We start from the raw sequence: 72,089 nt of genomic DNA on the forward strand, positions 1-72,089 counted from the left end.
GATTGGCACATGGACCCTCCACCGGCCAAGGTGGCTAGAGAGAGACTCTGGTGGTTATGGATGGGGGAGGGTTGGCCTCTCACGAGTGTCAAGTGGGACCCGAGAAAGTGGACATGGCAAGATCCAAAGGAAAGTGCGGGCTTGGCACACCCTCTTTTTTTCTTGCATAACAGGATCCAGAGGACAGTGAGGAGACGGCTAGCACACCCGCTTTTCTGCTTACATTGCATAGTTAGGCCATAGGATTTAGATGTCAGAAGTAGAGGGCACTCTAGCAGGTAGGAGAACATTGGCGGTCCCAGGACCGCCTCGCGGCACACTCTCAGATTTTTGGAAGTGGTTGTCGGATAGTTTCTGGTCGCGGAAGATCACCCTTTTCATGTGGCTACTAGCACATAGGAGCTTGGTAGTTGGCGCATGGTTGGCTATTGAGAGTAGAATAGCATCGTGTCCGAGATGTGGCCATTCCTAGGAGTCTCAGCATCAAGGCTCAATAGGTTTGGCGGAGGATTCTATGCATTTTCACTATGGATCAGGCTCTTGCCTGTATTGTTACGTGGAGCATGGTTGCTTGGGCCATTGAGGCCGCGGTTGTCATGTCAAGTGAGGAGGAAGGTGGGGGCTAGCCCGTGAGGTCTCTCACCTTCACATTTTTGCAATGCTTGTGCCAGCTCCATCCACATGTCGCTTGGTCACTAGGTTCTTTCCAGAGATGGGAGATTTATAATAGTACAGCTGCATGGCACATATGGAGAGCTCAATGCAGCGAAGCCATCGAAGGCACCCTCACCCCGCCAATAGAGTCCATCTAAAGCATCTGGCTTGATATCATTAATATCCTCCATGGCACAACTTCAGGGTGGCTCAGACTGCATGCACAAGCGTCAAGAGGGCTTCCTACGGATTTGGCATCATGGTCTCTTTCTCATGGACAATGGTAGCGAGCCCACCTAGCACTATAGACCCTTGTGTGGTTGTTTCTTCCTCCTCCCATTGTATGAGATAGCCTTCTCCTTCTAGAGCGGCCAACTGGAGGAGAAGAGCATCCTCCCCCCTTTGATGCATCTTGACTCTCTTACTTCCCATTCGAGGACGAGTTGGTATGCAACCATTTTGGTAGTTTTCTCGATAACTAATACAAGAATCTTCTTCGCGGGAAAAAAAAAAAAACTTAAAGCTTCTAGTTGCATTACTAGGCCTTAATTTATAACTATTTGCATATGCTTAAGCTTTGGTCGATATTTTGTAATATAATGGATCGTTCTTATTTGAATGATTGTTTGACTTAGTTTTAAAGTAGTGGGTTTAGATGTGCTTTTGATATTGGTTTCTTTCATTAACCGTCGAGAAATGTACCATATGTCATATTTGTTATTCTTTTAAGGCTTTTGATATTGATTTTTTTCATTAACTAGGTGTTTGTTTCTACTAGAAATGTATCATATGGCATAGAGATACTTGTTGGGATGTGAAATCACAAAGTTCACCTTCACAAATAGAATAAGATCAATTTTTACAAATGTTTTAGCTCATTTGTAGATATTTGTAAACATTTATCTCATTTGTGATACTTTTAAGTTGATCATTGTTATCAATCAAAAGCAATCAATAAAGAACATGCTATTCCATCATCTAACAACACCTATGATTTCTAAAAATAGATGCACCCATTTTGTCGTGAGCATCATAAGAGCACTTACAACATCAAATAGTGGGAATTATAATGTAAGTAAAAACACTCATTACATACCATGTTAACCAAACGTGGTTAAACATACTCCCCTTTGTATTGTCGATTACATCCTCATGACGTGTCAAAAAAGTTGGACGAGGGAAGTGGAAAGACTGAAGTGAAGATTGTTGACATATATGGGGATTGGTATGTTGTTCCTCGATGTGGGGTATTAGTATCATGGAAAGGTGTTAGTGGAGTACTAGTGATTAAATATCTATCGAGTCTTATGCATACGCCTTCGAGACTATATTCTTTAATTTGTGGCTCTCATTGTACTCAAGATTTGATTTTTCTTTCTTTTTCTTTTTTCTTCATATGGCTTTTACTTCCTCTTTTGAGGTTAGGCCAACCATACTTACACCAGTCAAATATTACATTACCATATCCAAATGAAATGCAAATAAAGAGTGTTTGATGCTCTATCTACTGAGTACTTGTTTGCGATGATAGAGGAGAGCGGTTTCAAGTTTCTCACTTTGTATATGGTAGGGTTGCCCTTTAGCCCCATTATTATATTTCATTGTTGCAAAGGCCATGAGCATCTTCCTTTGCTGCACTATTGGTACTTTTTGATTGAGGCTGCCTCTTGGTAGTCGAGGAGTTGGTTGAAGTTAGCTCATGACACAACCATGTTCTTGGAGGCCTCACACATATGCTTATGTTCCTTCCGGCCGGGTAGCACTGGAAGAGTATTGTTTGGCAGCAGGGGCACTCATTAATTGGCACAAATTTGTTGGTTTTTGGATTAGTGACTCACTAAGAGTTGCTTGGGACGTAGAGCTTGGTTTTGCTTGGATCAGTGGAGGATGCACTGCTAGATATTTAGAATGCCAAGTTGGGGTTGATATTTCTCCTGCACATTAGTTTGCTTTGATACTTATGAGTTACCGCAAGAAGCTTCTTCATTGGAACTCCATGAGATTAGATTTAGCCTCCAAAGCTTTGGTGGCTAATTAGGTATTGCTTGCCTCGCTCCTTAGTGGTTGAAGTCACCTTACATATTGTGGTGATTCTATTCTATTATGGCTTATAGCTATGATTGTTGTATGCCTTTTTTATACTTAATAGAAGTCTCTTTCTTGAAAAAAAAGAGTGAGTGGTTTATGTCACTCAATGTCATTTAAATTGGCAAGAATGCACGGCCACCCTAAACCTTGCAACCAAGGAGGTGATGATCCTCCTATGTGGAAGAGAAGTACCTTTCATATTAAAATCCCATCCTCCACATCAGCAACAATCCTTCCACAAAAAGAGAAATCCTTTCCCAATCCTTAACAAGTCTTTCGAAGGAAGTGTAAAGCCTTGCTATATTGACACCCTCTCTCTTGAGAAATCTAACCTTGTTATTGACAATCATTTTCAACGCCAAAACCTCGACTATTGCGGAGACTTCCACGATATCCAATGAGAAAAATAACCATGCCGATCCATCAAAGTGTGCCCTAACTTCATGCCAGGGGTAAGAAAATTAATGGTGGGTGCCCATAAACGTTTGTATTGCATGAGGGCTACACCAAAATTTGGATCCCCAAACAACCATTAAAGGGAACCAATAGAGGTAGTCCAAAAAAGGTAAACACAGCCATTCACCAAGCCAATCCTATAGCAATGGTTGGTTCCAAATCAAGTGCTCCAACCCAAGGTTACTATGAAGGTAACACTCAAAGCTCACGACCAAAGAATGATGCATTCCCTTGACCCTGACAAACCTCTCAAGAGAGGATGTTATGACCAAAGGTACAACCACCTCAAGTTCAAAGGTATCAATGCCATTTGGTTCCAAACAACTTCTCAAAGCTGAAAAGTTCCGTGAGGGAAAAAACCAATTGTGGCTTTTGAAATCACCATTGCAACCTCATCCTTGATGAGCCCCCAAGGAGTCAAAAGAGAAACACAAGTAAGGCCAAGAAATCTTGCAAACTAAGAGCTCGTATCACGCATCAATAGTGGTTTCCCATGCATTTCTTAGAAGCTCAAGGCTTCTATGATGGCAAGTGAATCATTTGTGTTCCAAAAAAGAACAAGGCTCTAAAGCCATCACCGTTCACACAAACCTCACATAAATTTGCTTCATCAATGCAAATGGTGTGGTGGCCTAAAAAAGTATAAGCAAACCACAAGAACCACTCCTCGCAATTGGAGAAGACATAAGAACCTACTTGTGACATGTAGGATAAGGGAAAACGAAAGTTGGGTCTTCCCTCTACACAAAAAAAACCTTACGACCCCTTATGTAAGTAGAAACATAAGACTTGACTAACAAAATTCTTCAAGATTTGACTAAAATGCCATTGACTTGTGGTATCCCCTTGTAGCATCACAAGAAATGAGGGCAAATCCTCCATAACCTCACTATCAACCATGTTGCCTATAACTTTCCATGAGCTAAGATGAGTATCAAAGATGGCAGTAGCAATGTAAGCATCTTTGGAAGATCTCATGCACTTACCTCAACATAAAATAGAGGACATCACAGATAGTCCCTTGCACATCAATGTGGCTAAAATCTTGTATACATAAATCTTTATCAAGGGTGGAAATGACCCTCATCAGCCTCCCCATGTGCAATAAATCCTTGTATGATGTGTGTATTATCTGGCCATCTAGACCAAAGGTTGACTGTAATATGATTTATTTATTAATCTTCTTCCCATGATTTCCTCACCAATGGATCCTCCCCACACTCGACTATGCTGGATACCCATCTCAAGAAATCATCCCCATTTTGTTTAACCTCTACGGTGCCATGACCAGTCACAAGAGCTACAATGATAGAAGAAGTCTACATGTTCACATCACTTACACATCAAAAAGTGGAAAAATAAAGAAAGAGAGAGCACTAGAAATCTAAAAGACCTTGATTCTTCATAGAGAGAAAAAGATATATTTCCCATTGTTGATTATGAGGTCACATGCCAAAAAACATACGGTTTTGGAGCCTTGGATGTGTTATTTTTGTTGCTTTTGGTTTTGATTTGAAGTTAATTTGCACTAGGGCATTCTACTTTCATATCTTTGCTTTCATATCTTGGAAGGGAAAAACCTTGGTTTCTTGGCGGTTTGCATGGTTTTGGAGCCCATAAGGCTTTGATCTTGTTGCATTGAGCCAAGGAATAGCTTAGAAATTATGATTACGAGTGGAATCTGTTGTGAAAACATGGGCATTGGCTCCAATTGGTGTGGATTAAAGTGGGTAGGTAATTTTTGTTCATGAATTATATATTTTGTCATGCATTTGAATTAGTAGCTTAGACGCATGCAAAAAAATAAAAACAATAATAAAAAAACACTTAATTACTTGTATAATAATCATTAGCTAGGATTAGGATCCTTAATCACTCCCCCTCTCCCATCAAGTCTAAAAAACCTGAAAAACTCCAAAAACCAAGGCAAATGAGCTCTTAGGTTGGGAGACGTGAGCCCCTAGTCTCATGAAAAAAGACACGAGTCAAACACCTGAGTCAACACATGCAAGCTTGGAGATGTGAGTCAACACACGCGAGCCGTGAGTTTGGAAATGTAAGCTTGGAGATGTGAGCCAACAGACATGAGTCTAAAGGTAGGTATACCTAATATTATACTAACCAATACTAACCAATAGTAAATGCATTAAAGGCTTGTAAGCATATATATATGTGCTTTAAGGATTTTCTTATCATACAATTTGTACTAGTTATAATTTTCAATGAAAATTCTTGTCCTTTGTAAAGTATAATTATTGCCTAATAATTACACACCAACCGTACAGACCAAGTGCATAAAATTATATCTCCCACACAAGCCTATTTCACAAAAATAAAGTTGAGCTTAGTTTATATAAAAAAAAGTATGAGCTCATAGACATGAGCCTACACGCATGAGTTAACATACGTGAGCTATAGACGTAAGTCAACATGCATGAGTCAACACACGTGAGTCAATGCACTTGAACTTCTGGACTAATTATTGGAATTGATAATACAGTTGACTATAGTGCATCAAACCACACTTTCTCAAACCCACGCAGCCTTCAATCCCAGCAAATGACCAGTACTACTCAATAGAGCGCTCCCCCCTATGAAGAAGGAAAAAATCCTTTGGATATATCTCTAGTGAGGAGATTTGGGATAAAATGAGAGAGCTAAACACAAACATGAATGTAGGAACAATGAAACACCTAACATGAGCCGTGGTTCTCCGATCCCTAGATTCACCACCACTGGCTTTATAAATGAGGCCACAAACTTCTTGGGCACTAAACTACCCTATCTTCGAGCAAAGCTCTAGTGAAGGAGCTAGAGCAAGACCATGAATCTAAAGGTTTTCTCCCTCCGGACGTGGTCAAATCATGTCGAGAATGCCACAAGGTTTCAAATATTTGGTGTCAATCTTGAGTTGGGTTTATCCCAAGAAGACTACGACTAGCAAAAGCAGCCCAATAATTATAGTTTTACGACAATCAAGACATGTCTCCTTTGTTGTATCATTAAGGGCAATTCTACCAAAGCTAAATCCTTAAGTGGGGAGGGACAGGTTTGCGAAAATCAGCTGTGCCGGGCTCGTCTTAGGGGAGTAACTTGATGCGTGTGCTCTTGTGTGGCCTGGCTGACTGTGGCCTCTTGCGTGCATTTCCAATGCTTCCTGGTATGTTCTGATTTCTTATGCCACCTCAGCCTCTAGTCTCTGTGATTCCTTAGCTATGTTTGGGATGATGCTCCTCATTTTTCTTTCTGTCTTCTGCTTCCTCCCTTTCTTTATCTCCTTTATAATGGCTTGTGTCTCCACTAGGAGAGCTTGCCCCTCTTGCATTTCTTCATCTGTTAGTGTTGGTTGCTCTGGCAGCAGTGCCAGTTGTTGCAGTTGCTCTGTTGGTTCGGGCTCTTGGAGAGAGGCCTTTTTGCCACATGATTGAGGACTTGGGTTAGTAGGTACGGGTTGCATATTTTGGACTAGTGGGCCTTTATATAGTTCTCCATCTCTCTAAATATAATATGCCTAGTCCTCCTGCTTTTCTTCATGTACTTTAGCGATCTTGTTCAATGGGACCCTATTGTATCAATCCACTGGCTTTACCTGCATTATCAGTGTGACAGCTCTGCAGGCTTTCTCTGTAGCCTCATCCCGGATATTCTCGTACTTTGACCCATTGGAGTTATAAGAAGTCTTCTTCAGCATAGTGTCCAAATGCATTTTGTCAAATGTGTGGGCGTGGACTTTGATTGCTAGTGGGAGCTGCAGAGTGTCACGGATGAGTTCTTATATGATCAGGAGCTGCTCTGTTGTGTCATCAGCCTTTGTGATGGTGCCACATTTGGTGCCTTTGTCATAAGTCTTGATATATTTGGTACAGAGCTCCGTGTCGATGTTCCTTGTTGGAAGTATTTGTGCCATTCTCCCTAGGCCCACTTTCTCCAGCTTTTCCTTGACCTCTGCCTCTCCTAGGATTTGGAGGCTCTCTGGGCTATGGTAATGCAATGCAACCTTTCCATGGGCCGTAAGAATGTCCTTGCTGATGATGGCCCCATGGAAGGCTAGGGCATATGGGCCCAAGTAGTTTAGTTTCGGTACCCACATTGGTTTCTTCTTTCGACTTGCTGGTGGGGAGCCTGTAGCGTTGGCTTGGGTTTCGAGGCCGACATCTATACATGAAAAGTACATCAGTCTCCAGATTGGTGGGGTAGGTACCATTTTTTTTTGTTAATGGTAAACCGGTTAGTTGAGATGAGAAGTGTGTTAGTGTAGAAGCAATAACAAGGTGTGTTAATTGACATGTGAATGTTGTGGCGTGAAGGTGCCGGATCTTAGTAGTCCCGTGAACTTGCAGATCATGAAGTTGTCACGTGAAAGGTGGTTACGTGAAAGGGAGTTCCATGAGACAAAATCCTGTGAGAGTTAGTTTCGTGAAATGCGGTTCCGTGGTTACGTGAAAGGGAGTTCCGTGAGACGAAATCCCATGAGAGTTAGTTTCCTGTGAAATGAGGTTCCGTGAGACTACAATGGTTTTGTGAAAGGGAATTGTGTGAAAGGTGGTTACGTGAAAGGGAGTTCCGGTGAGATGGAATCCTGTGAGATGTGGTTTCGTGAAATGAGGTTCTGTGAAAGGGAGTTCCGTGAGACGGAATCCATGAGATGTGGTTTCGTGAAATGAGGTTCCGTGAAAGGTGGTTACATGAAAGGGAGTTCCATGAGATGGAATCCCGTGAGAGTGAGTTTCGTGAAATGAGATTCCATGAGACTACAGTGGTTTCATGAAAGGGAGTTCTGTGAGACTACAGTGAAGCATGGAGTTGCAGGTTTTTGTAGTCTCGTGAAACTTCAGTGAAGCATGAAGGTGCAGATTTTTGTTATTGTATCATTTTTTATATTTTTGTTATCAAAGGATGTGATGCATGCAAGTGATGATACCGCAAGGAATTATTTAGAACAAACATCAAATTTGGGTGATACTAATGTACAAGATTGTTACGAGAAGATATTGATTGAACATACAAATCAAAATCAAAAAGGGAAAAAAATATGAAAAGGAAACAAGAAATGGATCAAGCTCCCACCTTAATCAATGACCTCGATTATGGTTGGGAAATCCAAGGAAGACGATGCACGATGATTAGAAACGTGAGCTCAAAGAGCATAGCGATGGATACATGATGCGAAATGACAAGAAATGAAATAACGTTTGAATTTATAACGAAGCCGTCAGACAGGCGGCTGCCTTAATGAAGAAAGCCACATGGCGTCTTTCGATTGGCCCGTGTGAAGTGACCGTTTCACGGCGTGAACTTTTTTGAGAAAGTTCACGGGGCGTGAACTTGTTTGAACTAGTTCATGGCGTGAACTTTTTAGGATTGGATCACAGTGTGAACTGTTTTGAACCAATTATTTTCTTCCTCGATGCATGTGTGGGTATCTTTGGCGACCTAGAGCCCAAGCACTGTATGGTCAGCACCCTCTAGGCTCCTTCGCAGGTCACCTAGCGCTTCACTCATAGGCCGCTTCCTTGGTCCCTCATCCACCGTATACCGGAAGCTCACCATTTAAATCGATCAGTCAAGACCTTGGCCGACCTTGCTATGCGAGACGTCCTCCGTTGACTCTCCGTCAGCTGTTGCAACTTTATCACTTAGGTCTCCACGACCTCATTCACAAGATGGTCAAAATGCTTCCCCAGCATTCTTGACATAAAACAAACATTTAAAAACAGGTCATAAATACAGTTTCTAAAACGAACTCTCATCTTTCCACATTGTTCCACATCATTTCTTGTTATTTCACATTCTTCTACATCAATTCACATTGCTTAATCTACATCCAATCATATGTATTCCCATCGTCCTTCATCCATTCTTATCTAGTCACATCATATTACATCTCATCCATTCACATCTACCCATATCCATATCACATCACATCACATCCATTCACATTGCATCTCATCCATTCACATCTATCCCGATTCATATGATATGACATCACATCCATTTCACATCACATCTCATCCATTCACATCTATCTCAATTCACATCGCATCTCATCCATTCACATCTATCTCGATTCACATCACATCACATCACATCCATTTCACATCACATCACATCCATTCACATCTATCCATATCCATATCACATCACATCACATCCATTCACATTGCATCTCATCCATTCACATCTATCCCGATTCACATCACATCACATCACATCCATTTCACATCACATCTCATCCATTCACATCTATTTACATCCCATCACATTCACATCTATTCACATCTATTTACATCACATCACATGTCATTCATTCATATCTCATCGCATCCATCTCATTCATTACATCCACATCACATCACATACATCCCATCCACATTACATCACGTCCACATCTCATTCTCATCCATTTACATCACATCAGTTCCTTTCACATATCATCACATCTCAATCTCATCTCATCACATTCACATCCACATCCATTTACATCACATCACATCCCATTCACATCTCATCATATCCACATCCATTTACATCACATCACATCTCATCCACATCTCCACATCCACATCCATTTACATCACATCACATCCCATCCACATCTCTTCACATCCACATCTATTTACATCACATTCACAACTTATCACATCCACTCACATCTAATCACATTGCATTCACATCTTATCACATCGTATTCTCATCGTATTCTCATCTTATTCACATCTATTCACATTTAGTAACATTTTCTACTTTCGATACCGATGGGACTTTTTCTAAATTTCTTCCAATTGCTTGGCCTAGTTAAGGTACTTTTTCTCAATGGATATTTTCATATTCTTTCTCAAATTTCTCAAGTGAAATATATTCAATATTCTTCTTTTGAGTAAAAGATTCATGGGATTTACAAAAATCAATTCTACCCATATTTCCCAATAATACTCAAAATTTTACTTTTGATAAATACTCATAATTTGAATTATGCTAAAAATTTCTCTTTTTTCATTTAATTTCTTGGATCTCAAATATCATGGAAATTTCTCTTTTTGCATTTAAATGATTGAATTCCAAATGTCATGGGAATTCCTCTTTTATCATAAAATAAATTTATCTAAAATTTCTTTTTTTCTTAATAAAAATATCCATTATTTCAAATATGCCAAGAATTCCACTTTTACCATTTAAATGATTGAATTCCAATTGTCATGGAAATTCCTCTTTTATCATTTAAATTTTCTCATGCATAAAATAAATTTATCTAAAATTTCTCTTTAAATTAAATATTCATTATTTTAATATACCAAAATTTCTCTTTTTCCATTTAATTACATGGATCTCCATTATCATGGAAATTTCTCTTTTTGCATAAAAATAAAAATACCAAAAATTTCTCTTTTCTTTAATTAATTATTTATGCATAAATACTAAAAATTAGTTTTCCATGAATTTGATGAAAATCATTCTTTTACCATAGGATGTCCAATCCTAGAATATGGTAGGAAGTCCTCTTTTTACATTATGCATAAAAATGAGTTATGTATTAATTTCTAAAAATTTTGCCATAGCTTCGCTGCTATTAATTCATAATTTTTAATATTTCTAGAAAGAATAAGACTTTGTAATACAATTATGATAGAATACTATCCTTAGACTTAAATCCAATTTATGGAATTAAATCGTAAGTTTACCATAATTTTATTAGCATAAAAGCATAAAAAGCCATTTTCTTAACCTCTAGCTTAACAAGCTTAGAGATTGATTTTGAATTAAGAAAAATGATCAATACCACATTTGGTACAAGTGAATACTGGCATGTCATTGGGTGAAGCAGTCAATTATTGGGGTTGGTACGTGTATGAACCACATTCTTGTTTGGGCACTCAGCAATTCGATGCGGCCCTCCGTTAGCCAAAACATTGTAGCGGTCCTCTCCTTATGTTTGAGTTCATGTCCTTGCCCTTCCACTGTACCGTGGTTTGAAACACAGGTATGAATGAGTGAATGTGATAGCTATGAATGAATGTGATGTGATGGATGTAAATGGATGTGATGTAAATGAATGTGATGGATGTGAATATATGTGGATGTGAAGTGATAGATATGAATGTATGGATAGATGTGGGTAGTCGTACATGTGAACGATTGGATGGATGTGGATGAATGAGATGAGATGTGTATGAATGAGATATGATGTGGATAGAAGTGATGTGATATAGTGTGGATAGAATGTATGTGATGGGATGGTTATGAGAATGAATGTGATGGATATGAATGAGTGAATGTGATGGATATGAATGAATGTGATGTGATGGATGTAAATGGATGTGATGTAAATGAATGTGATGGACGTGAATAGATATGATGTCATGTGAATCGGGATGTGAGTAAATGAGATGTGATGTAAATTGGGATAGATGTGATATGTGATGTGAATGAGGAAAGATGTGATGAGATGGAAAATGATGTGATTGGATGAGAATGGGAATACATATGAAATGGATGTGGATTAAATAATGTGGATTAATGTGGAACAATGTGGAAAGACGAGAGTTTGTTATAGAAACTGTATTTATGACCTGTTTTTAAATGACTGTTTTATGTCAAGAATGCTGGGGAAGTATTTTGGTCGTCTTGTGAATGAGGTCGTGAGACCTAACTGATAAAGTTACAACAGCTGACGAAGAGTCAATAGAGGACGTCTCGCGTAGCAAGGTCGGTCGAGGTCTTGACCAACCTCGGTTCGATTTAAATGGTGAGCTTCTGGTACGGTGGATGAGGGACTAAGGAAGCGGCCTATGAGTGAAGTGCTAGGTGACCTGTGAAAGGATCCTAGAGGGTGCTCGGGCTCTGGGTCACCGAAGATATCCACACGTGCATTGTGAAAGATATTGGAACAAGGAGTAAGAGTTGTTTTCTAAATTCGGGCATGGATCTGGTTGATTGACCTTGCTGATCCTCAACGGATGAGTCCATGGCTCTTTTATATGGATCTGTTGGTTGATCTTGCTGATCTTCAACGGAGATTCCATTTTGATTTTTATAAGTGAATATATTACTAGGTACTATGAGCTAGGAACTATCAAAAAGGCCCCTAAGTGGACAAGTGGTGAGCGTTCTGGTTACCAATGATGCCATAGGTACACCGATGAAGGAAAAATTGGAAATTAGGATTCAACCGGATATTTTGGAGGATTATGATCAGTGATACTATAGTTTCATTAAATGATTGTTTTAAAGACAGTTGAATCTGTGAAAAAGGCAATTTTATATTGGGTGTGTAAGTGGTGTGACTAGTTTTAAGTTTGCATGAATATCTGGCTAGGGGTCTTGGGAACTCTTTTTCCTGGTACCCGGGACAAAACCTAACCAAATTCTTAAATGGATCCCATCACTACAGTGGTTGGACGGTTGTCTAACCCACGGGACTGGATGGGCTGAACTGATGGATCCCTAAAATGAGACTCAATTCTGTTATGGTAGGGTAGATGAAGTAAATCCCGGATAAAAATTGTTCTATGGAAAAGAATCAACGGCAGTGCCTCTCAATGAGGAAAAAAGTGTTGGTCTCTATGATCCAAGTGCAAGTCTTTTCCTTGATCTGACTATGGGACTTACGGGTTCGGTCAAATCAGTTCTGTTAGTTAAGGCTCTTGACTACGTTAGAGTAAATTTATCCTGGAGGAATCACCCGTGCTTTCCGAGCGAGGGAAGTTTTTCCAGGTTCGGTTTTGGAAGAACCGATGGATTAGTCTCTTGTTTGGATATCCGTGGATGAGGCCCCAAGTGAGGGACCCTGCCTCGCGCAAGAAGTGCTACTTCCGCTGCTAGCACCCCTAAATTCATTGCGCGGTGGGGACAGGGATCTTTTAGCTGGTATCAGAGCGAACTGGCTAAAGTGAATCAACTGAGAAGCCAAAAATGTCAAAAAATTATGAATTAACAGTAAAAAGTTAGAAATGTGTGATGAAATTCATACAAATTGATATTCAGACTGAAATTCATAATTTAATAATTGAGTCTTCAGATGGAAGTATCGCAATTGCATGGAATCCCTAACTTGCTTGAGGCCTAGACATGATGGTATTTACTTATAATTTCACGGACCGTGACTACCCGTATATACCGAGGGTATAACTGCAACTCTTTACTGGCAGTATATACGAGTAAATCTAAGACCTTGAAATTATAAGCAAAAATGCTATCCACATGATGAATTCGAATGTGGTTGATATGATTTTAAAATTCTGGTTGAGAATTGATGAGTTGAATTGGATTCTGATTGAAAAAGTGATGATTCCTGAATTTTGGTTGAAAAGCTATAAGCTGAGCAAAACCACAATGAGGATGAATGGGACGAGTCCCTGTGATGATGTTCGTAACTGGAATAGACAAATATTAGCTGAAACTCAAGGAGGATGGAAGAAAGAAAGGTGTTTTCCCGGCAAACGGCGCCAAAAATGTTATGGGCTACCACACCTCCAAGAAGGAACTCTATGTATTCACCTTTGGAAGAAGCAATAGAACACAACTATCGTAGAAAGGGAACTTACCAATGTTTCGAGCTCATGTGCCTTGAGGTCTCCAAGCTCACTTGAGAAGCTCCAATCCTCCAATCTTCACCTCCACACTGTCACCGTAGAGTCGCTCACACCACCACACAAGGCAATCTCTCTCTCTCTCTCTCTCTCTCTCACTTCACCACACAAGCATGCAAGCATACAAGTATAGAGAAGGCACATGTGCTAGAGTACTCTCTCACACTCTCTCTCAAGACAAGCAAGAACTCTCATAGCAGCACAAAGGGGGATTGTGTCTCTTCATTATGAGAAAATACCTTATATATAAGGCCCTTATTCACACGTGGGCGCCCAAAACTTCCTAACTAAGGCCTTGGGTGGCTAATCTCTCATAATGTTACAGCCTTTATAGTGCATTTGCATGACACTTACTAATGTCCTCAAATGGAGGAGAATAATTGTTAATCCTAATTGGGATTAATAATTGTACAAAATATCCCTTAAGCCACTTAAATGCCAATTTTGTGTAAGACATGGAGTAATACTAGGACACATTGTTTTTAAACATGGCATCTCCACTAGTGATGATAGCAAGGTGAACATAAATCTTGATCTTCCACCACCCACTAGCTTCAAGGGGGCATATCAGCTAGTATAGACGATTTATAATCATGTATGCTAACATAGCAAGACCCTTGTACAGACTACTTGTCCTATTTTCCATGTCCACATAGATGCCTTGGCTTTCGCACAGTTGGCTGTGTTTTGGCACAACCAGGAGACGAAAAAATAACATGGATTTCCATGTTATCTTGTCAATTGAATGTGTTGAACAAATCTATAGCACCACATGAAGGGAAAGACTCTTAATAATCTATGCTATAAAGAAATACCGCCACTATCTTTTGGCAAATAAACTCGTATTTTTTTTATAGATCACCACGTGCTTCTTTACTTGGTTAATAAGTGTTGCACTACTACAAGAAGGATAACCCGATGGTTCCTGATCCTACTACAATTTGATTTCATGGGATTATGTGGAAAGGCTCACAGCATGTGCATGCCGATTCGCTCATCCACAATGGAGAATCACTGGTTGGAGTGAAGGATGAACTATGCTAATGTCCCACTATTCAAACTCTGCATTATCCCATAATGGACCAAAGAGATTGTCCATTATTTAACTAACGCTTTTTGTTACAAGTATATATTGTATCATATTTTTGATGAACTAATAATCATACAAAAATATGTTTAATTTAATTTGTGTGGATTCAGCTTAATGGAATGTGCAAGTGAGCACAAGATTAATATATGTGCAAAAATATGTTTAATTTAATTTGTGTAGGATTCAGCTTAATGGAATGTGCAAGTGAGCACAAGATTAATATATGTGCAAATGTGCACAAATTTATTTTATATAACAAGGCCCATTAGCAATTACATTTAGGCAAAGGTTTTTATTTGTACAAACCTTAGGGATTTTGATATGATTAAAAATATGTAAAGAAATACCCCAAAAGTGGGAAAAGTAAGCCCAATTTGTACGCTCGTCTATTCTTAGTTCCTTGGGCTATTTTTATGAATAAAATTCTCTAAATACTCATGTCGTTGAAGTGGAGCTACACGGCATGGGGGGGGGGATTGCACCCAATCTTATCTTCATGGGTGACGTTATTTTATTTCCTTTGCTTTGTGTTATGCTATGTTAATTTATTTTAATTTAATTCAAGTCTTTGTTTTAATTTTTGATGTATTTTATGAGTTTTTAATTATTTCTTCATCAAGAAGTACAAAAGAGTCCCGTGACAATGGTATCAAAGCTTTGGTTTCATTTAATCTTTTTGAAGCGGTCAAAGACTTGTGGACAAAGAGGTGAAAGAGAGACAAAGGCACAGGTGATTTTGGTAATTTTTTTGAATTTAAATTGAAGAAGAACACGTTTATGTATTCATGTTTATGTATGGTTGTTGAAAGAAGGCTTTTTTTTAACCATTGGATAACCAATCTCCATCAATCTATTGCCCAAAGGGTAAAGCAAGGTGGAAAACCATTAGTGGGTTTGCAAAACCACAAAATCACCTTTAATTTCACTAATTTGCTTCATAATCCATCAGTAAGGATTGAATCAACAAAAGGAGAGGAGCATGGAAAGCCATAGTCAAAATTGCTAAGTGGAATTGCTCCTCAATTTGTATAATGGAAGGCTATTATAAATCCTCCAAATTGGAGGATTCTAAAATTTATTCTTTCGTGGAAAAAAAAGGCGCCTATTTCATGAAAAGGGGAGGAAGAATTAAAATTATATATATATATATATATATATATATATATATGTCAATTGTTCTTGCCAGAGCTGAAAGCATACGGTCAGTGTGTCGCTAGTAGCAAGGTTCCGGCAGCTATAGAGCAGGGTGTGTGCTCTCGAAAGAGTTTGTGGCTCTTAATAAGTGCATTTTTGGAAGTGTTAAAAGACCAAGAAGTTGCTGAACTGAAGCACATTCTGCTGCATCATATTGTATTAGAGGGTGGCAAGCATGGGAGGATTAAGAGCATTGGTTTCTGAATCCACTAGTGATGAAAACCCATCCGGAACATTGGTTTCTGGTGATTTGGAAAGCTTGACACCACCTAAAAGCAATATTTATGGAGATGGTTGGGTTTTTGCAAACCCTCACATCATATTGGATCATAACCATGGGATCCTTTGAAGAATTCATCTAGATTTGGAGGCCATTGCAGCTAGCTCTTTTGATGTTCCTTCTTTGTTAGCGTTTCTCCAACGAAAAAGAAGGCTAGAGGCTGCCAAGAGATTAAAATATTTTCAGGATATCTACGAAACTTCAAGAGTTTTCATTTTTTTTAACACCAATTTTATTGTTCTACCCTCAACTCATCATACCTTGAGGTAAATTTTTATTATCTCTGATGATTAATTACATCAGTCATATCTACAATTGTTTATCTAACACTTTACCATGTAGATGTGCTTCCCGACATTATTTGAGTACGTATTCAACCCCCACTCATTAAGTGCATTATGTGTTTAAAATTGATACTAATTCATTCAAGATATATGAATCCTAGAACTTCTTTTAAATTATTTGGTGCCATATAGCATGAGCAATGATATTTCTTTTTCAGAATGATTCTAGCACTCCCAAGTAAGTCCCTCTATTTTCCATAATTAAAACATATATTAACTTATGATATTTGTGACTTTTTAATGATGTATTTTGTAGCAAAGTTGTTCGACACGTGCAAGTAAGTTGCTATCCTTCATAGCTTAGTAAATAATTCTTCCAATATTTCTAAGTAAGTTTTATCTTTTAGACGGTGACTCAAACACCTGCCAAGTAAGTTTCTCATCCCTATTCTTACAATAATGATCATGCTTAAATAATTATGCATAGAATTCAATTCATACTACTCTAAGTTTTATTTCTTATAAAGTCGTAATTTAATATAACCCTAGTTACGTTTGAAAGAATAGTTGTATTTCAATCCGTTCACATTGTTTCTCATCTTTCTCAATGTAGAACATCATTGCACCAATCGTATATATATATATATATATATATATATATATATATATATATATATATATATATATATATATATAAGGTACGACTCTCTCACGCTTCAGTTTCATGTTTATTATTTAAGTCTATTTCAACTACATATGTAAATTAATCTTTCATCATCTAGACTTGTTCACTTAATCAAGATGTTTAGAATCATTACTAGTCATTCGTGTTTTATCAATTTTATTCATTCTTCATTTATAATCTCACATCCCCTTAAACAAACTTTCCAACTCAAGGTTAGTATTTTCCTATCCTTATATCCATAACCAATTTAACTTTCATTCTTATGATATTAGATTTCTCATGAGATTTTGTTTAATGACTTTATATACGCTATCCATAGAAGTAATAACAATTCACATCTCTTTCAAGCGTTAATATTGTTTTTGACAGATTATTTCAATCACACCACAACGATGGAGGTATGTATATGTATATATTTATTTCATTTTATACAACTTTTTATAAGTATTTCTATAATATTTATCCAACCTAAGAACCTAATTAATAAACCTTAGATTCAACATTAGGATTAGTTTAAGTTCAATAACTTAAATAAAATTTCTAGATAGAAAAATTTATGTCGAAATTTAAGTTTCAACAGAGGGAACTGGCCACTCCACCACCTCAAACTTTTATTCTGAAGAAAGTGATGTATGGAATTAATCTGGTGGTATGGGACATTAGATTGGTTTCATATACTTACTCTATACACATTTATGTCTTCTATCTTCTACCATCCTATGCATGTATGTACAACACGCCTTTGTGGTATGGGACACTTAGACTCGTCTTACATACATTCATTTGATTGGTTCACACTATATATGCATTTTGTCTAGATCTAGTCTTCCACACCAATCATGAAGCCATCCTCTCATGCGTTTATGCAACTGTATATCGGGGACGCCTGTATATGATATGCTTTTGAGCCTCCACTGTTTGTTTCAGTTGGTTCGTATGGAGGGGTGATTCACCAGGTACTTACGCCTAGCAAACATGTGTGTGGCTATTATTTGATTATTTATGGATTGTCTATATCTCAAGACGACGGTGGGATTAATTGATGTGTTCAATTAATTGTTTAACTAACGTGGATAACATCTGAGTATAGCAACAAGAAGTACGAGGGTACTGATTGAGGGGCATGAGATGTGCGAGGTAACTGATTGAGGTGTCGCACTATACGAGGGTACCGATTGAGGTGTCGCACTATACGAGGGTACCGATTGAGGTGTCGTATGGCTGGTGGATTGAGAGGTGGTGTGAAGATAATGATCATTTTTATTTTGTATTCAACTTTTTGTACATATTATTTTTTATTTGATAATCAATGTGACGATTACCAATTTTGGTGCCGAACAAGTTTTCTTGATTGGTATTCCATGTCCATAAGAACCTCTGAGCCATGCCTTTGTGCCTCTAAGCCATGTTCGGACCTTTGAGTTTACCTTGCAGGTTATGACATCAACAATCTTGTTCTCTCGGCATTTTTCTTACACAACTGAGGATAGTTGCTACCTCAAACAGGAGGACTGTTACATGTATATATTTTATTATATTTTTGATGAATTAATAATCGTACAAAAATATGTTAAATTTAATTTGTGCAGGATTCAACTTAATGGAATGTGCAAGTAAGCACAAGATTAATGTATGTGCAAATGTGCACAAAGTTATTTTATATAACAAGGTCCATTAGCAATTACATTTAGGCAAAGGTTTTTATTTGTATAAACCTTAGGAATTTTTATATGATTAAGAATATGTAAAGCAATACCCCAAAAGTGAAAAAAGCAAGCCCAATTTGTATGCTCATCTATTCTTAGGTCCTTGGGCTATTTTTATGAATAAAATTCTCTAAATACTCATGTCGTGGAAGTGGAGCTACACGGCACGGGAGGGGGAGATTGCACCCAATCTTATCTTGATGGTGGTGACGTTATTTTATTTCCTTTGCTTTGTGTTATGCTATGTTAATTGATTTCAATTTAATTCAAGTCTTTGTTTTAATTTGTGATGTATTATATGAGTTTTTAATTATTTCTTCAAGAAGTACAAAAGGATCCCATGATAGTTTTCCCCAAGAGAGACCCCTCAATCGAGACAGAGTATGGCGCCTTATTAAAAAAGGCATCTCCCTACCACTTGATTGTGGGACAATTGTTTACGTTGGGCTAAGATGGAATCATGAGGCATTGGCCTCACACAGGAATTCAAGTACATCAATGTGCTTGAGCAAGCCCACTCTAGTGTAGCTAGCAAACATTTCTTAGGGCACAGCAGACACCGCTATAAAAAAATTCTATTAGTAGGCTTATGGTAGCCTACTTTGTTCAAAGATGCAGCTGAATTTGTAAAAGGCTATGATGAATGTCAAGGAGAATTGTGACAAATTTCCTTGCATCCTCTGTAGTGTCTCTACAACCATTTGAGAAATGGAGCATTGACTTTGTTAGACCGATTAGTCTAACGGCTCAATGCTCCATTTGAGAAATGGAGCATTGACTTTGTTAGACCGATTAGTCTAGCGGCTCAAGGAACTCAAGCATGAATTATCATTACCATCTATGACCTACTCTACCAAATGGATGGGGCTGATGCCAGGGTAATAGTCAAATTCCTTTACGAAAATATAATTACTAGATTTGGGTGTCCTCTCCAAACCAATAAGCGATAAACGAACTCACTTCATTAATGATGTAATCAAGTTCCTATTGAGTGAATTCATGGCAGTACACTTAAAATCCTCACCTTACTATCTCCCAAACCAATGGCCAGGGTGAGAGAACCAATAAGATTATTTGTGTTATCCTAACCAAGACACTAGAAGCCTCATGCAATGACTATGAATAGAAGCTACCAGTAGCTCTTTGGGCTTACAGAACTGCCTACAAGGTAGCTATCCAGACCACACCTTTCAACTTGATATATACGGAACAAATGGCGTCATGCCCATGGAATTCTTAGTACCAAGCTTAAGAATCACCATCAAGGAAAGGTTGACAAGAAATGTCCTAACCGACTGATTCTTTGAGCTTGAACACTTAGAAGAAGTCAAACTGTGACGATAGTTGAAAAGCTAATGCACAAGTAGTGATTAGATGAAAATCTAAAAGACAAAGATATCAAAGTCGGGGACATGCTAACAGAAGCAATTAGGTCCCTAAAGTCACACCAACGTTACCCCCAACCTCTTCAATCATAACAAAAAGAACGAAGGAGAGATGACAATGGCATTCTGAAGCTACCAACACCATGGAAACCCTATGTACAAACATAGCAAAGGGTAAGGAATTCATGAAGCCCCATGACCACCACCAACACAACATGAACATGATATTCTTTCCACCTTGAACTCAGAAGCCTATGATGCAAATGAAGGGCTTGAACCACCCATTTCCCTACCACACAATTGGCCTCCCTCTCAAACCTCGCTAAATGGGCCAAAAATAGGTACTTCATCCTATGCCAAATGAAAAGAGATGCCAATTAGAAAAACCAACAAAAAGAGTCAAAGAAAGAAAGGAAAGTAGTTGAGATGGAGCAAAGAAGAAAGCAAAAATAGAAGAAAGCAAAGGGATGGAGACTTGTGAAGGATAGCTTGCAAAAGGAAGCCAATATTATATATGTAAAAAGAAGGTTCTCTAATCACTAGCGTTCTAGGTACAACTTAGGATGCGGGAGCCATGGTGGGTGAAAACCTAGTCCATGGTATGGCTCATCTCCCTGATTGCTAGTGATCACGACACCATCAAATAAAGGCACTTCATAATGCATGGCCTAACACCGCACTTGAGGGCCTAGCTTCATGCAAAATCTCTATTTTTTTTTAAAGTTTCATGTACAAGATGCACACGTACATTTCACATCTACACACGTACGTTCTCATCTACACATGCATGCTCACATCTATGCACATACGTTCTCATCTGCACATGCACGTTTCTACATCTCTTTTATGCACAAATGTTCAGAGCTATGCATGTACATATGCCACCTTGCATATGCATGTTCCTAAGAATGGTTTGCGAACGTACATACCCACCTATGTACGTATGTTCCCACGTAAAAACTATATAAACAAGGGGCCCTCCTCTCATTTTCCACTATTCACTCTCCAGCTAGCCAAACTCTTGCCAAATTTATCCAAAATCCTCCCTCCATCTTGCCCTCAAACTCCTCCACTATCATCATGGCAGCTACTGCAGCAGAGCAGGGGCATCAGAGACCTCCTCGAATACAATCCTACTCACACCTACCAAGAAGAGAAAGGCCACAAAAGTAGCCAAGCTCTTGGAATACAAGGTATAGCCACTTCTCCCCACCGGGAGTGGAGCTACTCTGGAAATTCAGAGGCCAAATGATCCATAGCAAAATCTAGTTCGAGAAGAAGGTGAAGCACAAGCCATCTTTGTACTTGAAAATGTTTAAGTGTGTTTTTATTCATTGCACATGTTGCAAAATTAGCATTAGGGTTACTCGTATGTGTTTTATGTTTGCTTCTCTGTAGTGCACATCTCTCTCTCTCACTCTCTAAGTGCAATCACAACACTATTGGTCTTACAGTGAATCAAAACACAATGGGAAGAAGTTTGCTCAAAGGGCGGAGAGCTTCTAAAACTTAAAGATGTGTAGGAGTTTGTGTGCAGCACCATGAAGCTGTTCCATGGACAGAAGAGGAGGACAAAAGGTTCCTGGATGTAGTCACTTCACTTCAATTCCACCCAATTGCTTTTGTCACAGAGTTGTTCCCTTTTGGCTTACGTTAAATTTCGGGGTGCCACGATATGTGGCACCCCGCGGGCCCAGTCACGCGGTCAATGGCCGATGACGGACCCAACTGTAGACATGTGTCCATAACATGTTATGGACATGTGTGCATATCATGAGTGTGTGCGCAGTGCAGTGGATAGATGCTTCGCCTCCCTTGGCAGGGACCTAGGTTTGAATCCCAGCAAATGCACGGACATGTGTCTATACCTATTTTGCACCACAGTCTAGACCAAGGCAGTCACCAGCTAGGTGACCGCTCGTGCTGGGAAATTTAACATAAACCTTCCCTTTCAACACAATAGCAATACAAGGTATGCTCAATGGGCTCGTCCATGCAACCACCCCATAGTCACCCCAATAGCTAGCTGCTACTTTCAAAAGAGGCTCAAGTACAACAAATGGTCAAGCATTGGCTCCATAGAAAGTTCAACGGCAGCCTATCATACGGTAGCAAAGAGCTCCTCCAAAGCTCAATGAGCTTCCAAGGAAGAGTGCCATTAATTCTAAGGAATAATCCCATTCTCTTGAAACCTCCCACGTTTTGGAAGGAAAATCCCAAATACAAGAAAACGGGTTTTGTCATGTTTAAGGCTGGATTTGAAAGACCATAACTTCCAACCTCCACATGGTTTTTACATAGTTCTTTTGGGGGTTCAAGACCGTCATCGAGACTTGTTAGTAACGTGCAAAATATTAAAAGTTGGACTAGGAAAGGGGCTCAACGAAATAGGTTGATTATGCTAAATTTGAGTTGAAATACAAAGCTAATTTACTAGTGAGAAGGGTTTAGGTACTCATAAACTCTTATTGGAAATAGTTCTTGTGTTGGGGGTGTAGGACCATGACTAGGACTTTATTGGGGGGTTGCTTATGATTAGAAAGTACACACTTCTCCACATATGGATTTATAGACCAAAATCGCAAGGTTAAGTACCGAATGGGAATCTAGAGAAGACAAACAAGTTGGGACAACTTTTAGGAACAAAGACCTAACATCAAAGGAGTGATGAGGTGCTGATATAATCATGCTTTTAGATGTACAAATTCATGTTTTATGAACAGCAAGCATGCGAAGAGAAATTAATGATGAAAATGGTTCAATTCAAGTAGTGCCAGCGCACTCTATCTTAAAGCTTAATGCATGGTTGGTTGTATTAAATTTAAGAGAAGCTAATCTCGTGTTTAAGGGAGATTATGGATGATTAGAGCAGGTTTAAAACAAATCATTGTGAAGATCGAGCTTTAGCAAACGAGGAGCCACTTTATCTTATCCATAGACATGTGCCACATTTCATGTGTAGAAGCCACCACACACGTCATTGCAATTGTAGAATTGGAATGCCTAAGTACATCCATCTCATAGAAATAGATGGTTCTATATACAAGTACAGGAATCAAGGGCTGAGATCAGATCCCAACAACCCATTCAGCAAGTGTATATCAAGGCCCATGTGGGAGAACTCCGGCATTTAGAAGCTGGTGTGGAAGATCCAAAGGAAAAACCTCTAGCTTATGGGGTTGATAAAAGCTATGGCTGGTCAAATAAGATTATTAGTTTCTTTAAGTACCCATGAGGATATTAGGAATGTAGTCAATATTATTACCTTTTCATATATTGAGGATAGTGACTGTTTTGTTTGCTAGTTCAAATCAGTAGCTCAGTTAGAATAGTTGCAACACTGACCGCTTTCTATCTAATGTTTAATGCTGCGTATGAAAAGATGGTTTAATGTGAAACTATGATCGCATTATAATGGAGATAACATCATATGATGCTCTAATGGTTTCCTTTTTGGGCCATTTTCTAGACCCGTCTGCCCACCCTCGAACAAAACATCATATACATATCAAGATACTAAGTGTTATTTAAGGTTTTACTACTCTACACTGTCTTAAGGGTGGGGCATTCTGTGTTACCCCACCCTTAAAACAAGCAAGCAGAAGGTGCTGAACCTGCATGGCTTTTCAATTTGCATGCTCAATAAAGCTGTACCAAAGGTGAGGACAGTTTGGCTGAACAAAGGTTCATAAACAATTGATCCAGCTTCAAAAGCCTCTGCCTCTTTGGACTCCATTAGTCCTCCTAGCAACTGCAGAGACCAAAGGAACCGAGGCTCGCAAAAAATTTCTAGTCATGAATATCCATACCTCATCCATTACAATAAATTACATGGCCATCCTAGTCCACTACCTAGAAAATAAAACGCTAGCTGAGAGAGGAGCTTCTTTGGTGCTTGGATTGCCTTCGATGGGCAGGAGGGCCCCGAGCAATGGTGCCTGCTTGTGTCTGGCTCTGCACAGCACTCTCTTTTGTCCTGCATATATGAGACTTGAATCTGCCTCCTAGAGTTTTCGAGACCAAGCGCCAGTGCCCCCGAACTTTACCAAGCTTCTCGAGCTCCTCCCGCATCCCAGAGCACTCTCTCTCAAGGTCACTAACACGCAGCTTCATGTGGTCCATGTCAACCTTCAATGATTGATTGTCACGGATCGCATTCGCCCACCCTTCCCCCCTTAAGGCTGCTGCTGGTACAGGTCCATCAGCAGCTGACTGATGTCGCAAGGGGTGGGAATTATCGGAAACCATAAAACAGCTTGCAATGGCTGTGCGAAGCTGTAACTGTTCAAAAAAAAGTACTTGCACGATGGCACGCAGAGGAAGACGCTCATTCTGGGCTGCATGAGCACAAGCTTCCAGCGAAAGCTTCTGACAATCCATTAACCGGCACAGATGTTCTCTTTCATCCTCTTTCAGCCACGGATGTGCCTTTCAAAATGTAAAGAAGAACATCAGATTGTTACAGCACAAACAAAGCTAAAGATCACCAGATCTTTATGACCCAAAACTGAAAAGGCAGCATGGAAGCTATAGCCAAACCTTCAAGAATATGTCAATGGCCCTGTAGAGCCCATCATCTGATACTCTAGAGAAATCTGGAAGAGCTTCTGCAAGAGATTGGAATTTTGACAGCTTCAAATTCACATCAGGGGCAACTTCTGCAAGATAGCCATCCATCAGCCTTCCCACCATCATCATGGGCGTCAGTGAAGGGGAACCTATCACATGCCGATCATCATCAGAGCTCGGTGAAGACAAGGGTCCGACCGACTGGTCGAGCAGAAGGAAGTGATCCAATATTCGCTGGACACAATCAATATCGTAAAGAGTCTCAAGATTGTAAGCTAGATTGGGCAGCAACAAGTCTTCCAAGCTGGCTTGTTCAAGCTGCAAACCGATTCTCCTTTCTATATTGCTTTTGCAGTCAGGGCTTGCATTCAATATAATAGCACTTCGAAGCAAACCTGAGAGAAACTTTGTTGATACTACAGCCTTTTGCATAGGAAGAATGCTTTCAATGGTTTCCAAGATAACTCTCTGATCACTCTCAGATGGAACAGACGAAAGAGAGATTGATCCAAACCTACCGCTCCCTTCCTTGGCACCTTGCCGTTTGTTCAGCGCTGGAAGGTACCTCCTTGCAAAATGCATCAGCGCACCGGCAATACTCTCAGGTTTTATACCCCGGTTTTCCATTGCTGTTATCACTCTCTTGTAAAGAGGAAGGCTTAACATAGCAATGTCTTCATACCACCAATCAGAGCGTGGCTTCTTTGGCCTTGCTCCTGTGCTTATCCCATTCCATAAAAAGCTTCCACCTGGACTCTGCATAGAGCTGTTGGGCATTGGCCATCCAAGCAGATTTGGGTCTGTACAGGCCTTCAAGGTTATAGCATCCACACACATATTCACAATTCCAAGTTCCTCAGCTTCAGGAAACACAGTTTCACAGCTGCGTAATGCCCGAGTACAATCCTTCCAATTCCGAAGCACAACCTGGTTGAGAAAACCCTCTGTGCGAGCTATGAGATTTCCCTCCCCAAACTCCTCGGTCATTTCAAGGTACTCTGCTGCACACCTTAATGTAACCACGTTTGTTGCTGTCAGCTCCAGCCTAACTCCATAGCAGAACTTTGCTGCAAGTTCGAACGCATCAGGGCCACCGGGCATGTCTGGAAGGTGCAAACGAAGCATGTCTTCCTCTTTATCCAAATGCTCTTCAGTAAGTTGGGCAAGCTTTCCGCTTCTAGAAACTAATGGAAACTGGATACATTATGCACAAGAATTCCTTGTGTCAGAGATGCTTTTGAAACAACATCAGTGTTATCCAATTCTAAGAACAAGTGTCTGGTATAAGATTTAGAAAAACCAGCAAAAAGAATGGGTTTGAGAGTAAACAAGCAAAAGTTAACCTTGTGAAGATGGAAAGACATCTCCTCCACCTCAATTACAACATCACTTGGTAGCCCAGAGGTACAGAACCTGCATTATCACAGCCTTTGAACATTAGTACATAATATTATGATTTCTTTACAAGGCTACTCTTCATGTTGCATGCACGCAAGCCTTGTTGTACCGATCCACAGCCCTAAGCCTGATTAAGAACAAGATGCTGATTTAAACATGATGAAGCCAGAGGAGAGAGAAGAAGAGAAGAGAGATTGGTGTCAAGGTTTACTTGTATTTATATGGTACAAAAAGGTGGCTGAATATATGTACATGGCTGAGGCCCCTTGATCAGCCCCGTAGGGACTGACCTCTGGCCCTACATATGCTCTACTGATGACTGAGAATGATGGACGGATGAAATGACTGAATAAATGACTTGATTTATGACTCGATGTATTTATATATGCCTGAGGTGCTGGTCGGCCAGCTCTAAATGTTGTCGGCCTGCTTTGGACATGAAACATTCCTGAAAATAATATTAAATGGCTGCACTTATGCTGTCCCATGTGCTGGTTGACTTCCTGTAGACTGGCGCCTGCTGCCTAGGTCCTTCGTAATGGCTGCCGACTGTAGGCTGGTTGCCCTCTGATGTCTGCCGACTCGGATCCTAGACCCTCCATGATGATGATGACGCTAAGGATGATGATGATGATGATGCTGATGCTACTACTGCTGATGATGCTAATAATGCTGATACTGATAGTGATTCTGATGAAGATGATGTTGATGACGTCCTACATGCTGTTTATCTGCTGTCCCATCTGATGATTAATCAAGGATTCAGACTGTTCATGCTGGAGATTAGCCATCACACGAGCATGCATGTGACACTTCACCAACCATCAATGATCAGATGATCTAATTCCATTACCTTCCGTTGTTTCACATGCTGATTACATTTAGCTGCTTTAGTGGAGACTAGAGTTTGCACTTGAACGGATTGACGGGGTGCTTTATTTTTGCAGGGGAAGGTGAATCTAGACAAAAGTTTGATGGGTTAAATTAGCTAAACTCATCAAAAATAGCTTGTTCTTTTAAATATTAATTGAGACGGGGATTTTAACATGCTAGATTCGGCAGAGGACACACTCAGAAGTGGCATGGCTACAATCTCTGCTACAGGGTACTCGGCTTGGGAGGAGTTGATTTTGGCTCGTAAGGGCCAAGACCCTTGGCATCTACCGAAGTTGGGACGTATCCCCAAGAGTCTATGTTTCTCGAGATCAGACAAGAGGAGTTACTGGCCCTAATCTATCCAGATTAGATCGGCTATGTAAATGAGAAGGCTTGTGGTCATGGTGGCATGATTGGTATTTTGGCAAGCACTACCTTCTCCGATCATGCACCGGTCATTATTTCCCTAGAGGACCCTTAGAGGCAAGACAGGCATTTGAGTACCCGGATTCCTGATAATCTCATCCAAGACTCTGAGATATGTGTTGGGTTTTATGCTGTGTATGCACCCAGAGGAGTGCTAGTGATCATCAGTAGATTACTGGGGCACTTTTTACTTCAGTTAGTGGAGGTTTTTTCCCCCAGTTTAGCTTAGTTACACTTATAAGCAGTTTATAAGTGTTTTGGTCCACCCGGCACATTTTATGGCCGGACATGTGAACACATCCTTTTAGGTCACTTATTATGTGGCTATTGTACTTCACATTTTGATTATCTGAATATACAAGCAGTCGTGTTCTCTCTATTGCTCTCCACGCCTGTGTTTGCAGCATCCCCAAACCCTAACCCTAACAATGCATAGGCCTTCATTTGGTATCAGAGCATTGTAGGCCTGCCCTTGCCCTGCCCGTACACTGCCGCCTTCAGTTTCAGTCCAGCCCGTACATCACACTGTGGTAAGCATTACAAGTTTTGAATACTGGGTATTTTTTATTTTCTCTGTGAAAATCTACAGGCACTACAGGCAGACTTTCTTGCAAAGAAATCCACAGGTTTCTTGCAAGGTTCTGGGTGCAGTAATTTTGGATATTTTTGGGGCATTTTGGCACTGTGTAAGCCATTCTTTGCTGCTCTACTCAGTCATTGGTGCATTGAGCTGCACATTCAAAGGATTGAGAGTGCAGGCATATTTGGGTGAACTGTATTCAGTGGAGTACAGTTGTTTTCAGGGTTCTTGCTATTGGGTTTTTTGATACACAGGTACGACATTGTGCGTAGGCATAATGGCAAATCAACAGCAGAGTGATGTATTCACGTATTTGTCTAAGGAAGACAAATTGGACGGCACGAACTACTCCTTGTGGAGTTTTATGCTGAAAAATGTGCTTGTGGCAAAAGGTCTTTGGGATTTTGTTAGTGGTGATGAACCACGTCCAGGTCCATTGGCTCTAGAGACTCCTCCCCAAGGGGGTGCTCGTGGACGAGGACAATAGGTACAAGCTCCAGGGCAGCCATTGCCCTCTCAAAGAACAAATGCTCAAAAGACATGGGATGCCAGGGATGCACAAGCTTTGTCACTCATTGCATTGTCAGTACAGAGGTCTATTATACCTCATATTCGTTCAGCTGGCTCTTCACAGAATGCATGGGTGACTTTGGAGCAGATGCATGCTGCTCGTAATGAGGCTAGGATCTCATTTTTGAAAAGAGAGCTGGAAAATCAGAAAATGAATGAAGGAGATGATATGTCTAGCCACTTAAACAAGCTGCAGGATTTGAGAGAGCAACTCATCAATGTGGATGAGATTATTCCTGAGACACAGCTTGTGTCCACCATCTTGCACTCTTTGCCAAGATCTTACTTGGCTTTTCATACCTCTTTGAACCTCAGCATGAGGAATGCTGTTGAACCCCTTCGTTGCTCCCTTGCTACAAGAAGAGCAAATGAGGAAGAATATGAATATGAACACACATGCTGAACAAGCATTTACTACAGGTCAAAAGGGGAAAGGAAAAACTCAGCCAAAGAGTTCAAATCAGAATTCAGGTGATGGTGGTTCTTCTCAGGATACCAAGAAAGGTGATGGACAGCCCAAGAAGAAGGGAAAATGTCATTACTGTAAGAAGCCAGGTCACTACATCACTGAATGTAGAAAGAGGATTGCCAAAGAGAAGGCAAAGGAAGCTGGGATGTCTGTTAATGACGCTTCTAAAGCTCCTCCAGAGACTGCTTCTTTTGTTGAGGACAGGGATTACTGTTTTTATACATGCAGCTATGATGCCTCTTGGTCTTCACAGGCACTCAGTATGACAGAGCATGCATGTACTTGGTATTTTGATAGTGGTGCCTCAAAGCATATCACATCTCGCAAGCCCTGCCCCTGTTGGCAAAACTGTTCAGTGTGCCAACAATGCTTCATATCCAGTTCGTGGCATTGGGGAGATTCAGCTCACAGCCATTGATGGCTCCATTCTCCGCCTTACAGATGCCTTATATGTACCAGGGATAAAGAAGAATTTGTTGTCCATTTCTTCTTTAGCACATTGTGGTATGCAAATTCACTTTAATGATGACAAATGCATGGTCAGAGACAAAGCTAATGCCTTGACCTTGATGCTTACTGGTACATTATGTCATGGACTTTATCAGTTGGATGCATTTCAGCCAGTGGATCGGTCTGCTTATAATGCATTCACTCTTACTCCAGCTATGGTTGATGCGGAGTTATGGCATGCTCGCATGGGGCATGTAAATTTTGGTAGTCTTATGCTTATGCAGCGACATAACATGTTTACAGATCTACCTCTCATGGAGAAGGATGTATTTTGGGAAAAATGCATAGGTTTTCCTTCCCACGTGATCAGGCTCTACGAGCAACTGCAAAGTTGCAGCTTATACACAGTGATCTTTGTGGTCCCATGCAGACGAAGTCCTTAGGTGGTTGCTTCTATTTTGCAACATTTATTGATGACTTCTCTTGTATATGCTGGGTCTATCCTTTGACACAGAAATCACAGGTATATGATGCATTTTTGGCCTTTGTAGCACTTGCTGAGACAGAGTCAGGATGCAAGGTTAAGACTCTCCGTTCTGACCGAGGGGGGGAATATATGTCACACATGTTGAATTCCTTTCTTGAGAGCAGAGGTATAAAACATCAGTATACTACTCCTTATACTCCACAGCAAAATGGGGTTGCAGAAAGGAAGAATCGGTCACTCATGGAGATGGCCAGATGTATGCTAAAGGCAAAGAAACTACCACATATCTTTTGGGTGGAAGCTGTCATGTGTGCTTGTCATATTTTGAATCGATGTCCCACAAAGGCATTGGTATCCATTACTCCTTTTGAGGCTTGGCATGGCCGCAAGCCTTCTGTATCACATTTTCGTATCTTTGGGTGTCTTGCATATGCACACATACCCAAAGAGTTGAGGAGGAAGTTGGATGATAAAGCCACAAAATGCATTTTTGTTGGGTATAGCCGTGAGAGCAAGGGCTACCGGTTATATGACCCACTATCCAGGAAGATATTCACTAGTCGGGATGTGATTTTTGATGAAAAATCAGAAATATCCATGGCTGGTTATGATGCAAATCAGGCTGAAAATGATGTGTTTGAAGGTCTACTACCTATGGAGTTTCTGAAACCGATCCCGTCAAGTGGGAAAGACTCCGTTGGACACCCACACGCTTAATAGCACAACTTTAAAACCACAAATTTGAATTGGACAACTTAAAACAACTTGAAAAAATAAATGAACAGAAATGGAAAGATGGACACCAGCACTGGGGCCAGAACGGGCCGACCCCCCCCTCAATATATGATATATTTATTGGGAGTATTTAATGAATACAATGCTCCATGGGTTCTGAGAACCAGATAATGTCCATGTACATATGAAAACAGTACCAAACAAATAGGCTCGGATTTCGATGAAGAAAACTCGAAGCAGAACGACCACTAGTGTGGTCCAATCTCTACGGTCCTGTGCTTTCACTGGACTCCGCGGAGAGCGCCTCACTGGTGTTCCGAGACCACGCACAAACAGGCGCTCTCGTACTAACGCCTGGCTCTCCCGATCTCAGCACCTTTGGACCGAGGTTTGCCAATACAGCTTGGACAACCCGGCACCGAACGGGTGTGGCCGTAGAGGGATGAATCCCTTATCAGATTTAAACATATAATACTTTACTCAAATCTGAAAATCACTTACTTGTAGATGGTTGATAGGAGACCAAAACTTGTGGTGTTTGTGTAGACTATGAAGCCACCCTTGTCGAAGAAAGAGTTGCCTCAAGTAGTACTATCAAGACAAGCACCACCACGAAGGGTACAGCCGCCTGCTGTGAGAGAAGAAGCATCCACTTGCAAAGGAGGAGAGGCTTGGCTGCAGTGTAGAGGAACCCAAACAGAGTCGCCTGAGCGTAGTGTTCTACTGGCCGGAACACAATCGCATAGCCATAGCCGCCTGTAGGGCATGTGCAGCTTGGAGAGATGCAGCCAGAAGAGAAGAGACAACCTGCAAGTACTGTCGCCAGAGGGAGTAACTGCCTGCTGGTGTACTGTCGTGTGAGGGAGAGTAGCCGCCTGCAGTCAGTGCTGGGCTGGCAACACAGCCGCCTGTAGTAAAGCAGGCGCAGCCAGCAGCAGTGTACACAGTCGCTAGTGGAGGTGACAGCCGCCTGGAAAAACAGTATGCGCAGCAGTACAGAGGGAAGATGAAGCAGCCGCCTGTGGAGATGTTGAGGCAGTCGCTTGGATGGAAAGTGAGCAGCCGCCTGTGGGAGTTACAGCCAACCGCCTGGGAGAGGGAGCAGCGTGGAGTAAACAGCCGCCTCACAGTTGATGGAAAACAAGCCGCCTCAGGGGAACATGCGCAGAGATGGTGGTTCTCTACGTAAGAGGGAAGCGATGGATTCTACGCTTGAAGGGGGCCCTTTTTTTAATAAAATTTAAGTGAAGATACCACTAGAGATTTCCCACGCATGCATGAAAGGGAACTAGTGGGGGTTGGTGACCATGCCCACCCCCACACTCACTTAAAAGTGGGGCTCCCCACCTTGGCCCCAAAGTGGGTGCCCAAAGGGGGTGCCCACTTTTAAATAAGTGTGAACACCTAACCTTATAAAATGAAGGGTTAGAATAAAAAATATTAAAACAACATGTGTAACATACTTACCACCTGTTCACATGCACTGAAACTCGTCAGAATACAGAGCAGACTTCACGACTCACTGGCAGGCGTCCCCGCTCAGTAAGTAACACGTCAGGCAGGCAAACACACAAATACATGTCATGCGAAAACAGTTTCAAACATGCAAAATATGTGTGCATGTGCAAATAGTAACATGGACATATCTCCCGTTCATGGAACATGTACAAAATATCTGTCGGCACAAAACTGGCACGACATAAAAAACATAAAAACCTGGTCTTCCTATGGAGTGACAGTCCCATAGGTAAGACACAGTTCCAGGCACGAGTCTCCCTATGGTGTGACAGTCCCATAGGTAAAACACGGCACGAATACTGGCTCTTCCATGGCGTGACAGTCCCATGGATCGAACACAGTCCAGGTCATACACGGGTGGCACTGGTCTGGCTCCCGTCCATACGACTCCATCCTGCTAACACACGGGTGGCACCAGTCTGGCTCCTGTCCATGTCAGCAAAATACTGGCCTCTTCACATGAGACACCGGCCTGGCCTCAAGTGAACGAGACGCAGAAACTAGGAATGGACCAAATGGTCGGCCAATTGGTGACATCCCCCCGGGCTTCTAAAGAGTTGACCTCAACTGAAAAGCCTCAAGATATGCCTGCAACAACTGCGGATAATCTGCAAAATAATCCTCATTTACCCATTTGGCATCAATAGGCAAATAATTCTTAAACTTCACAAGGTATCTCCTGGAAAGCTTTCCTGCAGGTAGCTTTCTCTCCTTGTGAAAAACAATCTGTTGTGGCTGGAGGATCTCCTCAAGCTCTTCAATTTCTGGCGGATCTTCTGTGACAGGCTCATCAGGATCTGGCCCCACATATTTCCGAAATGGACTCACATGAAAAGCATTGTGAATCTTCCAATGACTAGGTAGAGCAAGCCTGTAGGACACTTCATTGATCTTATGAATCACCTTGAAGGGTCCATAGTAGCGAGGAGAAAGCTTAGGATATGATCCTTCTCGTCCTGGCCTCTTCCGAAGCCTAGCCTTCTCAAATTTCAACAATACCCAATCACCTTCTTTGACTTCCATGTCCCTTCTATGCATGTCAGCAGCCATTTTATGCTTATCCTGAGATCTTGCAATGGCTGTCCGCACCTGACCAAAGGCAACATCCAAGTCACGAACATATTCATCAGCTGCAAAAATTTCATCCTTGGTACGAAGGATGGGTGGCAAGACCACTCTGCCATAAATAATCTCAAACGGAGCCTTTCCTGTGGAAGCATGGATCGTATTGTTGTAGGCAAACTCAACAAGTGGAAGATACTTCTCCCATGCACTCTTTTGATCTGCCACATAACATTTCAACAAATCCAACACGGCTGAATTTGCAGCTTCACTTTGGCCATCCGTTTGGGGATGATAAGCTGATGAAAACTCGAGCTTAGTACCCATATTATCAAACAAAGCCCTCCAAAATAGGCTTGTAGTCCTGGGATCTCTATCCCCAACAATGGATTTAGGCATACCATGATGCTTGAAAATATTAGCAAGAAAAAGCTTTACCATATGATCAGCTTTGATGGTTTTCTTGACGGGCAAGAAATGAGCTTGCTTGCTAAACCTGTCCACAATAGTCCAAATAGCATCATTCCCATGCTGGGATCTAGGCAAATCCATAATAAAATCCATTGTGATACTTTCCCAGGGTTGCGAGGGAATAGGCAATGGCTGAAGCAAACCTGGAGGTTTTTGCCTATCAAATTTCACCTTTTGGCAAGTAATACATGCACGCACATAAGCCTCAATGTCTTTACGCATGCTTGGCCAAAAGAAATACCTCTGAATCATGCGAGTAGTAGGCATAATACCTCTATGACCAGCATATGGTGGAGCGTGACATTCGTCCATAACCTTTGGACGCAGATCCTTCACCACACATAGGCAATTATCCTTCATGAGATAACCGTCATTGATAACATAAGAGGCATGTGAATGACCAGCCATCAAATCAGTCCATATATGGCAAAAATCAGCATCCAAATGATACAAATCTCTCATAGCAGATAGATCTCCATGAGAGGCCACTGAGATTGTAGCAACATAAGACCTCCTAGATAGTGCATCGGCCACCACATTTTTCTTTCCTGGGGTATGCACAATCTGAAAATGAAACATGGAAAGAAAATTTGCCATTCTCATCTGCTTCTTTGAAAGCTTGGTTTGAGATAGAAAGTATCTCAAGCTTTGATGATCTGTCTTGACTACAAATTCAGCCCCAAGAAGGTAGTGTTTCCAAATCTTTAAGGCGTGAATTACAGCCAAGAGCTCTTTCTCATAGATATCCATATGAAGCTCAGCATCATGCAAACGACGGCTCTCGTATGCAACTGCATGCCCTTCTTGATTTAGGACAGCTCCTATGCAATCACCACAAGCATCACATTCAACCACGAATGACTTGTGCAAGTCAGGAACAATCAATACTGGACCACATATAATAGCATGCTTGAGCTGCAAGAAAGCATCCTGTTCCTTTGAAGTCCATTTGAAAGCAGTTTTCTTCTTCGTGAGATCATGTAGAGGAGTGGCAATCATAGCAAAATGCCTTATGAAACGCCTGTAATACGAACATAATCCCAGAAAACTACGTACTTGATGTACGTTTTGCAATTCGGGCCAATTCCGAATAGTCTCTATCTTTACAGGATCCATTGTAACTCCATCCTTGGATACAATATGTCCCAGATAATGAATCTCTGAAAGGAAAAACTCACTTTTCTTGGCATTGACGAAAAGTTTATGCTTCCGCAACTCTTCGAACACTGTGACCAAATGAGTTCTGTGTTCCTGCTCATTCTTGGAGAAAACCAAGATATCATCAAAGAAGACTCCTGTAAACTTGCGATGAGGTCGGAATATCCTATCCATCATACGATTAAAAGTAGCAGGAGCATTGGTGAGACCAAAAGGCATTACCAAGAACTCATATAATCCGAAGGCTGTCCTGGATGCAGTCTTATGGACATCTTGTGGCACCACGCGTATCTGGTGATAACCACTCTTCAAATCAAGTCTGCTAAAGCAAGCTGAACCATCAAGCTTATCCAAGATATCATCAATACGTGGAATTGGGAATCTGTTCTTGATGGTAAGCTTGTTCAAAGCTCTATAGTCCACACACATACGGAATGATCCGTCCTTCTTTTGAACAAGAAGCACAGGAGAGCAGTAAGGTGAGGAACTGGGCTGAACCAAACCTTTCTCTAAAAGCTCGTTTACCTGCTTCATAATTTCTTCTTGTTGTGCAGCACTTACTCGGTATGCGAGTTTGTTAGGAGGAGAACTACCTGGCACAAGATCTATGCGGTGATCTTCGGGCCTTTGGGGAGGTAATTCACCTGGCAACGAGTCAGCAAAACAGTCTTTGAATGCATTAAGAAAATTCAGCCTATCATTAGACATAGCATCCACATTTTGTTGATTTGGCACAAGACTATCACGCACAAAAACCAAGTACGCTGAAAGACTCTTTTTCATTGCTTTATTAATTTGGATGTGTGATACAACTGGGATAGAATCCCCTTCTTTGCCAGCATCAATAAAATGCATGCGGCCTTTATGCATAAAAGAAATCATATTGGACTTGTAGTCTTTGCGGGGCTCAAGCCTATGGTGCCACGGCTTGCCCAACAATACATCACATCCATTCAGTGGAGCAACTAAGAAATGCTCATTATCAAGATAGCCCTGTATATGGATACGCAACTTCCCAATCAAAGGGGTAACCTGCACCTCTTTACCAATAAATGCAGCTTCAGCTTCAATCTGAGGTCCCATGTTTTCAACCTCAATACCCAATGCAGCTGCCATTTGCATAGAGATGAAATTGTCAGTTGCACAATCATCAAACATGAAGAGTGCGGGCTGATCCTTGATTTGCCCCCAAGCCTTGCAAACCATTCTCTCTTTAGCATCATGACCTGTATTACCTTGCACATCAGGAACTGCATGTACATTAGCTTTGGTGTGCTTGTCCTCGTGCTTTGATTTGCGATCTGGGCATTGCCGAAACATGTGGTCTTTGCTACCACAAGAAAAGCATTTTCCATCCTTAGCATATTGCTCTCTTTGCTCCGGGGTTAATCCAAATTTGTTCTTCCTTGGGCCCTGTTCTTTAGATGTGTTATTTTCAGCTTTACCACCCTTGTAAGGCTCCCGGAAGTTCTTTTTAGGTGGCTGTCCACCCTTTTACTGATTTGGGACAGCCTTGTCCTTCCCCTTGGAACCTCCTTGATCCTGCTTGATCTTGAGCACCAATTGCTCCGTAGCAAGGGCAGAAGCTATGAGTTGTTGCAACGTATGTTTTGGGTGCAATTCAATACCCGATCTATAAGCAGGTTGCAATCCAGAACGAAACTTCCTCTTTCTTTCATCCTCAGAGATTAGCATGAAGGGAGTCACTTCCAGCAACACTTTCCAAAATTTGTTAACATACTGTTGCACACTCTCATTATCTTTTTGTTCCAGCCTATCCCACTTTTGAGTGAGAGTTTGCTCTGCATTGGGTGGCAAGAACTAAGCATAAAATCTGTCTTTGAATTCCTTCCAAGTGGAGATGGGATCCTTGGTGATCTTTTCAGTGATCCACCAATGGGCAGCAGTCCCTTTTAGAAACATGCTAGCATGGCGCACCTTCGACTTTTCTGTAAAGTCCTCATCGCTAAAAGCAATGTCGAACTGTGCCACAAACGCTAACACCTTAGAAGCATCATGTTCACCATGAAAGACATCAAATTTGACAGATTTATCACCTGCTTTGAACTCCTTGAGCTTCCTGGCATGAGGCTCATGATCTTCTCTTTTTCTTTTCCCCTTATCCAACGGGGTAGCCCTGTCTGCATGGGCTCCATGGGCCGTCATAGAAGCTTCATGGGGCACGGTAGCATGTGCTCCACGAACTCGAAGCTCAGATGCATGTGACTTACCTGCATATGGCATGGTCTCTCCATGAGACAACTCAGAAGGCAAAATTTTTCTGGAAGTAGACCTGTCACCATGAGATACATATCTTGCATGCATGTGACTTTCGTGCCCTCCATGAGCACTGGCATACATATATCTGTCAGGCTTAGTGCCTTGGGGAGAGGATGCATGTCGAGAGGTGACAGTCACCTCTTCCTTTTGCATAAAAGATTTCAGCCTTTGGGATGCAGGATCTCCATGCTTCAAACGAGGTGGATTTCTGAATTTCAGCTCTCCGTCATCCCCCTCTTTGATATCACCTTTGCGAAGGAGATAGGCAAGTGCCAACTCCCTTGGTTTCTTGCCCACTTCACGAGCCATTGATTCAAAAGTTACATCAACCATAGCATCAGCCTTCCTGGCTTCAATAGCACTTTGCAGATGTGGATCTTCATGCAAAAACTTTAATTCTTGCTCTTGAGCCTGCAAGAGTTTTCTCATATGTTCCATTTCAGCCCTCATAGCATCAGGCTCTTGTTCAAGCATAACTGTCTTTCCTGGAGACAGTTGACCCTTGGATTCACTATCCATAACCCTTTCAAGGGGCTTGTGTCTACCTCGCAGGGCATCAGACCCACGAGAGGCACTAGATGGACCCCTCGAATTTGGTACTTCCAATGGGTTGCCTTGGCTGTCCATTGTGTTCAAAGTTTGCTAAAAGCGGGATGTCCAGTACACAGGTTTGTTTCCCCACTAGGAAGAGGGAAACAACCGTGCTCTGATACCAATGAAACCGATCCCGTCAAGTGGGAAAGACTCCGTTGGACACCCACACGCTTAATAGCACAACTTTAAAACCACAAATTTGAATTGGACAACTTAAAACAACTTGAAAAAATAAATGAACAGAAATGGAAAGATGGACACCAGCACTGGGGCCGGAACGGGCCGACCCCCCCCTCAATATATGATATATTTATTGGGAGTATTTAATGAATACAATGCTCCATGGGTTCTGAGAACCAGATAATGTCCATGTACATATGAAAACAGTACCAAACAAATAGGCTCGGATTTCGATGAAGAAAACTCGAAGCAGAACGACCACTAGTGTGGTCCAATCTCTACGGTCCTGTGCTTTCACTGGACTCCGCGGAGAGCGCCTCACTGGTGTTCCGAGACCACGCACAAACAGGCGCTCTCGTACTAACGCCTGGCTCTCCCGATCTCAGCACCTTTGGACCGAGGTTTGCCAATACAGCTTGGACAACCCGGCACCGAACGGGTGTGGCCGTAGAGGGATGAATCCCTTATCAGATTTAAACATATAATACTTTACTCAAATCTGAAAATCACTTACTTGTAGATGGTTGATAGGAGACCAAAACTTGTGGTGTTTGTGTAGACTATGAAGCCACCCTTGTCGAAGAAAGAGTTGCCTCAAGTAGTACTATCAAGACAAGCACCACCACGAAGGGTACAGCCGCCTGCTGTGAGAGAAGAAGCATCCACTTGCAAAGGAGGAGAGGCTTGGCTGCAGTGTAGAGGAACCCAAACAGAGTCGCCTGAGCGTAGTGTTCTATTGGCCGGAACACAATCGCATAGCCATAGCCGCCTGTAGGGCATGTGCAGCTTGGAGAGATGCAGCCAGAAGAGAAGAGACAACCTGCAAGTACTGTCGCCAGAGGGAGTAACTGCCTGCTGGTGTACTGTCGTGTGAGGGAGAGTAGCCGCCTGCAGTCAGTGCTGGGCTGGCAACACAGCCGCCTGTAGTAAAGCAGGCGCAGCCAGCAGCAGTGTACACAGTCGCTATTGGAGGTGACAGCCGCCTGGAAAAACAGTATGCGCAGCAGTACAGAGGGAAGATGAAGCAGCCGCCTGTGGAGATGTTGAGGCAGTCGCTTGGATGGAAAGTGAGCAGCCGCCTGTGGGAGTTACAGCCAACCGCCTGGGAGAGAGGGAGCAGCGTGGAGTAAACAGCCGCCTCACAATTGATGGAAAACAAGCCGCCTCAGGGGAACATGCGCAGAGATGGTGGTTCTCTACGTAAGAGGGAAGCGATGGATTCTACGCTTGAAGGGGGCTCTTTTTTTAATAAAATTTAAGTGAAGATACCACTAGAGATTTCCCACGCATGCATGAAAGGGAACTAGTGGGGGTTGGTGACCATGCCCACCCCCACACTCACTTAAAAGTGGGGCTCCCCACCTTGGCCCCAAAGTGGGTGCCCAAAGGGGGTGCCCACTTTTAAATAAGTGTGAACACCTAACCTTATAAAATGAAGGGTTAGAATTAAAAAGATTAAAACAACATGTGTAACATACTTACCACCTGTTCACATGCACTGAAACTCGTCAGAATACAGAGCAGACTTCACGACTCACTGGCAGGCGTCCCCGCTCAGTAAGTAACACGTCAGGCAGGCAAACACACAAATACATGTCATGCGAAAACAGTTTCAAACATGCAAAATATGTGTGCATGTGCAAATAGTAACATGGACATATCTCCCGTTCATGGAACATGTACAAAATATCTGTCGGCACAAAACTGGCACGACATAAAAAACATAAAAACCTGGTCTTCCTATGGAGTGACAGTCCCATAGGTAAGACACAGTTCCAGGCACGAGTCTCCCTATGGTGTGACAGTCCCATAGGTAAAACACGGCACGAATACTGGCTCTTCCATGGCGTGACAGTCCCATGGATCGAACACAGTCCAGGTCATACACGGGTGGCACTGGTCTGGCTCCCGTCCATACGACTCCATCCTGCTAACACACGGGTGGCACCAGTCTGGCTCCCGTCCATGTCAGCAAAATACTGGCCTCTTCACATGAGACACCGGCCTGGCCTCAAGTGAACGAGACGCAGAAACTAGGAATGGACCAAATGGTCGACCAATTGGTGACAGTTTCATTCCACAGTTGGTGATCCAACTCATAAGGGTACAGGGCAGCCAGCAAATGATGAAGGTGGTGCAGAAATTCTGCAGCAAATTCAGCCAGAAGCTGAACCAAATATGGGGCAACAGGCACCACAAGTCAGACACATACCTAGATGGTATTTGAGGACATTACAGGATAGCCATTTAGAGGGTCCTCTTGCTGGTCGTACTCGTAGGGAGACACGGACCAATGAGCATGCACACATCATGGCTTTGAATCTGGTTATGGCAGCCAATTTACAGGATGATGATGCGCCTGATTCATTTGTGGATGCACGCGATAATGTGCATTGGAACAAAGCCATGCAGGATGAGCTTGATTCTATTAAAAGGAATCAAACATGGGATTTGGTTGATCTGCCCAAAGGCAAGAAAGCAATTGGTACTAAGTGGGTCTATAAGTTGAAAAGACATGCAGATGGATCCATTGACAAGTACAAAGCCCGTCTAGTTGCAAAGGGCTATGCAGAGAAGAAGGGCATTGATTATGAGGAGACATTTGCTCCTACATCCCGTATGTCGACACTTAGGTGTGTCATTGCATTGGCTGCACATCGTGGTTGGGTTGTTCACCAGTTGGACATAAAGACTGCATTCCTACATGGGGACCTCGAGGAGGAAGTTTATGTATATCAGCCCATGGGTTTTGCAGAACATGGTCATGAAAGGAAAGTATGCAGGCTGAAAAAGGCCTTGTATGGTTTGAAACAAGCTCCACGAGCTTGGTATGCAAAAATAGATGCTTTTCTACTCACTCAGGGATTTGTGAACAGTCCATCAGAAGCCACTCTGTATGTAAAGAAAGAAGAGACAGATCTGCTGGTCATCAGTCTTTATGTAGATGATCTCTTGCTCATGGGATCAAATGATGACAAAATTGCAGCTTTTAAAGAGATACTGCAACAGACATTTGACATGTCTGATTTGGGGCTTGTACACTACTATTTGGGCATACAGTTTGTGCAGGATAACAGAGGCATTGGGTTGTTGCAATCTCGGTATGTTGCTAAACTTCTGGAGAAGTTTAAATTTCAGGATTACAAGCCTATTAGTACTCCTATGGAGCCTGGGATGAAACTGTCACTACAAGATGACAGTATTTCCTTTGATGCCACTACATATGCTCAGGCTGTTGGGTGCCTTATTTACTTGTGTACTACACGGCCAGATATTCAGTATGCAGTTTCTCAGTTGAGCAGATTCATGCACAGCCCACGGTTGTCACATTGGCAAGCTATGAAGCGTGTATTCCGGTATTTGCAGGGTACCTTGTCTCTTGGATTGCTTTATCCTGAGGGGGATGACATGCAATTATACGCTTACAGTGATTCAGATTGGGCTGGTGATTTTGATACCAGACATTCCACTAGTGGAAATTGTTTCTTTCTTGGCTCTTCATGCATTTCTTGGCTAAGCAAGAAACAGACCACAGTGGCCACTTCGTCTTGTGAGGCAGAATACAGAGCAGCCTACACTACTACTGTTGAGTGTGTTTGGCTGCGTCGTCTCATGACTGATATGGATATTTCAGTGGAGGAGCCTACACCTATCTATACTGATAGTCAAAGTGCCATTGCTGTGGCCAGGAATCCTGTGTTTCATGCTCGCACGAAACACATTGAGATTCACTATCATTTTGTTCGGGAGAGACTCCAGGCAGGAGATATCAGTCTGATCTACTGTCTTACAGATCAGAATGTGACAGACATCTTCACCAAGGCATTACCACGTCCGAAATTCGAAGCATTCCGCACTGCTTTGAATTTGTTTCCTTTTGGTGGATGATGTACAGTGATCACATATCACTCCAGGGGGGTTTGTTGGGTTTTATGCTGTGTATGCACCCAGAGGAGTGCTAGTGATCATCAGTAGATTACTGGGGCACTTTTTACTTCAGTTAGTGGAGGTTTTTTCCCCAGTTTAGCTTAGTTACACTTATAAGCAGTTTATAAGTGTTTTGGTCCACCCGGCACATTTTATGGCCGGACATGTGAACACATCCTTTTAGGTCACTTATTATGTGGCTATTGTACTTCACATTTTGATTATCTGAATATACAAGCAGTCGTGTTCTCTCTCTGTTGCTTTCCACGCCTGTGTTTGCAGCATCCCCAAACCCTAACCCTAACAGTGCATAGGCCTTCAATATGCAGTAGAGAGAGGCTAGATTTTCACTCCGGAGCAGCCGCATGCACCCTGGATGCAGTTTATTATAGGAGGCAACGCAAAGCAGATTGACTAGCTTCTAAGAGCAAGAGGGGAGCTGTAACTCGCGGCGGGTGCCCGGGGGACTAGGGCCTTTGACACACTTGTTGATACCATCAATGCATATTAAAACATTTAAAAGCTGGACAAAACATCCACAAATGCTGAAAATGGAGCTTGCACACGTGACACCACATAGAGGCCGGAATGGGCTGACCCCCCCTTGGAGTATTTTATTACCCAAGGAGAATAATATCATGTACAAGCTTTGAGGGCCTTACTCTCCCCACGGGAGATGCCGGATTATCCCTATACAAATGCCATAACACAGCCCAACACAAGGCAACCAACCCGGAACATTGGCTGTAGAAATGCCGAGCCAACAATATAATCCATATACCTTCGTGTGGGTACTGATTCTTCCCCAAAAACCACGGGTCTTCATGCAATAGAGCTGGTACAGCAAGTACAACTCTTCATTCAGCCGGTACGACAGGTACAATGACTGATACAGCAAGTACAGTGGCTGGTATAGCAGGTACAGTGGCTGGTACAATCGATACGATGGTTGGTACAGCAGGTAAGCAAGTACAAATGCTGGCATAGTAGGTACAATGACTAGTACAGCAAGTACAATGGCTGGTACAGCCGGTACGATGGCTGATACAGCCAATACGATGGCTGGTACAGCAAGTACAAATGCTGGTGCAACAAGTACAATGGCTAGAAATCATAATAAATGATTAAATACCCTTGCCTTCAGTATTTCTTCGCGATGAAAGCCTCCAAAACAGTCCCCAACAGCCGGTATTCTTCATGGGCAGCCTTCAAGAGAGAGAGAAAGAGAGTAGCCATCATTAGGGCAGCCTGTAACAGTGGTAGAGGCTAGTGTGCAACAAGAGAGCCTTCATTAATGAAGAGAGAGGGCTCCAATTTATAGATTTGGGCCTCCCATGAGCTAAAATGGCAAGAGAAGGTTACGATGACAAGTGGAGAGCCACACAATAGCTGAAGTGACAAGTGTGAGGCCACTTGTCTCACTTTGATCCTTTTTCTAACAAGTGTCAGGCCACTTGTCTCACTTTGGTCCACTTTCTTGCCACATGTCCCAATCTAAGAGATGGGTCCTTCCATAATCTTTACCTCTAAAAATATCCCAACTGGTAGACATTCTGTCATAGGCACTTTGCCAACTCTTGGTATCTGCTCAATTCCAGATGTAATGACGCGACCAGAATTTCCATGGAGTCGGGCCAAAAATAGCAACTCTCCTAAATTTTAGGAGTGTGGTCCTTTGTATTCTAGGATAATCCCCCATTCCCAAAGCTTGTACTTTCCAAATATTTAGACATCCTGGAGTCCACTAGACCCCTTTCATACTGGGAAATGTCCACGCTGGTGACATCCTCCCCAACTTCTTAAAAGTTGTCCGCAACTTTTATATTCAAGATATAATCATGTCCCATCGATTGGGCGAGACAAGACAGTCTCAAAAATCCAGTATAACTGAAGAATCAATTTCCCAAAGAAATGGGCAAGACTAAATAAGTCTCCATAATACCAATATCAAAATCATGTCCCAAGATAAATGGGTGAGACAAATCAGTCCCATAAGTCCAGATATCATAATCCATGTCCCAAGTAAATGGGCGAGACAAAACAGTCCCATAAGTCCAGATATCATAATCCATGTCCCAAGTAAATGGGCGAGACAAAATAAGTCTCCTGCCAACAAGACATCGGTCCACATGACCCTTGGCATAGACATAAGTCCCGTCATGTCCACTTTACCACTTGCACTCCGTGTTGGTACTCAAACCACACACTTTGGATGAGAGGTGGGCTCAAGTAACAAGATAAAACAATCACTCACAGGCATAGATAACCTGGTGTTCCATAAGCATTTCTGCTACACATAGTTTATAGGCATTTCGGCCACCAACTCACACTACCCTCTCAAGTGCCCATGTTCCCTTCCATCTGCTCTCTATTGTTCCACCGACACATGGTAGAAATAATCTTCAAGAGAGCACGTAAGACAAGAGAACACTACACAGGGTATGTTGTGCTTGTCACTACCCTTTGAAGTACCCATGTTCCCTTCCATCTGCTCTCTATTGTTCCACCCTCACATGGTAGAAACAATCTTCAAGAGAGCACGTAGGACAAGAGAACACTACACAAGGTAAGTGAACCATGAGTTCCATAAGTCCAATGCATCCCAAATAAAGGGATACCAAAAAGAATAATCCATCCCAGTAAAAGGGAGCCATAAACATAATCCATAAACTTGAGGATGGATCCAAATTCCTAGAAAAGAAGTCCAAGAATCCATAGACCTGTATACCATAATCCTTGTATACCATAACTCTTACCACATACTCCGTGCTAACCACACACCTTGGAGTAGAGGTGGACTTTATCCACAAAAGCATCATATCCATGAGATAACCAAAGATTTCTTCTCTATAAACTCGGACAGATTCGTCCATAGAAATTGCTTGTGAAGCCCAATATCTATATAAATCTCGTCCAAGAAAGAAACCTTCATAGATATATTCCATCCCAATAAAGGGAGCCATGAAAAGAATTCATCCCATTAAAGGGAGCCATAAACAATGTTTCCCTGAAACCATCTCAAAGCAAACAACAACACCTTTCTCCTTGCATAGCTATACAAGGGTTAGTGAACATCATTAACACCTCATAGCAAAAGCACTAACTTTGCAAACTCAAAGTATACTTAGCTTTTCTTTGCCAGGTTGGTCATGAAGCCAGAAGAAATATCTCGTCACCATATCCTTAAGATATCCTAAGATATATCTCCATATAGCTTGCCTGTAAGCTTGATAATATAATCCACAATATCCATATGGAAAGAGTGCTAAACGTGTGCACATAAAGCCAACTCCATACTTCCAAGATAAATTTTGTGAATTCATAAATCCTTAGACCAAGCTATCTATTGCTCATGCTCTTGCTTCATAGGCTCTGAAGTGGCTGGCCATGCTTAATAGCAATGATGGTAAGTGTGGTCCCCACTCGAGATCTTTTCTCTTCCTTATTGATAGAAGAAAGCCTCCGCTTCCAAGAAAGCCTATGCTCTGATACCCATGTAACTCGCAGCGGGTGCCCGGGGGACTAGGGCCTTTGACACACTTCTTGATACCATCAATGCATATTAAAACATTTAAAAGCTGGACAAGACATCCACAAATGCTGAAAATGGAGCTTGCACACGTGACACCACATAGAGGCCGGAATGGGCCGAACCCCCCCCTTGGAGTATTTTATTACCCAAGGAGAATAATATCATGTACAAGCTTTGAGGGCCTTACTCTCCCCACGGGAGATGCCGGATTATCCCTATAAAATGCCATAACACAGCCCAACACAAGGCAACCAAGCCGGAACATAGGCTGTAGAAATGCCGAGCCAACAATATAATCCATATACCTCTGTGTGGGTACTGATTCTTTCCCAAAAACCACGGGTCTTCATGCAATAGAGCTGGTACAGCAAGTACAACTCTTCATTCAGTCGGTACAACAGGTACAATGGCTGGTACAGCAAGTACAATGGCTGGTACAGTCGGTACGGTGGCTGGTACAGCAAGTATAGCAAGTACAAATGCTGGTATAGCAAGTACAATGACTAGTACAGCAGGTACAATGGCTGGTACAGCCGGTATGGTGGCTGATACAGCCAGTACGATGGCTGGTACAGCAGGTACAGTAACTACAAATGCTGGTGCAACAAGTACAATGGCTAGAAATCATAATAAATGATTAAATACCCTTGCCTTCAGTATTTCTTCGCGATGAAAGCCTCCAAAACAGTCCCCAACAGCCGGTATTCTTCATGGGCAGCCTTCAAGAGAGAGAGAAAGAGAGTAGCCATCATTAGGGCAGCCTGTAACAGTGGTAGAGGCTAGTGTGCAACAAGAGAGCCTTCATTAATGAAGAGAGAGGGCTCCAATTTATAGATTTGGGCCTCCCATGAGCTAAAATGGCAAGAGAAGGTTACGATGACAAGTGGAGAGCCACACAATAGCTGAAGTGACAAGTGTGAGGCCACTTGTCTCACTTTGATCCTTTTTCTAACAAGTGTCAGGCCACTTGTCTCACTTTGGTCCACTTTCTTGCCACATGTCCCAATCTAAGAGATGGGTCCTTCCATAATCTTTACCTCTAAAAATATCTCAACTGGTAGACATTCTGTCATAGGCACTTTCCCAACTCTTGGTATCTGCTCAATTCCAGATGTAATGACGTGAACAGAATTTCCATCGAAGTCGGGCCAAAAATAGCAACTCTCCTAAATTTTAGGAGTGTGGTCCTTTGTATTCTAGGATAATCCCCCATTCCCAAAGCTTGTACTTTCCAAATATTTAGACATCCTGGAGTCCACTAGACCCCTTTCATACTGGGAAATGTCCAGGCTGGTGACAGGAGCATTTGCCGGGGCCTAGCTCCCCTAAGCGGCTTCAGGAGAGTCACCAGATAGCCCATGGATTGAGAGTCAATTGCTTGCCGCCCATACAGAGCTCAGATCCAGAGGGCAGAGTACAGATACTATGCCAAAGCCTCCTTTTGGACACAGGTAGCAGACAAGGTCACTGGGGGTTTCTTTGAGATTGCACGCCCACACAGGCTCAAAGATGGTATCCACAAGTTGCGAGGCTAGATGGATTCATTGTTACAGACCCCCCCATGTGAGAGTCATTGCCATAGATTTCTTCCGCTCTATTCTCACCAGTGCCCCCATATCTTCACAGGTGTTGGATGCGCGTGAGTGGGTTTTGGTGACATATGAGAGAGCTGTGCGGCAGCAAACTAGTGTGCTAAGGAGATGGTCAACTTGCAGATTCTGAGAGGGAGATGATGCACCAACATCAAAACGTGGCACAACAAAAGGTGCTGGATGCACGTGAGTGGGTTTTGGTGACAAATGAGAGAGCTGTGCGGCAGCAAACTAGTGTGCTAAGGAGATGGTCAACTTGCAGATTCTGAGAGGGAGATGATGCGCCAACATCAAAACGTGAGAGAGAAGAGGATATAGGTCGTAGGAGAAGTTGGTGGGCTTGGAGGTGGAAGGGATCCAACCTCCAGGTGCCACGTGGCACAAACCCCCCCCTCCCCCCCCCCCTCCCCTCAAACTCAGATGGCACCTCTTTTAAGAGAGGTGTGTTTACATGGATAAGGGTGCCCACAGGTTGGGGTTGCCCACACAAAGGGCCTCCGACATTGGCCAGTGGCCGGTGCCCGACTTAATGAACATGAACAGTAAAGGTTATAAAACCTTTACAATAAAGAACAAAGGTTTAGATTATTACTTACCACCTGTTCACATGCCACAAACCATGTCAGAATACAAGGCATTTGCACGGTTCACGGGTGGGCATCCCCTACCCGAGAACTCCACACATTGCAGCAGACAGTCACACGAAAACAAATCACGCAAAAACAGTTTTAAGGAGATGGTCAACTTGCAGATTCTGAGAGGGAGATGATGCGCCAACATCAAAACGTGAGAGAGAAGAGGATAGAGGTCGTAGGAGAAGTTGGTGGGCTTGGAGGTGGAAGGGATCCAACCTCCAGGTGCCACGTGGCACAACCCCCGCCCTCCCCCCTCCTCCCCTCAAACTCAGATGGCACCTCGTTTACATGGATAAGGGTGCCCACAGGTTGGGGTTGCCCACACAAAGGGCCTCCGACATTGGCCAGTGGCCGGTGCCTGACTTAATGAACATGAACAGTAAAGGTTATAAAACCTTTACAATAAAGAACAAAGGTTTAGATTATTACTTACCACCTGTTCACATGCCACAAACCATGTCAGAATACAAGGCATTCGCACGGTTCACGGGTGGGCATCCCCTACCCAAGAACTCTACACATTGCAGCAGACAGTCACACGAAAACAAATCACGCAAAAACAGTTTTAAGCAGGCACAAGTGCGTGCATATGCATTATGTAATGGATATATCTCCCATTCTTGGAACCTGTAAATAGCAAGTCTTCCTAAACACGGAACTAGCTCAATAGGAAGCCTAAACTAGGATCCCTCACAGTGGGTTCCACGTCCTGGCCACACTACATGTGACTGCACGAGGGCCTAGCCAGCGCGGGGCCGCCGCGGCCAGGGGGGGGGGGGGGGGGGGGGGGGGGAGATTTTATGACCACAAAAGGACTATCAGTAATACAGGCTTGTGAGTACTGTGGTGATCTCCAGATGGTCTCACCAGATTCCCAGATTCCCAAGTACAAAAGTTTATGAAAACAATGAAAGCAGGTCCACAAGGATCTTTCACCACCAAACTACCATGCAAGAGATCCCATGTAAAAGGCATATCCGAAACAAGAGAAACTGAACTCTCCCTCTACATAAGATCCTCGTTCTCCTCAAGCACTATCCATAGGCCTGCCTATGCCTTGAGCAACTTCTTGTCAGCAAGGCAACCAACTTCAGCTACCAAGCCTCTCTGTGCCTTGGGCAATCTCCTCTTCAGCCCAGATAGCTTGGTTCTCCAAAGCCTTATGTCACGAACATATCCGTGCCTTGAGCAATCTCCTCTGCAACCCAGATAGCTGGTTCTTTAAAGCTTCAATGGCAAGATCAATCTCCAAGCGTCTTCAACAAAGCTTCAAAGATTTCCCAAGGTCTTCAAGTCGTCCTTCAAGAGTCTTAAATCAATGTAGACAGCTTCTACACCCCAGCCAACGCATGGATCGGCTTCTCCAATCAAAGTGGCAGCTTTCAGATGTGTAGATGGCTGTTAGTACAGCCCTAATCTGACCGTGCAGTAGTATGGAACAAAAAGGACAGCTTGCACTGCAGTCAGCCCCACCAAGTACAGCTGTACAGTAGTATGGGAGTGCCATACAGCTGTCAGTTACAGCAAAACAGGCCGTACAGATCTGGTGAAGGAGAGTCGTGCAGCGTATTAGCGGCACCTACAGCTGTCGGATATAGCAGAACAGGCTGTACAACTTACTGAAGAAGGAAAGCAAATTGAACAATAGGCTTCTGTTGGTTCAGATGCTGGACGAACAGTTTTTGCGGGTGAAGGAGAAAGAAAGAAAGAAAATCAAGTTAAATTAACACCTGCAAATGTCATGTGCAAGACATGTGCATGCCCATTCCAGGAACTATTCTCTGATAGGCAGCAGGAAAAACACAGATTTTGGGCATTAGCCAGGCTTGATGGTGTGCAGGAGAACCCCAGGGAGGAACAGGAACCTATCGGCTGCAGCTACAGAGCTGGCCAACACAGTCTTCAAGTCAGTTCAGACTGATGCTGGCTGACAGCAGGTCGGCCAGGTCTCATGCACCAAGAAGAGCTATAAAAGGGGCTTTGCCAAGTTCTTAGAATTCAGTCACTCCTCTAGGGAGTAGAATTATTGGATAGAGGACTCTATAAGTCAAGAACCTTTTGATGAGGGGCAGCCTATGGCTTGCCAAGATGTCACCTTTTTTTGTACTATATGAATATACTGAAACTCAGCTCTCTCTCTCTTCTCTCCTTCTCTCTTGCTTGCGTTTTGCATGAAGTTGTTCCAAGATGGTGTTTAGGGCTGAAAGCTAGTGATCATCAGTAGATTACTGGGGCACTTTTTACTTCAGTTAGTGGAGGTTTTTTCCCCCAGTTTAGCTTAGTTTCACTTATAAGCAGTTTATAGGTGTTTTGGTCCACCCGGCACATTTTATGGCCGGACATGTGAACACATCTATCTGTTTAGGTCACTTATTATGTGGCTATTGTACTTCACATTTTGATCAACTGAATACACTGAAGTCGTGTTCTCTCTCTGTTGCTCTCCACGCTTGTTTGCAGCATCTCCAAACCCTAACCCTAACACTCCATTGGCCTTCATTTGGTATCAGAGCCAAGTAGGCCTGCCTTTGCCCAGCCAGTACACAGTCGCCTTCAGTTTCAGTACAACCCGTACATCATTGCCCTGCCCGTACACACACTGTAAGCGCCGCCTTCAGCAGGTACAACACAGCGTGCAGCTTCAGTACCAGTTCGCAGCCGTCAGCAGGTGTACTGCAGCTTTCCGTACCAGGTACCTATTCGCCGTCAGTACCTGCTGCTCCGTACATCTGTGCCTGCTCCGTACCTGTCAGCGCCGACTGCATCTTGTCAACGCCGACCGCACCTGTCAGCGCCCGTAGCTGCTCCGTACATCTGTACCTGCTCCGTACAGTCAGCGCCGACTGTACCTATCAACGCCGACTGCATCTGTCAGCGCCGCACGTCAACTGGCCTCGTACTGCACTGGTCGACTGTATTCAGTCGACTACTTCTGTACCCGTACTGTACCTGCCTGCAGTGTACCTACAGTGTACCCGTACTGTACCTGCCTGCAGTGTACCTTCACAGTACCTGCACAGTATCTGCCTGCAGTCGCCTTCAGTTCTGTAAAGTACAAGTCGACTGTACCTGCATAGTACGGTCAACTGTACGTGTTCTTTTGGTGGACTGTACCTGCATATGTACCACAACCTGCTCAGTCAACTTGTGGTAAGCATTACAAATTTTGTTTTTTGGGCAATACTATTTTCTCTGTGAAAATCTACAAGCACTACAGGCAGACTTTCTAGCAAAGAACTCTACAAGTTTTTTGCACAGTTTTGGGTGCAGTAAATTTGGATATTTTTGGGGCATTTTGGCATTGTGTACGCCATTTGCTGCTCTACTCAGTCATTGGTGCATTGAGCTGCACATTCAGAGGATTGAGAGTGCAGGCATATTTGGGTGAACTGTATTCAGTGGAGTACAGTTGTTTTCAGGGTTCTTGCTATTGGGTTTTTTCACAGGTACAACATTGTGCGTAGGCATAATGGCAAATCAACAGCAGAGTGATGTATTCACGTATTTGTCTAAGGAAGACAAATCGGACGGCACGAACTACTCCTTGTGGAGTTTTATGCTGAAAAATGTGCTTGTGGCAAAAGGTCTTTGGGATTTTGTTAGTGGTGATGAACCACGTCCAGGTCCATTGGCTCCAGAGACTCCTCCCCAAGGGGGTGCTCGTGGACGAGAACAACAGGTACAGGCTCCAGGGCAGCCATTGCCCTCTCAAAGAACAAATGCTCAAAAGACATGGGATGCCAGGGATGCACAAGCTTTGTCACTCATTGCATTGTCAGTACAGAGGTCTATTATACCTCATATTCGTTCAGCTGGCTCTTCACAGAATGCATGGGTGACTTTGGAGCATATGTATGCTGCTCGTAATGAGGCTAGGATCTCATTTTTGAAAAGAGAGCTGGAAAATCAGAAAATGAATGAAGGAGATGATATGTCTAGCCACTTAAACAAGCTGCAGGATTTGAGAGAGCAACTCATCAATGTGGATGAGATTATTCCTGAGACACAGCTTGTGTCCACCATCTTGCACTCTTTGCCAAGATCTTACTTGGCTTTTCATACCTCTTTGAACCTCAGCATGAGGAATGCTGTTGAACCCCTTCGTTGCTCCCTTGCTACAAGAAGAGCAAATGAGAAAGAATATGAATATGAACACATGCTGAACAAGCATTTACTACAGGTCAAAAGGGGAAAGGAAAAACTCAGCCAAAGAGTTCAAATCAGAATTCAGGTGATGGTGGTTCTTCTCAGGATACCAAGAAAGGTGATGGACAGCCCAAGAAGAAGGGAAAATGTCATTACTGTAAGAAGCCAGGTCACTACATCACTGAATGTAGAAAGAGGATTGCCAAAGAGAAGGCAAAGGAAGCTGGGATGTCTGTAATGACGCTTCTAAAGCTCATTTGCTCCTACATCCCGTATGTGGACACTTAGGTGTGTCATTGCATTGGCTGCACATCGTGGTTGGGTTGTTCACCAGTTGGACATAAAGACTGCATTCCTACATGGGGACCTCGAGGAGGAAGTTTATGTATATTAGCCCATGGGTTTTGCAGAACATGATCATGAGGGGAAAGTATGCAGGCTGAAAAAGGCCTTGTATGGTTTGAAACAAGCTCCACGAGCTTGGTATGCAAAAATAGATGCTTTCCTACTCACTCAGGGATTTGTGAACACTCCATCAGAAGCCACTCTGTATGTAAAGAAAGAAGAGACAGATCTGCTGGTCATCAGTCTTTATGTGGATGATCTCTTGCTCATGGGATCAAATGATGACAAAATTGCAGCTTTTAAAGAGATACTGCAACAGACATTTGACATGTCTGACTTAGGGCTTGTACACTACTATTTGGGCATACAGTTTGTGCAGGATAACAGAGGCATTGGGTTGTTGCAATCACAGTATGTTGCTAAACTTCTGGAGAAGTTTAAATTTCAGGATTGCAAGCCTATTAGTACTCCTATGGAGCCTGGGATGAAACTGTCACTACAAGATGACAGTATTTCCTTTGATGCCACTACATATGCTCAGGCTGTTGGGTGCCTTATTTACTTGTGTAATACAAGGCCAGATATTCAGTATGCAGTCTCTCAGTTGAGCAGATTCATGCACAGCCCGCGGTTGTCACATTGGCAAGCTGTGAAGCGTGTATTCCGTTATTTGCAGGGTACCTTGTCTCTTGGATTGCTTTATCCTGAGGGGGGTGACATGCAGTTATATGCTTACAGTGATTCAGATTGGGCTGGTGATTTTGATACCAAACATTCCACTAGTGGAAATTGTTTCTTTCTTGGCTCTTCATGCATTTCTTGGCTAAGCAAGAAACAGACCACAGTGGCCACTTCGTCTTGTGAGGCAGAGTACAGAGCAGCCTACACTACTACTGTTGAGTGTGTTTGGCTGCGTCGTCTCATGACTGATATGGATATTTCAGTGGAGGAGCCTACACCTATCTATACTGATAGTCAGAGTGCCATTGCTGTGGCGAGGAATCCTGTGTTTCATGCTCGCACGAAACACATTGAGATTCACTATCATTTTGTTCGGGAGAGACTCCAGGCAGGAGATATCAGTCTGATCTACTGTCCTACAGATCAGAATGTGGCAGCAGACATCTTCACCAAGGCATTACCACGTCTGAAATTCGAAGCATTCCGCACTGCTTTGAATTTGTTTCCTTTTGGTGAATGATGTACAGTGATCACATATCACTCCAGGGGGGGTTTGTTGGGTTTTATGCTGTGTATGCACCCAGAGGAGTGCTAGTGATCATCAGTAGATTACTGGGGCACTTTTTACTTCAGTTAGTGGAGGTTTTTTCCCCCAGTTTAGCTTAGTTTCACTTATAAGCAGTTTATAGGTGTTTTGGTCCACCCGGCACATTTTATGGCCGGACATGTGAACACATCTCTTTAGGTCACTTATTATGTGGCTATTGTACTTCACATTTTGATCAACTGAATACACTGAAGTCGTGTTCTCTCTCTGTTGCTCTCCACGCCTGTTTGCAGCATCTCCAAACCCTAACCCTAACACTCCATTGGCCTTCACTTTAAGCATGAGAGCTTCAAAGATATGGAGCCATAGTCTGAGTCGGATGACGACGACCCTCCACCTCTGCCTCCGTCTACGCCGATGCATGATGCATATGTAGATGATCTAGCTGACATCTTAGCACCTATTTGATATCACCTAGGATGTAACACGCGGAAGCTCTGGGAGTCTTCTTTCAGCCCTAAACACCATCTAGAACATGCTGATGCAAAAACGCAGACAGAAGGGAGAGTAGAGACAGAGAGAGAGCTGGAAATTCAGTATATTTCATATAGTACAAAAAGGTACTCTAGTCTACAGCCCTAGGCTGCCTTGCTAAAAAGGTGAACATCACCCAAAACAGTCCCTAACTTGGACCCATTCCTTAAAGGAATGAATGATTACAATTTACAACAATGAGCATGTGCCTCCTTTTATAGCCCTTTGGACTCCTTGGAGTGCTGGCCGATCAGCAGTCGGCCAGCCGACTCGTTATATAAATCATAAAATGCTGCGCCTACAGCTGCCTTGCCATGTCATGATGCTCCTTTAGCCGCCTTGGTCTCTAGTACAGCCGACGCCTCCTATAAGCAGCCGACAGTACCCCTTCATGCAGCCGACAGCATCTTGGTCCTCCTCCAAGTCCAAACTTGCCACCTCAGCACCTTATGCTCCATCTTCTGGTTCTACTGCTCTTTTTCTGGTTGCCCCTTCTGAACTAGCTCCAGAGAATGTCCATGGCATTTTATGCACATGACATAGGACTTCAAATTTCTTTGTTCCTAGCTATCTAGTTTTCACTATGTTGTTGTACATTGTACAAGCTATTGTACTTGTAGCTTTCTATGTATGAACAAGGTCATTGTGATTGAGTTTGCTATCAAAATGTTGTCTCTTTGTCTACTTTCAATTGTACATTTGTCTCTTTTTTGTCTACTTTGAATTGTATACTTGTCTACTCATGTATATTAATAAGATGACGTAGCGTTCCGGATCCTATTCCGGATTTCAAGGGGTCCCGTTCTCATTCCAGATTGGCCCCTCGTTCCCATATCCGTTCCGATTCCCTGTTGACTCTAGCTAAAACATATGAAACCTGCTTGCAACAATTCTTGGAGCTGGTGGTCAGTGATAAGAGACACAAGACCTACCTTTGAGTATGGAGCCACTCTGGACAGGTTGTCAGAGACTCAAAAAAATGCCCCACGAATCTACAGACTCAACCTCAGCAGAAGTGGAGCTCAGAGAAACTAAAAAGCACCGGAAGTGCACACAGATTTGTGTTAATTTAAAATGGGCGCGATAATCCCTTCGTGCCCGCAAAATTGAGCTATTTCAAGACAAGTGTGTGGAGCTCACGAATTTTCGTTTTGAGGTGTTTACTTTGTTATTTTAAAAGAGGGTGCGCAAGCATCAAGGAGGCAGTAAAGCTCAAAGAGATCCCTTTGAAAGGGCAGGAAGAACACCCTTTTTGTATAGAGTCAGAATCCAAAGCATCAATGAGGCCAAAAAACTTGAATCCCTGACCCAAAAATGAAAAACTCCTCTGCTCTTTGATGCTCAGACTCGCCCTATCCTCCTCTTAGGCATAAATGAAGCTCCCAAAAGCATATCAGAGTGATCGGCCTTACATCCCTCAAAGACTTATAAGCTGACTGGCCTCACTTCCCTCTTTACACTTCTGAACCCATATTGTAGTGACAAGCCCCATTCCCTTGAAGGCTGAAGCTGAAGCTCTTCGGTCCTAAACCCCCATACAGTGACTTGCTGGACTGGACAGATGGCCCTGATTCAATTGGCTCCCCTTCAAACTCCCAACCCGACAGTGAATCGCCTGTTTCTGTCTGGGGGTAGGGACTGAACGGAGGGCAAGCTATCTGGCAAGTGATTTCGTTCCCCTCAAAAATCCCAACCCAACAGCTCTCTAAACAAAGGAAGGAAGCTCACAAACAGCATAGAAAGAAGGCAAAGCGTTTTACAGAAATAAAACATTGACAATGAGGTAATGTGCTAATGTGACCGGCCGGCATAACTATATTGCCATTAAGCTCTGCCCATTGTGCAACAGGCATGCCATTAAGCTTGCTGCCCAATATGCAAAAAGTATACAATGCACTACAGAAAAGCAAAGACAGAAGATCTCATGGGACCCTCTATCGTCTAAATTTGATCAAAATGCAATGTAAACCACCATGGAATCACTCACCATGCTTGCCCTTTGCGTTGAAATCCATCAGGCTTGGAGCCCAGCTTGAGGCAGGCCATGTCCTACGCGCAAACTCAGCAGTGCTTCCCTCTGCAGGAAACAGAAGACAAACTGGTACGCAGAGTCTGCACTTTAGGGTTCCAGCCAACGGGCAGGGTGAGGCGCCATGGAAGCAGGGTGAGAGACAAAAGGGAGGGGGAGGGAGGGAGAGAGAAAGGGAGACGACACAGGGGTAAAACTATAACTACAGCTTTACAAAAATCATACACAGCTGACCCACGGAAACCGGGAGAACACAAGAAGAGAGAAAAGAAGAAAGGGGGGGGGACAAAATGCAAAAAATAATAATAAATGAACAAATAGCAAAATCAATTAAATAATTAAATTTGCAAATTCTTTGGACAAAATTAAAACAAAAGGCCACTAACCCTCCTTTAAAAACACTTTTTGAAACGTCAGTTATGGGGCCACTTGTCCCTTGGGGGACATCTGATAGGGGCCACTTTAGAACACAGTCCCCCCCAACAACATTGCTACAAGGTGCCCACCAAGAGTATGAAGGCCATGTCTTTACACATGGGCAAAAAAAATGGTGGTTACGGTCATGCACAATTTCTCAACGCGATGACTAATGGTGGCCATGAAGATCTTTGTCATTAATTGCTTATTTCCGAGGTGTAAAAGCCCTCTAACAATGTCACTGCGTCTGCTAGAGATGTTACTAACCAATGCTCCCACCACAAATTTGCAATTGATTGGCAAGCTTTGTGTTTGAAGGAGAACAAGGCAAAATCTATCTCGTTTGACTGGTTACCTTACTGCCGCAAACTCTCAACCAAAATTAGGGGTTGAAATAAAGTGCAAGGCAACCAACCCTAAGAGCAAGTTGCTAAAAACATGCTACCCTTGGAGAGAACAAATTTGACTAACTATTTTTGAGTTGAAGGTTATCTAAATGTTTCGAGATGGTGGAAGGAGAACCTCAAAGGCTAATTAGTTGTTGCCTATATGATGAGAAGTATCTTTTTTTCCTTTTTAAGGTACTCACAATGCCATAAGACTCATGGGAACTTGCTGCTACAAATCCATGGTGGGGACTACAAAACCCTTAAGCCCTACTTTGAGGAAGGGCTTTGAGCTTGGGGCTCATCTAGCACATATGTTAATTGGAGGGTTTATAGGAAAATATGTGTCAAAACCCCGTACAAGCTTGTATGCTTTTCCAACCCAAAAATTAGGTAACCTTACCTTTCGGGGTTACGTCCCATGGGTGGCCCCTTTGTAGTTAGACACGTAGTGATTTGATGAACCTAATGGAGTAGGAAGTTATAAAGAGCTTCAACACTCTTCTGCAATACGATGGAAGCATCAAACTGGACACACTTCACGATTTGAAATTTAACAAGACCATCTTTAACCAAAGTGAAAGGCAAACCTTTCTTGTAACCACTCAAAAGCATTAACATAAATGATGCAGGGCTTACAAAGAGAAAAAAAAATTACTCCAAATGCATCCCACATTTAAGTGTCAAATATAATAAGGCAAGGCAATGACCTCTAAAACCATTCAGGCTTCAAAGAGTGTTTACGCAATCAAGCATGAGTCATGTCAAGCATGATACATGGCTACTATCAACTACAATAATGTACATACAAAACATGGTGTGTAATATGTGATTTATAATAGGAGCTTCTTTGCAACAAGGAGGAAGCACTCTCTCTATATTTTATTGAAAAAATCCTTACGTTTTCAAAAGTATGTGCTTAAATTGAAACCTTGCTTCTTCCCAATTCTAAATTTAGAAAATTGGGATCACACCTCTATCGTGTGCATTCTCAAGGTGCCATGTGGTGAAAAGACATAATTTGGTTTTAATATACCTACTATTTAATAATAGGTGCCTCAATAGTGTACACAAAAATTAGCTAGTAACATCCTTAATAATGTTCAATGAGTGTGTGCATCCATGCAATTCTTGCAATAAAATGATGTGCTCAACTCATAATCATCACCTACCTTCCCATCCTCCTCCCTTATAAGTGGACACCTACTTTGTGTTCATCATTGCAACTTGTTCCCCACCTCTTCCCTTACTAACTCCTCTCTCTTGTCATCATGTGCACATGTCATGATGCTAAAAGGCTCACCACTAGCTAACTACTCCCCTACCTTACCTTTACAGGCTTGCCACTTCCTTATTCCTTGCTTCTCCACCCAAATCACATGCCCACTATCTCTTCCTCTTTTGGTTTCAATATATTCATTCATCTTTTTATACTCACATTTTGTCACGCACTTCATCATTTCAAGATCCTAATTTATTGCCAAAATGATCATTAATGTACAAGTAGTATAATAATCAAAACATATAGTAGGCCCCTAGTACTTGCAAGTTCTCTTTATTTTGACTATTTCAAGTTCTAAAAAGCATAAGTTGATGTGTTTTGCTTGTAATTAGTACATACATACATGCATGAAATACATATGTTTTGATTTTGAGATCTCTCTCTCTCTCTCTCTCTCTCTCTCTCTCTCTCTCTCTCTCTCTCTCTCTCTCTCTCTCTCTCTCTCTCTCTCTCTCTCTTGCACAGAAAACAATCTCTCAAAATAAGGAGAGACAATCATCATTATGTGTCATGAAGTTTGGAACATACTGATATAAGTAAGGTATTATAATACCACAAAACATACAACACCAATCAACATTTTGTGCAAGTTTCCTTTTTAGATAGGGTTAATATTAAATTTTTTCCAAGCATGAATTGTATTTGAATGGGTCAACTCGTTTTACAAAGTACTTTTGATATTCTAGAATGTATGTGTATACTTAGCTTTACAAAAACTACTCATTTTAATTTTAAGTTTATTATGGCAAAAAAAAGGCATAGGGTTCTTCTCTCTAAATTATCAACATTACTAGGCTAACCTTGTAATATTTTTTCCCAATCATACTAAATGCTTAAGGTAAAACCTTTATTCTTTCAAATTAATGGGTCAGTTTTATCTTGATGTTTCTTCATGAATGATGGTCCCATGTAAGCTCAAGTCAACTTTGAAATATGTGATGCTAGTTCAAGGAGTGAAACAAAAATCATGTCAAAATACATAAATTGCGATAATGTTGCAGTTAGTGACAAAGGGCTTCAAGTTTGGTCATATGTTATGTTGAATGGTTAATATATTAAATGTAAGTAGCATTCAAGTTATACTTTGGACAGAGCTATATTTTATCATATGATACTTTAGTACGAAGTGTCATGACCTTGACTTAAGGTTGATATTTTTTCCTAACCTATGTATTGGGAGGTATTTGAGGTCACGGATTGTACTTATTTATGACTTGTATGTGCATGCACCCCTTTTAAAACTTTATTTTAACATAAACTTATCATCTTGGCTTCGCTTGTCAATTTTTGGTTTTTTTATTATACAAAATGTATGGCTAGGAGCAAACTTGATTCTCCATTTTTCTTTCCTTGCTCTTTGTATCCTATGTATGTCATATATTAGATCATGCTAGAACATGTAATTTTACAAAATAACCTCCATTTGTTTATGCTTGATCTTTGTATCCCTAAAGTACGTCATATATTGGATCATGCTAGAACATGTAATTTTACAAAAGAACCTCCATTTGTCTATGCTTAGCATTTGTATCCTACATATGTCATATATTGGATCATGCTAGAACATGTAATTTTACAAAACAACCTCTATTTTGTCTATGCTTGGTCTTTGTATCCTACGTATGCCATATATTGGATCATGCTAGAACATGTAATTTTACAAAAGAACCTCCCCATTCGCAAATATTTTTGTGTTCCCAAGCTTTTACTCTCAAAGTGTAATCGGAGAGGCTATGTGCAAGGGTTGGAGTCTATAGAAAAGATTTATTAGCAATCAAACATCACAGCAAACACCATTCACATGAATAGTAGAAATTAAATTATACAATCTTTGTTTAGAGAAAAGTACATTCTATGTTGAGATTATTCTTGAATTGAAACAGGTAAGGAGTTCTAGTAATAGTTTTTATACACATATTTCATATAAGTCCATAAATATTCATTGGGCCCCTTCCCCACAAATTCACATGTATCATAAAGCATTCACCAATTTGCATCTCCCACTACTTTCTTCCTCTTATGATTACATAATTTTCACCTTTTGTCAAACACAATTAATGGTTGTAATAACCTATCATTTACCATATAATGTGAATGCTTACATATTTATTTGCTATTTGTGAACAACTAAGCTAAATGGTTTTTTTGAGGGGCAATATATAGCTTGCTAGGTAATCAATCTGGTAATCAACATATAGCTTGCTAGGTAATCAATCTGGTTACACGAGTTTTAATCATTGTTATTATTTCTCATTCTTCTTTTTAGTCATAATAAAGTTGGACTTTGATCATGTAACCAGTAAAATTTTCCCAATTCTTGTAAGACAGTATATAACCACAACGGAATGATCACAAGATAGAGGAACTTGATGCAATACTAAAATATGTTGTAAACCAAAATTAGAAAATGATGGCGTATGGCCAAGAGCTTTGATGGCAATCGAGGTAGACTCTGGAAGGATGTCATGCACAAACAAGGACGTACAGTGCAATGAAGATATATTTAAACTGAGTGATCTCAATATAACTAAGGAGATTGTCAAACTCGTCTATATATAGGGTTGGTATATATATAGTATCTAGAGTTGGTCATATCATAGGTTTGCCCATGTTGACCACCCTACAACTAACTTAGATGGATTGAACCAACCACATCACTTAACTAGGACCATGTTAAATTATAACATCTTTCAGACCCATCCAAGGTCGTTTGGGAGCAGGATTGAGCCTCATTTGAGAGACCGTGCGAGCCTCGCAACCCAAAGGATAAAGTCTCTTAAGAAGACCTCCTTCTACCACCCAAGAGCGCAACCGATTGGCTCACACTTGTATGCATCCTAGTTGGCATAGTGCCAAGTCTACAAAAGTTGTCTCCTAACCATCTGATGGCCAACATCCACTATCTAAACTGGATGTCTCCTAACTGTTTGGCCATGCATGGCCAACATCCAGTGTCTAAAATAGAAACTATCAGTAGTGTATCAGGTGCTCAACATAATGGCTACTCCTCATATAAGGGGCCTTACAAAATAGAGCACAAAGAGGAATGTTTTGTAAGGTTGTCAAAAGGAGTTAATTTTATGGGTTAAAAGTTAAAGAAAAGTATTGAAATCCTTGACATTTAGCTAGCATTTATAAATATAACAAATAGTAAATGCCCTTTTTATGTGCATGATATATAGAGTTTTTAGATACTAAACAAATTCTTCCAATGTTTATCATTTCCTCAATTACAATTACCAAATTATAAGCAGCATGATTCAAACAATACCTCAAGTTATTAGGTACTAAACAAATTATTCCAATGTTTATCATTTCCTCAATCACAGAGTTACCATATTACAAGCAGCATGGTTGAAACAATACCTCAAGTTCCTTGGTACTCTTGCTTTTAACCTAGCAAAGGCAGCATGAATGTCCTAAAGTTTCAAAATAAAATTGCATTAATATTTAAAAATCCTATACTCTTTTGTTTTCTTTTGGTACATGAACAAAATGTTCTCGATATTCCATTTGGCTACCTCTTTCAACGTTTTTACTTGTCCATTGGCATGCTTTTGAGAGATAAGAGCACATGCAAATTTTTTTAAAATTACATTATTTTCTTACTTCCCCCTTCTTAAGGAAACTCTTCCACTTCATTTTAACGTTATTTAGTAAATGTATAGATTCATCCTTTTCAAATTTAGTTATAATATTTCTTACTAATTTAAATGTTGAGTTATAATATTTCTTACTAGTTTAAATGTTTTTACTTCTAAAACTTATATTATTTTAGTGGTTTCAACCCCTCAATACTTTATTTATACATTAATAATTATCTTCATAAAATGATACAAGAGGAGAAAGATAATGAGAAATCATTCTAGTGTTTACACTACCTTACATATCTTCCACATGAGAGAGAGAGAGAGAGAGAAGGGGGGGGGGGGGGGGAAAGAGGCACGCCTACCTATAAGAGAAAGACAAATCCTTGTTGAATGTGGATCTTTATCTCAAACATAGCCATGGGCAACCACACAAAGGATTTATTTGGGCTTTGGTATTTTTGATAAGCAAAAAACTAACATTTTGACAACACTTTCCCTTTGTAAGGTAGATTGCCACTTATACTCCCATGATCCTTCTCCCCATTGGAGTCTAATGTTTCTAGCTTTTGTCACTATCAATGGTATCACATATTGTCATGCATAGCATGAGAGCATAATATGTTTTAATGGGAAGAGAACTATGGTTTAACTAGTAGTTTGTGGAACTTGCAAATTCTAAAATATTAATATGTTAACATCACATATTTTAATCAACTCACTTTGAATTAAAGATTTGAAAAAGGAGTTTAAAGGTGAGAAGAGTACCTAACTAGCAAAATTACTAAAAAAAGGAGTTTAAAGGTGAGAAGATTATCTAACTAGCAAAATTAGTAGAAAAAGGAATTTAAAGGTGAGAAGATTACCTAACTAGCAAAATTAATATCTATACCTACATGTAAGGCTTTGGTTGGACATACAATACTTCTATACGTATTTCTCCCATTGGTAGGGTTTTGGACTTACAATACTATACATGCCTCCCATTGGTAGAGGTTTTCTTGAATACCGTCTACTTCACTCATATAGACGGAAATCAAAACATGTGGGTCACATCTAACTTATTATATCTACAATCAAGTATGGATGCTAAGTTCATATGTAATGATGGACATACCTAACACGTCACGTGAATCGTTTCCAAATGACTAGCTCTTAACATTTCACACATGAACACACATGCACAATGCACAATGTGTTTGAACTGGAATAGGATCGATGTGAGTGAATTGGAATAGGATTGATGAAGCATGAGGTGTTCAATGCCCAACCTCCACCTACCCTCCTGTGGATGCTACTAAGTAATCACAAATTTTTCCATCTTAGCACCACTTTTCTTTTCCACCACTTAACCTCACTAAATCCTATCTCTTATCATCAATACATCATTTTCCATCCACACAAGCTCTTCTTTTGCTAGCTACTCCCCAACCTTAACTTAATAGAATTTTCACTCTCTTCTTTCTCACTTGATTAACTTATTCACATCGCCGATATCTCTTTTTTAATTTTTACAGTTTTGTTCAAGACAAGTGCCTTAGCCTTGCCGAATTATATATCATTAGGTCTTGCCTTTGAGCTGCAATGCAACTCCCCGATGTGGGTGCACTAGCTCATCCGTCACCTCCTCGTACCAAAATGCTACTTTTCTAAGGGGGTGAAGCTCTTTATGCCTAGATGGAGGTAAGAAGAGAGAGCCTTTGCGGTGTAAATGTGGATAGGGAAGAAGCTAATAGAAGTGGGAAACCTACAAAAAATCCTATCTAGCATGCATCCATCAAAAAGCAAGAAGATTCTATAGCGTACATACAAGAAATAGTAGAGAAGAGAGAAGCTTGCAAGTATTCTATTGCAAGGGAATGAATGTGTATTGCTTATTGTCAAAATTAACTTATATACAAGTGACTAGTGTTGACACAAGGCCAACCAAACTTAAAAAAGTATGTATACAAAGTCCTTAGACTTTCATTAAGCTCATGTTAAGACCACTTTTTATGTTCCAGCACGGTCTTAGATGCCCGTTTGAGTAAGTAATATGTTACAGTAGGTCAAAGCAGGTGAAACCATGTGAGCCTATTAACATACCCCCCTTCCTAATGGTAAATATAAATTTCATGCTTTCCTTTAATGTTATGTACCTATGTACATGGACACTAATCTACATATTAGGGACCTAATCTAAAAACACACACACACACACACACACACACACATCAATTTATATATAAATATAAATATATGCTAATTTATGCACACACATGTAGAACTAGGGGGATCGAAGATATCCATGGTTATGGAGAGAGAGAGAGAGAGAGAGAGAGAGAGAGAGAGAGAGAGAGAGAGAGGGAGGGAGGGAGGGAGAGAGTGAGAGAGAGAGATGTGACAATTCTCAAAGGACAATTGATTTGCACTATAAAATGCTTAGAGGACAATTGATTTACACTGTATAGTGGTGATAGATTAGAGTGATGTGATGTTCAAACTTTCACTAAATATAATTCTTTTATAAGCTAGGAGGAGCCTTATCTTTTTGACACATAAGTAAGACACATGTCACACATGCACTATTTATTGACATGTGGCACACTTATCCTATCCACTCATAAGAAGGTGTGCACACACACTTACACATAGACACACATAAGTGAGTGTTAACACCCTTTTAGGGGATGTTTACACACACACACACACATGTAAACACATAACCCAATGTACACACACACAAGATAGACACACACATGAGTCTCTCAACCCCCACAAAACCCCCTTCAGAGTGAAGGTTGAGAAGACCTTCAACTAGCATCTTTAGGATAGCTTGTGGATTGTACCATGTACTCCGCTATAGTAAGAATAGGGCTCATTCTCTCCGCTTTAGATTTAGAGGCTTGGGTATCAACATGGCTCAGAGGCTCACTAAAGTGTGTTCTTAACAAAAGACTTAGACCAAGCTCTGTTTTCTAGGAAGACAACGACACCACCATCTCGAAACTCAATCCAGGCTTGATATATAGGAGAGCCACCATACATCAATCTACCCAAAAATGGACCCCTCCTTACTCTAGGCATAGGTGAAAATGGAATTGAAGCAAACTCAGATTTTGGGGGACATCCTGAGAAAAGAGCCCTTGACTCTTAAACAAAATAGGCAAGAGTTAGTTTGGAAGTTTTGAAAATTCCGTTATCGGTGAAGAGCATTCTATTTTGGCGATGATTGATGATTATGGTCTCATCATGAAAGCCCATGTTAATGTAATAAAGAATGAATCCATCGATGATAAGGTGTTTGCAAACACCCGTAGTGACAATGCCCACATAAACACCCTTTTAGATGCTAGAGTAACATAATTCAGAGGCGTGTTGTCTATGAGAGCAACAAATCTGAATTGCACTGAGCACAGGTGCATAGCAAGACCAAAGCAGGGCAAAGGAGCTAATACAAGCATGTAAAGGAGGAGAAATTGGATTTGTAGATCTGGAGATGGAGGTGCTAGGCAGTGAAAAGACCAATGCTAGTAAAGGAGGCGGAGCGGTGTAGGAGCAAGTAGCGAGCCCCTAGCTACCTAGAGCTTTCGGGCAATGATATGATGGTGAAGGAGCCTTATCTTTTTGACATATAAGTAGGACACATCACATGCACTATCTACTGACATGCCATACATGCACCATCTACTGACATGTGGCACACTTATCTTATCCACTCAAAAGAGTGGGTTCACACACACTTACACATACAAACACATAAGTGAGTGTTCACACTCTTTTAGGGGTTTTTTACACACACACACACACACATAAAACACATGTCAGGGTACACATACGCACAAGATGGACACACACATGAGACTCCAAATCCCAACAACAAACACCAACCATTATATAAGCGCTCTCTCTCTCTCTCTTCCATTTAAGGATAAAGAAAAAATCATCAAAAATAATTATACTCTCTCTAGTTGAGAAATACAAGATTTGAGAAGGCTATGGAGTGTGTGGGAGTTGCAAGAGAGAGCTATTGTGGAAGGAAGATGAAAGAAGACATTATCAGAGTATCATATCCGCACTAATAGAGGTAATTAAGGTATGAATCTAGGCTAATCACAAAATTGTGACTTACATTGATAAAATGAGCTTGCATACATCCATTTATAGCCACTTGCTAGCTCCAATTGTCTGCTTACATCATCAAGATTCTTTCTTTTTGACCTCCTCCTAGACTCACTTACACTTCACACATCATTCTAACCTTTGACAACCTTTTCTCTAAGGTTTACACACTCTCCTACATTGACACATTCATGATAACATATCCAGCACCACGTTCGACACCATATTTTCAACACCCCCCTTTGGTGCCTAAATGGGTCTCATCCCAAGAAGGTAATGTGACATACATGACATGATATTCTTTGCCCCCTCCCCTCCCCTGATGGAGACACATATACATCACTTAGCCTACATCATCGGTGACTAATGGTGACTACATTAACATGACATGACATCACTTAGCCTACATCATCGGTAGCTAGAGGTGATTACATCAACATGACATGAGACATATCATGAACATGATATTCTTTGCCCCCTCCCCTTTCCTGATGGAGACACATATACATCATGTAGCCTACATCATCGATGGCTAGAGGTGATTACATCAACATGACATGAGACATATCATGAACATAGACATAGAACATAATCATAGACATTATCATATCTAGAAAAGATGTTCTTTTGAAGTATCATCAAGAATTGCTTCCACCATCACATTTGATTGTTGCTTCTCCTTTGACCAACAAATCTTCCCAAGGTGGCCTACCTTGCCCCATTATATGCCCCATCCTTCCACAATGGTTACATTCTCCCTACTGCTTATTGAGCTTTGTTATGCACCTTTTAGCTTCTTATCCTCTTCAAACAAGGAGAATTCAACACCTTCAAGAGTAAGATTTGGAAGATTAGTAAGAGTTGTTACCATCGAAGAAAATTCTTGAGGCATGCTTTTGATTAAGACTGCTCTGGCATCCTTCTCATTCACAGATGCCTTCATAACTGTAAGTTAATGTTATTTCCAAGGCTTAACCCAATGATAGCAATGGCTTTTCTATTGTTATTTGTCCATGCATTGACCTCAATCTCACTCTCTTCCTTGAGTTCATGTCCATTTACTATACCCCAAAGCTTCTTTTGCATGATTGGATACAAGGCTTTTATTTGTATGGAAGCCTTCATCACTAAACTTATCCATTAACATTTGGCTACTCATGTCTCAATGAGGAGGGTTTATATAGTCATATCTCAATAGTGTCCACTCCCTTGCAGTGATTTGGACAAGATTTGACTCAAACTACTAATCTCAAAGAGAAGTGTAGACTAGACAGCTTTTGAGTAAGCAATTTGGATAGTTGCACTCACAATTAGGCGCAGAGGTTTTACAGAGTGAAACAAAAGCAAGAGAGTAGAGAATTAAACCACTAATTATTGATATTAGTCACTGTAATCATGGATCAATGAGCTCAATGATAGAGAGATCTAGATCTCATTAACCAATAGATCATTTCAAAATCTGTAGTCATATTTTAGTAGTGTCTACTCCCTTACAATGATCATATCCTTCTCAACGCTTGGAGGGATCCTTTAGTAAAAACAAGTTAATCAAAATGGCAAGCTGACTTTTTTCAACTGCAAAAAAATCATTGGAGTCAACAGCAACTTTCTCAAGTCGTTGGACAGTCCAATCCAGTCCTCATACTCTGACAATTGCAAAAGCACCAAATCAATTCTATCAGCTTTAAGATATCGGAGCTAAGATATAATTGAAGAGATGAGAGTGACAGTGGCAGTGGAGTTCAAAGAAAGCCAAGATAGCACCTTGGGTTAGTGCTCTGCAAAGATGAGCAATTGCATTGATAATATGCCTTACCCTGTCACTGAATGTGAATAATCAACTACGGAAGGAGAAAAACACACCACACCATCACCTCACTTCCACTACTAGCGTCATTGCTGAGAAATGGGCAAATCTTCACTACAATCCAATTATCAAAGATTTGAACTTCCATTGTTGACTTGTCAAATGCAACCCAAATTTTTGGTGTTTTTGATTCAACATTTAATCAGATGTATCACAAAGCTAGTAGCAAACCATGAGAGAAGTGATTAAAAAGAAGCTTCCTCATAATGCCAATGAGAGAAAAAAATGCATGAACAATTTGCAAGTAGAAATTATGCCACGCTCCAAACTAATTACAGCTACAAAAACTGGTTACTTTTCACAAGGTACAGAAAATCAGCGGGTACGCTGCTAGATGCTTATTTTAATATTTCCATCTTTTTAATACAAGATGCCACTGGAGTTGAACTGGCCCAAAGCAGTGGAAAACCAGGTCAAACATGGAACTCCAAGGTTTACGACTGTCACCATTGCATGCCTTACTGCATTGATGAGTCCAAACAGATACAATATCTACATGGATTTCCCATAGACGTAAGATGACTACATGGACATCAGCCTTCCTTTCTTAATTCCTCTTCAGCCAATTTATCCTCTCTCTCCTTCGAACTTCTATTCAGGCAGATATCCACCGTGTCAGCAAGTATACCCTTATTCTTTGATGCCTGAAAGATATCTGTGCCATTGACGCTGGCTCCAAGTGAAGAGCTGCAGCTTGCGATTGATGGGGCAAGGATTCCAGGTTCACAGCTCCCCCCATATAGACCACGACTTCCAGACACCCAAGCCGTAGCTTTAGTGCTTCTCTCCTGGCAAAAATTCTGCAAGGCAATTTAAGTCTAATCAATGAGAACATTGCAAAAGAGGGTGTAAAAGCTGTGAGCACTACAGATACGGGAAAAGTTTGCAAGTGAGCATGTGAAAGATTTCCGCAGACAAAAAGCGTAAAATAGCAATAACAAGCACACTTCCTTAGAGAAAGCACTTCTGAACTGTGCACTTCCTTAGAGAAAGCACTTCTGAACTGTGAACACCACAGATAAACAAAAGGTTTGCAAGTGAGCATGTCATCCACTTCTACGCAAGACAAATACATTAATAAACTTGGTAGGTAGAGGCTTACAAGAACACATGAAAGACTGCCAGTGGTTAGAATAGCAGGAACCATCCCCAATAAGGGGCCGCTGTACTGTGGAATGGTATCAAGAACGGAGGATCTCGGGCTCTCCATCCTCGCACACCAGCTGGTATCTCTCACCTGCTCTACACGATCTTCTGCAGGTCTGTCCTCTGGACAACTGGCTAAAAGAGCTCTAAATCTGCTGTCAATAAGATAAGGCTGCACATCATTGGATTCCCTGTGTTCTTCAGATTGACATGGTGCAACTCCTAGACCTTGAAATATACTCAAGGCTGGAAATTCTTGTCCATCGGCTAATCTTTCTGCACCAGGCAGAATGTTGCTGAGAAAACTGGGAAGCATAGGAGGAATTCCAGAAGAAGACATAGAAGGAGGTGCGTTCACCAGAAAGCTCTGGTTTGCTGACTGAAAATCTATTACAGGTATATGAACAATAGGATCCGAAAAGAATGAAGGAAGACTAGAAGTCTGCAAAGGTGTTGGGATATTTACTAACGAAGAAACTGGCAATGGGATTGGAGAAATGCTGACCCGGTCCAGACTTATGGTTGTCTGTGATAATATTGCAGAAGATGGCTTCACTGAGAAGAATGATGAAGAAGATGGTACCGTACTCATCTCACTTACAGGCGGAAGAAATGGGGGAGTAATTGTATACTGGAAGGCTGAAGATCTCAAGGGACAAGGACAGTAGTAAGGAGCTAGAAGAGTGGATGTTGGGATCGGCAAATGAGATGGCACAGGAGAATGAAGACCACTTGAACGGAAAGAAGACCCCCCAAGCAGAGATGGAAGTAGATTCGGGGAAGCAGGGAAGCTAGGAGATACCAGTGGAACACTGATTACTTGTTTAGGGAAAGAAGCAACATCATTACACAGAAGTCCATGCAAGTCAGATGAATAAGATGATGAGGTGTTCAAGCCAACACAATCAGTTCTCGGTTCGCCTCTTTCTTCTCTGCTAATGCAAACAGCTACACAAGTGCTCATGGGTGGCTGACTTACACAACCAAGATCTGAATTGCTGTGTGTGTTAGAACTACGGTGAGTGCTGGAGAAAGTCAGTGCACTTGCAGAATTAGAATTGTCAAGGCGCTTTCTATGCTTCTCTCTTGAAGACATGACAGATCTAACATTCATCGAACCCCTAAAAGCCCCTTCTTTGAATCCACTTGCACGTGGACTGAGGGTTCCTTGATTTCCGTTTGAGGGACGAACTATGGATCTATTTCCACTAAGGCGCTGTGACTGCCTTAGACCAGAAGAAGGTACATTTGAACTTGTGTCCACTGCCACATTTAATGGCAGAATTAATGAGGAGGACATTGTACATGACTGTTGAAATCCGACATGTGTGGAGGTTGCAGCCAAGGCATTTCGCAGCTGACTCACAAAAGATTCCAGTCGAGACTCGTGCACACCAGTAAGCTGAGACAATGTTGGTCTTTGTGTAAGAAGATCTTTCAACTGCAATTTCATCAAAAATTTGACAAGCTAGTAAGTGTTAAGGAAAGAAAGCCAAGTTCAACTATAATTCGTAATTCACTTGATTTAAGTGTACCTCAGCAACCAGTTCATCACCCACTATCTTTGACCTTTCAGATTGCCAGAAAAAATGCTTGCCACCAGCAAACTTTAAAGCAAAAGATCTGCCAGAAGAATCTCGATCAAGCATTTCAAGGGCCACGTGTGTATCCTCATTCACTGATTTTACAGCAGCAATCCTTTCAATGACACCATTGTCACCGATGAACGACAGTCTCATCTCAGAACACGGAAGCATTGACAAGCTCAGATAGCCCCTGCATAGGCAACCAATGACTCGTCATGCACAAAATATTACTAAAAAGAAAGCCTAAAAACCATGTCCTTTACTTTGAATAGTATCACTTCAGCTTGCACTTAAGCTGGCTACTAAAAAAACAAGTATTATGGGCGAGGACAATACTATGGAATAAAGAGAATAATTTAGACCACTCTGAATGAAAATCCAATCCAAAAAGAATAGAAATTCATTCGAGCGTTGAATATAATGCACAGCCTGCTACAAAAAATCGAACACACAAGACAACAAGAACCATGTAGACAACACAGGCACAAAACGACACAAAACAGACTGCAATTACTTCAGTTTATAAGACATGAAGGTTGAATGAATCACAATAGGTTGCAACCTTTAAAAAAAGTGCAACTGGTTGAATAGGTTAACCAATAGATTGCAACCTTTAAAAAAAGTGAAACTGGTTCTCCTTGTAGAAATCACAACAGGTTGCAACATAAAATGTAGAACTTGGTTATCAAATTATGCAAACAGAAAGAAGGCTGGAATGAACGTTATACAGGATGCTCACCCAGGTGACCCCCTTTAGATTAATAGAGATCGTTCATGTAACATTAACCCATCAACTAAACATTTCAAATACAAAACAAACTGAACGTTACTCAGCATGCATAGTGCATATCACCACCACCTCATTCATAACGTAGGGCACAATTTTTAAAAAATCACATTGCTACATTAAGAATTTATTAATTAACAGCAAGCAGAAATATTCAGGAGCCACCCTGACATGGCCGCCCTTGAATCATCTTTATACCCAAACATCAAGCTGGAAGGACTCCAAACATCAATCATGACATAGATTGAAGAGAACAACAAACAGCAGCTTTAAAAGATAGAACATAACCTAAGATAGCCCCAAGAAACAGTGCATGGCTACAATTCTTCCTGGCAGGCCAAAAGCCAACAATTATGAATCCTGAACTGCGAGGCTCTTGTATGCAATAGAAGCAAGTCCACCTATAAATTCCTAAACTCCTGGAAATTAAGAGCTTATACACTTATGAAAAGAGTGGCTACAACTTCAAAATTATACAAACAGAAGGAAACAAGCAACCTGCATCAACAGCAATGTCTATTGGATGTTGATTCATACAAGTAACTAAGGATTTGACACCAAGCAGGCAGCCCCACGTCAAAGTACCTTGAAGTAGCAAAGGACATCCAGCCGATTGATCAAAAGGAATGACTTCACAAGCAGGTGAGCAGTAAACACGTCAGGAGGTCAAGAATTCCTGTGGGGTACAATTATGTACGAAATTCTGCGACAGATATTAGCAAGAGAAGTTC

General features: G+C 41.6%; 2 protein-coding genes across 3 annotated transcripts in view; both read right to left on the bottom strand.

Annotated features, from left to right (window-relative positions):
* Nucleotides 1–24,014: 24,014 nt before the first annotated feature.
* Nucleotides 24,015–56,484, bottom strand: LOC147629662 (BTB/POZ domain-containing protein At1g30440-like). Its single transcript, XM_086811166.1, has 4 exons — nt 56,158–56,484; nt 26,321–26,390; nt 24,948–26,171; nt 24,015–24,836 (listed from the first exon to the last, which is right to left on the bottom strand). Exons 1-4 carry the CDS (start codon nt 56,214–56,216, stop codon nt 24,276–24,278), a joined length of 1,914 nt encoding a protein of 637 aa, XP_086667292.1. The 5' UTR covers nt 56,217–56,484; the 3' UTR covers nt 24,015–24,275.
* An 11,661-nt stretch (nt 56,485–68,145) lies between these two features.
* LOC147629663 (uncharacterized) overlaps nt 68,146–72,089 on the bottom strand; it is an 11,825-nt gene continuing 7,881 nt past the window's right edge. The window contains exons 3-5 of one of the 2 annotated variants that reach the window (XM_086811167.1): nt 70,521–70,761; nt 68,942–70,426; nt 68,146–68,639 (exon numbers count right to left, since the gene is read on the bottom strand). In XM_086811167.1, coding sequence (XP_086667293.1) covers nt 68,373–68,639; nt 68,942–70,426; nt 70,521–70,761 — 1,993 coding nt within the window. In that variant the 3' untranslated portion in view covers nt 68,146–68,372. The remainder of the gene's footprint in view (nt 68,640–68,941; nt 70,427–70,520; nt 70,762–72,089) is intronic. The other variant, XM_086811168.1, reaches the window with a different exon arrangement.

The sequence above is a fragment of the Cibotium barometz genome, chromosome 17 (genome assembly GCF_041138505.1).
Source record: "Cibotium barometz isolate CiBa-2024 chromosome 17, ASM4113850v1, whole genome shotgun sequence".
In the NCBI taxonomy this organism is placed as follows: Eukaryota; Viridiplantae; Streptophyta; class Polypodiopsida; order Cyatheales; family Cibotiaceae; genus Cibotium; species Cibotium barometz.

Coding starts and splice junctions, on each gene's coding strand:
- LOC147629662 (XM_086811166.1), bottom strand. CDS start 56,216: ATGGCCTGCCTCAAGCTGGGCTCCAAGCCTGATGGATTTCAACGCAAA. Junction 26,172..26,320: donor TGTCTTTCCATCTTCACAAG/GTTAACTTTTGC, acceptor TAATGTATCCAG/TTTCCATTAGTTTCTAGAAG. Junction 24,837..24,947: donor CCATTGACATATTCTTGAAG/GTTTGGCTATAG, acceptor ACATTTTGAAAG/GCACATCCGTGGCTGAAAGA.